Source organism: Camelina sativa, chromosome 11 (genome assembly GCF_000633955.1).
Source record: "Camelina sativa cultivar DH55 chromosome 11, Cs, whole genome shotgun sequence".
Lineage (NCBI taxonomy): Eukaryota > Viridiplantae > Streptophyta > Magnoliopsida > Brassicales > Brassicaceae > Camelina > Camelina sativa.
Genome location: NC_025695.1, coordinates 30,786,897 through 30,858,026, shown reverse-complemented (window position 1 = coordinate 30,858,026; position 71,130 = coordinate 30,786,897). Strand labels below are relative to the sequence as shown.

Genomic DNA, 71,130 nt, shown 5'->3' with positions numbered 1-71,130 from the left:
CGGTGACGCATTAAAAGTTCACTAAAACAAAGAGGATTTTCATGGCTATCAAATAATTTTTCCTTTTCTAAACGTCGGCGAGTACATCCAAAACTTTAGCAGAACTTTAAATTAGGTTTGTTGAAAAATTAGTGACAAGTTACTACATCTATACTATTATTTTTGCAGTAACTTTTGATAAAAAAAATATTTTAGAAATAATTAGCATTCAATGTATTGACTTTAATATTAGTAACCAAAATTTTTAAAATTAATTATATATAAGATTTAAAAAAATAATGAAATTTTTCTACTTCATTCAAACATAAATATATGATTCATTTTCATTTTTATTTGAATTTATATTTAAATTATCTTTAATTATTCTATAATACATTTAGTTAATAAAAATTGTGATTTTTCCTGCATATAATGTAATACATATATTACTCAATAGATGAATAAAAAAATACGGGTATAAATTCCACATCGCCTAAAAAAATTGGATAATTGTTCAGAGTCATACTATAAAAAAACCAAAATAATTCATAATAAAAATGAGTAGAAAGCTTGATTTATCAGACATTCAAACTTAAAAAAACTTCTATTTGGTTCCGGTTCTTAAAAAGTTAAATATTATAAATATTTATATTTTTTAGAAAGTCAAACTTTATAAAATGTTAAAAATATTAATAATATTTAAACGTTTATGAATTTTCAAATAGTATAACTATTTAAACTTTTAAAAAAGTTAGAAGACCTTTAAAATATTAATAATATATTTAAATTTTTATGAAACTTTAAATATGACAAATACTCAATCATTTTAAGAATTCTAAGTATTAGAAATATTTAAACTTTATAAGAAGCGTCAATCTTATAAAATGTAAATGGTTACAATCTTAATAAATAACATATCAACTCAATCTAATATTTATAATACAAAACAATAAATATTAAAAGTTAAAATGATATAGTGCGAGTTAAAATATCTCGGGATGGAGTTATATAACGGGACTGATTTTGTTGATATTTATATAAATTTAAAATATTATTAATTTGGTGTTACACGGATAAAACATCATTTCATTATTGTTAACACTATTGGTATTAGAGAATAGACATATCTAACTAAATTGATTAAATAAATATTATATAAAAAAATAAATTATATTGTGGTATTATATAGTTTCAACTTTAAACTATAAAATTAACAATTATTATATAATTATCACGTATTTAACCAACAAATACAACTTATAATTTAAATGTTTTAATTATAAATAATTTGTTCGGTGGGATCCTAATCTATTTGTGACTAAAAAAAATTATTGACAAGTTACTCCATTGTGACTTTATAAAAATAAAAAGTGACTATATTTCGTACTGGAGCTAACTTTCCTAATGGGGACATTTGTGGTATTACTAATTACTAATAACAGAAAAGAAGATGAAGAAGGGTAAAAATCAAAGACATTTGTGAAGAAATGGGGTTGAGTTACATTATAGTTTTATTAATGTCATAAATATTTTTAGATTTTGATTACAATTGCAACATAATTTCGTAGTATGTCTTAAATATTTTGTTTTATACTATATAATAACATCATTCGAATACTTTAAAGTATTAAAACATAATAACTGAATGTATATTTAAGTCCATCCCACATACGCTAAATGTATTCAAACATAATTATACTATATGTATCTTTAAGGTACTTTAATTTCATCCACACTTATTTTATGTTGAGATCATTTTTCACTTCAATTTATGCACTAGCTAGTTAGATGTAATGAAATATATATTTTTTATGTAATAAATTGTGAACTAGTTGAGAAAGTATTGCGTGAGTGTTATAGACACAGCACATCTATAAATAGAGGAGAACTTTGCAGAAAACAAATTTAAAGAGAAACCTAGTGATCATAACATTTTCCTATCGATCTTGTCCTAATTGTAAGAAGAAATCAAGAAAAATGGATCATGAAGAAACGAAGCTTGTATCCGGATACGAGGATGCGATCCAACAAATGCAAAGAAAAGAAGAGCTGAAGGTAAAGTCTTTGTTTCAAAAGATTTTATATATTTCATATTATCTTTTTTTGGTCTACAAAGTATTAATATTTTCGTTATAAAAAAAAATCAGGTTGTTGAGACGAGGATGAAAGAGTTTCTTGGAGACAAGAAGCTTATCGATCTAAAGTTGAGAGAATTGATTGAGATAGACAAAAAGCTCGAAACTTTACTACAGCCTACGGTAAAGTAGTAGCTAGCGCTCAATTTTTAACACTCCTTTAAATTTATTTCTGTTTATGTTTACAATTTTTATTTTATTGGATTGTGTAGGAGAGCATGAAAATTTTTTGCGTGAAAGACTTGACAGAAGAAACCAAAGATGCTATGATTCTGAAATCATTTGTGACGTATCGGCTTGGACAAATGGAGACTAGGATTTACGACCCTCAAGACGAATTTGATGTTATATTGGAAGCTATAGAAACGAACGAAGGGAGTGTGAAGGTAATGTTGGTTGATTTTTCTTTTCTTTTTGTCCACACAAGATTAATTATAATGTCTTTTAAAAAAAAGGGTTTGAAGATGAGGATGAAAGTGTTCATTGATGAGAAGGAGTCTGAAGACATACTCTTGGACGAGTTGATTGAGTTCAATAAAAAGCTTGAAGCTCTTCTTAAGTCTAAGGTTGGTAGAGTTTAACACTTTCTTTTGTTATATATTCTTTTTGTTAACAAATTGTTCTCTAACTTTTTTTTTTCTACAAGGGCGTGGAAAATATGCATTTGGAGGACATGAGAGAAGAAGTTAAAGACACAATAATTATGAACGAAATTGTGAAGAAAATGATCGCGAAGAGGGATCCAGAATCGTCTAAACCAACGATCATCAAGAATTATTATATTTAGAAATTAGTAACATATAAATTTGCTATCATGGAGCATATATGATCACTTTATCGCTTGTTTCTCCCTTCAAAATAAATATAGAATAAGTTGGGATTTTCTTATAATGTCAATATGGAAGGAATTCATGTCGTTACTTTATAATTAATCGGATTCTTATAATTAATAGATATATTTTCTAATATCTATTGCATAAATTTCCATACATTGGTTGTCAAAGTTTATATGTGTACATGACTACTATCACTATGTTGAATTTCGTTTAATATGGATTTATTGTAACGAAGTTATAAGAAGATATGAGATTTCGCCTAAAGGTTACAAATAATAAACATGTGTCTGTAAATGCGTCAAAAGTGAGTATTATGCCTTTATAGAAAATTTGAAGATGCATTTGGACGTTTCAGCGTTTTGCGGATCAATTGGTGACAACTTGTCCTGTGGGAAGGTTGTTAAAAGGTGGAGACCAAAGTTCGAGTAACGTCTGACGCACCAATAACCTACTGGTAGATTTGGATATCCACAATAATGGGTTATGATCGATGCCCTGCAGGGCCAGCTTGGAGTCCATTTGGACGGCTAGCGGTGAGCTAATAATATCTACGAACGATCCGTTGAAACAGCTAGCGGTGAGCTAGTGGGGTCCGTGGGACGGGTTGTCACATAAAAATTGATTTTTACAAATTTGTTTATATCACACAACATAGTGCATTTTTTTTATAAAGTTATTGTTTGAAAATTTGAGTCGCTAATTTAATCCAATATACGTATATTTTTCTAATAAGAATAACAAACAAAGGAGTTTGTTAATAAAAGTAAAGTTGTGGGTTTCAACGAATTAATACAGAGCAAAGACTTTTGACGAAGAACAACACCAACATGGAAATACATTATTACCTGTCTTTACGATTTCCACATACATCTATAAATTGAAGAAAGGGTTAACAAAAACGAAGAAAAAAGGAGAAAGAGAAATTAGACATCCAATAATAAAAATATATAGCCATTTACATTTTGTTTATTGATTATTGAAAATATTTTTTTCTTTTTCGTATAAGTGTACGTTTTTATTAAAATTCTGATAGGGATTAGGGTGTAGCTTTTTAACCCTATAAAATGTATTAAAAATATACAGTTTTCTCCCCAACAAATGCAGCATCATGGGTTCAACTCTGGAGAAGTGGAGAGTGATCTACACTTGGAACACCAAACGAACTTGTCAAACTTACACTTAGGGGTGTCAATTGGGCATTAGGCCCGCGGGCATGGTTCGTTAGGTGTCTTAGCGGATCGGGTATGGGCTTCCCATTTGATGCCCAAAAATTGGCGGGTCTTGCGGATTCGACCCGTATGGTTTGGGGGTCAATCGGACTTTTCTCGATTACGACTGCGGGGAGGCGGGCGGTCCGAAATTTCTTTCATTTTCTTCCAACATGATTCAGTTATGCGCAAATTCTCAATGAATCTGGTCTGCTTGTGATGACTGATGTCTGATGAAGTTATGGTTAGTGAAAGCCTGTGCGAATTTGACGAGGGATTGCAGATAGATTTTCAACAAGTGCTATTGTAAGTGTTTCTGGCTAGTTTTGTTTAGAATCTTTGTTTATGTATTCTGGTATGGGTTTTGATTCAAGCTCGGTTACTGGCTTACTGCAATGGCGGTTCCTTCAGCGGAGATAGTCAAAACAAGGTTCCCATTAATACCCATGAATCTTTTGTTTCTTAGAGACCATACACTTCAGTTTATTGATTTTTCTTGTTGTGTTCTTTTCATTTTCTTTATCATGTAAAATTTTCAGGCTGTACGGCTTCAGTTCAGAGGAGAGAAGATATTGAGAGCTGCAATGGAAGATTATAAGTCCAAGCCTCCAAGGGGATGCGTAATGCCAAATAGGTGTTTTAACTTTGTCCTTTCTAATGCTTATGTCAGGAGGATCTAGACTTGATTCATGCTATATATAGAAGTCTCTCTCTCTTTGCGTTAGCTATTGCCTCTTGGATAGATCCGTATTGATTCAATGTTGTTCGATCTATGGAGTTGTAGTTTAGATCATTGACTGATATTGAGTTTTCAGTTGAGGGTATCATATATGTAATCTTAGATCTTATGTTCTCTCTAGGATCAAACTTGAGAAAAGACTCTATTTGGTATATAATATGGCGGATTTATGAGTGCTTGTGTTATGCTGCAGAACATTCATCAAGGGTATCCAACAGAGACTTTGATACGCTTTCTTAAAAGCCACGGATTGGAATATTCAGATAGCTCAAAAAAATGGTTTTAAATCTGATTCTAACATTGAGTTTGCAGCTTTTGCTTATGCAATTCTGTGACCCTTAGATCTCATCTGATCATTATTTTTCTTTACCCTGTTGTTGTAGCAGCTTTTTCCTAATGGAATGAGGGAATCAGAACAAAGACATGTAACACTCTCAGAATTAGTGCACAAGGTACGACAATTTAAGTGAAGCTTTTGGTTCATTTCTGCTATTTGTCAGTCTCGTCTTATTGGCTTCAATTCTCTACTAACTCTCTGTTGGCCTCTTGTTCTTTTGGATTAATTTTTCTCCTTATGTATACTCAGTTACCGGGTTTGATTAGTATATATGATATTTTGTATCCATGAAGCATTATTAGCTTTAAGAGACCACAATGTTGATTTTTTATGCTATGCTTTTATGTGTATGGCAGAGGAAGGTGCTTTGATAGAGCTCTCTAATTGTGACAACAACACCTGCTTTATTAGACGTGCTTATGGCTGCTGACAAGTTTGAGGTTGCCTCCTGCATGAGGTATTGTAGTAGCATGACCCCTGATTCCGCTCTGCTCTATCTCGAGCTCCCCTCTAGTGTTTTAATGGCTGAAGCATCCAACCTCTAACCGATGCAGCAAAGCAGTTCCTTGCCTACAACAGCCTACAGGTAACCGCTGTCTAGCTTGTTTTAAAATTTAAACCAAACCCTGCGACACACCTAGAAGCTTTGAAAGATAATTAAAAAATATATTTAGTAATTAGTAAATACTAACTAGATATTAGAAGATTTAGTCGTTTAGAGTTTGTTTAAAAGCTGCAAACCCTAAATAGTTTAGCATAATTCATTGGCTAATTGCTTTGCTTGACAACACACACGACTTCATCTCTCTACACACGACTTCATCGAGACACACCAAAACCTCAAAGTCCTCAAAATCTTTACACGACTCCAGTCCTCAAAGTTTATCGTGATGGTAAGCTATATTGTTCCTTTTTGTCTATTGTCAAAACCTCAATCCTTTAAACTCTTGTGATATGATATTTCAGTTTTTTTTTTTTTTTTNTTTTTTTTTTTTGTAAAGGATTCAAATGATTCTTATGATCTGAGATCAATAGACTTAGAGTCTCAAAGAGTAATTGATGATGCAAATGCTCAAGAAGAACATAATATGTTTGATAGAGCAGAGCCATCTACAAGTCGTAAGAGAGCAGCGATTCATATTGATGTAGATGATGTTGAAAAGGACTAAGGAAAGACATCATCATCAGAACCGAAGAAGAGAAAGCAGAATAAGTACATAAGCCGTCTTCTCCCAAAAAATGTTCAAGCACTAATATGCTGCGGCAATTGGTTAAAAGGTTTTGAAGATATGAAAATGGTAAGCAAACAATTTTCACAATTTGGTATTGATTGTGTAACTTTTAAGTGATATATTTACCTTGACCTTCTTTTATTACTTTGCCATATGTAGAGGAGGATGAAGAATTTGATGAAGATGAGATATTACCTTCTTTCCAGTCAATTGTTGATGATGAAGCTTGATTTGGTTGAAGAGACATCTTGACCTTGAGATTTATGTTTTCAGCTTTCCATTTCAGTTTAATATTTTGATTTAATGTTTCAGTTTAATACTTTGGTTTAATACTTTCAGTTTACTATTTATTTGATTTACATTTCAGTTTAAACATCTTCATTTGTTGTTTATGGTTCTACTTGTTTTGCTATGTTTGTGCCTCATGTGCGATTGAAGGGTCTTGGGCTCTTGGCCAAGAAATACAAGAAGCTTTTCCATGTTGAACCAAATGAGAGAGAGAGAGGGAGACACACTAATGCGAGACAGAACATAACTGATATGTCTGAACACCTAGTTTCCGATATAGCTTAGCTTTACTTAGCTCCATAAGCTTGGCCGCTGAGAGTATCCAAGGCACATGACAATCCTAACTAGCATCACAGGCAAAAAACAACAATCGAGTGATAGGGCTAAGCAATTTTCATGGTTGTGGTAAGAGAGATGAGTGTATCTGAGGTGACCCACCATCACCATTGAAATGATCTGCAACATGAACTAAGCACTAACAACAACAGCCATAGGAGCCGCAAAGCAAATAAGGAGAAGAAGAAGTCGCCCGCGGGCATGCCCGTTAGTCCGCAAAACTAAGCGGAGCAGGCATAGGCTATGAGTCGTCGCCTGCCGCCCGTGGCGGACCACCGAAAATACGGGACCGTCACGGTCAGTCCGTTTGGGTGCGGGCATGCCCGTTTGACATCCCTACTTACACTATAGAAGTAAAAGTTTGTGAGTTGATTTAATTTAACTGTCACTAATAACTACTTCAGATTGTTAATAATTATTTTTTATAACTAAATTTATGTAATTAATATTCCATCATCATAACAAATTTTGTATACAGAGTTTATTTTTTTTGAATCACGAAATTCTTGGGTATCTAAACAAAAAAAATATATATATATATATATTGGGTATATCAAAAACTGTTATTATCTCTCACCACTCTTATATGGTATCACATGCCTCCAAATTTTGATCTAAAATTCAAACTCGTTATGCCATTGAGATTCCCTTTACTTTTTGTTTCTTAATTTGATTTACTGATTTTGTTTTGGTCAATCTCTTAGCAATGTTCTTTCTTTTCTTTTTTTTTGAAAACCATTATTAAGAGATCTCCGATAAAACTGATATTTATGTATATCTTCTTATTGTTAAATAGGTAGAATTACCTTTGACCAAAAAAAAAAAAAAAAAAGCTAGAATTACCATTATCATATATGTAAATAACTTGTTAATCAAGTGTGAGACTTTGTATAAATAAGGCTAATGAATAAATGGAGAGAAACTATTTCACTTCTAAGTTCTAAGGTTTCCTCCAATTCTATAAAACATGGTACGGACTGAGTGTTAACGAGATAGTTTTGGATAATATCTGTGACTAATCAATGGGGCCATGAGGGTCCAACAAAAGATGTATCAAACCGGAATAAACTGAACTATAATTAAATAGATATGTTATTGTAGTAAATAAGTTACTCCATGTATACTGTACAAGGTTAAACCGTAACGGTTAATGTTAACATAAGACTTCTCTACTCTAGCCGTAAGTTTCGTGCTTAATCCACACTACTGGGCCAGTTACTGCAACGGACAAATGATGCAAACAACTTAGTCTTTTTAGTTTTTACCTAACGCTGTTTTTCTTTGCACCAGCGACGATCGTTTTCTCAATCAGAAAGAAGCATTTTACGTAAGGTGAACAATGCTAATGGACACAAAGAAAGGCCCATTTAAGCTGTAAACTAATAAAGTAATAAGTAGAAAAAGTCCCACATCGTTTCACTTAGACAGACGAAGCTGTGTTTATATAGTGTTAGAGTCGAATAAATGATTGTCCCTTCGGGGACATCCGATAAAATTGGAACGATACAGAGAAGATTAGCATGGCCCCTGCGCAAGGATGACACGCACAAATCGAGAAATGGTTCAAATTTTTTTTCCAACTGATTTACTTGACGAGGATCCGAGCTTTCTTTTCTCATATTGTGATTTAGCCCTTCCTGTGACTCGGGTAAACAAACTGCAAAAACCCAAAGAGCTTGGTTCTTATGCTTTCACCTCTTCAGTCTTCAAGATCCAAAGAAACTAGCTCCGTTTTATCATTATGATCATTTATCATGACCAACTACTACTAGCCTCTTATGGATATGGAGCACTAGAAGTCGACTCATGAATCTATTTATGGCAGACTGAATTGTAAATAAGCATTTAGTTCACAAGTGAATAGCGGAGATGAGATGTTTGGTACGTATAACGGTATAAGTCACAACAACAACAAAGGGGAACTTAACCGAAGACATTAACAGAGTCATAATCTTAGGATGGGGCTTAACTTGATTTTGCAGCCAAGACGAGGCTTTTTGTGTTTCCGGTTGGTTTGTGAATTGGCTCTGGCGGAGAAGAACGTTAACGTGCTTGCTTTCAATTCGTAGGNTTTTTTTTTTTTTTTTTTTTTTTTTTTTTTTTTTTTTTTTTTTTGTTGTTGTAAAATCTTGAATAAGTAAAGGGAATTTTACTGACATGTTATACATTTTAGGTAATATTACCAGAATCTACAAAAAATTTTTTATTACTAGAATATTTCGGGTATTTTCAAAATACCCAGCGTGCCCTTGTTTTATGTTACCGGAAAAAACGTTATTACAAAAATGTCATCGCCACGTCAGAAATCGCTGACGTGTATTAAATAACTCAGCCGTAACGCGTTATAGAGGTAATGACGGCTGAGTTATAGGTATGTTGCAGCTGATTTATGGAAAAAACATTTGAGTAAGATCGGACGGCTAACTTAGAGCATAACTCAACCACATGTTACAACTGAGTTATTAAAATCTGGCTGAGTTATGCTCTAACTCAGCCGTCCTTACGGCTGAGTTTTCACCCGATGGTTGAGTTGTCAAAATTTTGGCTGAGTTAGAGCATAACTCAGCCATAACGTGTGGCCGAGTTTTCACCCGATGGTTGAGTTGTCAAAATTTTGGCTGAGTTATCAATACGACACGGCTGAATTAACTTTCCCCGCCTGGCTAAGTTATGAAAAATGGCTGACTTATGAGATGTACTTACGGCTGAGTTATGGTTAAATACTTAAATCTATAACTCAGCCATGATAGGCTGACTTATCGTACAACTCGGCCATTTCACGGCTAACTTAGTAGCAAAAGATTAATTACTAGAATGTTATCCAGTTACGACTGACTTATTAAACGATACGGCTGAGTTACATATTTTCAGTTGACCAAGCGGCTGAATTTAGCAGCCATTTTTCTGTTTTTTAATTACTGTAATGTTATTCATGTTGTGACTGAGTTATAATTTGTTTGATGGCTGAGTTTTATTAAGGCTGAGTTATTATTTCTTTAATGGTTGACTTGCCACATCGGACGCATCATCCATGTCAGCATTCCATGTCATCATCTTTCTTTTCTGGAAATACGAAACGTCGTTCCTTCGATTCTTCAACTGGTTATTAAGTGAACTATTTACCTTATATATCACACCTTGTTCTTCTACTTCTTCTTCATTTTCTTCTTCACCTTGTTCTTATACTTCTTCTTCACTTTCATCTTCACCTAGTTCTTTCTACTTCTTCTTCACCTTCTCCTTTATTTTCTTTCATGGATCCAGTTCCGGTACTAGTTGTTTCCGGTAATTGGATAAAGAAACAGAGATATGTATTTAGCACCGACGATAGAGCGTGTATAGTTGTGCAGATCGATAGAGGCACAACACATGAAAAGCTTGTGGAGCTTGTTCTTGAAGACTACGGATTGGACGCGTTTAGCCATGAGCTAAAGCTGAGCTACATGTTCTCGAACAAGGCACTAAAACTAATGGCGCATGATACTCCACCAGTTTTTGTCTCCAATGATCGGCAGTTGCAATGTTTTTTGGGGCTATGGAAAACCGATCAGCTACGTCTCTGTGTGGAGTTTTCGGCTAAAGAGTCTACAAAATCTAGTGGAGCTAGAGGAAGTATGATATGGCCAAGCAGTGACTCGAAAGTAGAATGTACATACGAAGTGGACGGTGGGGGATTTGAAGGCACTTGTTATGATTATAGTGATGACGAAGAAAATGAAGAAGAAGAAGAAGATGTCGAAGAAGCAGCTGACGAAGAAGAAGACGATGAATTTTCAACTTGATTTGATGTTTTCGACGACTCCGATGGTGCATCATCTGATAATGATAACTTTTCTGTCTTGGGCGAGCCTCCGAACAAAGACGAAGATGCACCGACTCTGGCTCCTAATAAAGACGAAGATTCACCGACTCTCCCTCCTAAGAAGAGAGCTCATAACAACGATAATGCCGGATCGACTATGAACCCAGAGGCTTTTAGGTTGGAGTTGTCAACGCTAAAAATTGTTGTAGGACAACAATACAGGAGCAAAGCCGAGTTCAGGAATCGCGTGAGACTTATTTCGGTTAGGGATGGATTTGATTTTAATTTACCAGTATCAAATCCAAGAATGGTGGTTGCGCGGTGTTGGGTTGAAGGATGTCTTTGGAGAGTTCGTGCATCTAGACAAGGGGATGAGCCGGATTTTCATGTTCGTCTATACGATTCGGAACACTCATGTTCTGTGACGGAACGTTCTAATCGATCCTGTCAAAAACCAGCTGGTGTATTGGCAGGTCTTTACAGGGACTATCTTGTTGATCTTGGTCCGGAAGTTAAACCTAAAAGTGTTGGAGTCATTTTCAACAAGCAATTTAGTATGAAGGTAATTACTCTGTCTCAGCTGACTTATTGACATAATGGCTGACATATCATTACTTTATGGCTGGATTATTAATGAATACCAGCTGACTTAATGATTTTATAAGGCTGATTGATATGAATGTCTTGACTGATTTATTTACGTATTGTGGCTGGTTTTTTGATTTTCTACGGCTGACTTATATTTTATGGCTGATTTATTAATTTGTTGGTGTCAATAGATGGGTTATTGGAAGGCATATCGGTTGCTGCGGTTTGCAAGGGAGATCGATCAGGGAACTCCTGAGGATAGTTTTAGCGAATTGCCTTCTTACCTATACATGGTAAGAAGGGAAAATCCAGGTACAATCACGCGTCTCCAAATAGATGATGAAGATTGTTTCAAATATGTTTTTATTGCTTTTGGTGTGAGTGTTGCTGGGTTTTCTTTCATGCGCAAATTTATTGTTGTCGACGGTACGTTTCTCCATGGTAGTTACAAAGGGACGCTTCTAACAGCCCTAGCTCAGGATGGTAACTTTCAAAATTTTCCAATAGCTTTCGCTATTGTTGATACTGAAAATGATGAGTCTCGGCGTTGGTTTTTTACACAACTCAAAAATGCCATTCCTGACGAAAAGGATCTTGCGATAATCTCTGACAAACATAAGTCAATAGGGAAAGCGATTGGCGAAGTGTATCCATTGGCTTCCCGTGGAATTTGCACTTACCATTTGTATAAGAACATTTTGGTGAAGTTCAAAGGAAAACATTTGTTCCCTCTGGTGAAAAAAGCGGCAAGGTGTTTTAGGCTGTCAAATTTTAATGAGGCTTTCAATGAGATTGAAGCACTTCATTCCCAACTACATTGATACCTCCTAAGAGCTGGTGTCCGAATGTGGGCGCGTGTTCATTTCCCGGGTGAAAGGTACAATTTAATGACAACGAATATTGCCGAATCAATAAACAAAGCACTGTCAAATTCTAGAATTCTTCCCATAGTTCGACTGCTAGAATCAATACGGAATATGATGACCAGATGATTTTCTGAACGGAGAGAGGATGCGCAATCGCAGCTAACAACGCTCACTCGAGGTGTTGAGAAACTGTTAAAGGTAAGTTTACATAAGTCAGTCGTCAATGTTGATAACTCAGCCATAATAGTTTTCGTATCTCAGCCATAACTATTACATATATCAGCCATAACAGTTTTCATATCTCAGCCCTTACCATAATAATTTTCATATCTCAGCCATTATTGTTTTCATAGCTCAGTCGTAATTGTTTTCATAACTCAGCCTAAAACGTTTTTTTGTTTTTTTTTTGTTCTACTCCCTACTAGGACCGTGTCACCGCAACAAGACTTATGCAGGTACAAACGATTGATGCTGTACGTGTGCAAGTTACATATGGAACATCTTTGCATGTTGTAAATTTGGAACTAAAAAAATGCACATGCCGTCATTTCGACCATGAGAAAATACCATGCATCCATGCAATCGCAGCTGCAGAGCATAAGGATGTGTCTCGTATATCCTTGTGCAATCCAAAATTTAGGAGCGTCGATTTGGTTAACGGATGGGGTGGTTCAATCGTGCCTCCAGATGAATCAGTCCCGGTTCCTGCTACTGTGGATAATCAACCGTGCTTGCCTCTGATTATTGTGAACCGGCCAGGAAGGCCCAAGAAGCGTAGGATTAAATCATCTTTGGAAGTGGCCATTGGAAATAAACGCCCTAGGAAGCAACATGCATGTTCGCGATGTAAGCAAGTTGGGCACAATGTGAAAACTTGTCGGATGTAGTTGGGGAGATTTGTTTTATTTTGTGTAATAACTCAGCCGTCAAGTCGTATAAATCAGTCGTTTGCTTTCAGATTGTTTCTTGTGATAACTCCACCGTTAATTCATATAAATGAGCTATCTACTTTCAGATTGTTTCTTGTGATAACTCAGCCATCACTTACTATAACTCAGCCATCAAAGCCACCTTTCGTTTTTTCATAAAACTATAACTCAGCCGTTAAGCAATATTTTGGCGGGAAACCATAAGTTAACCTAATAATAAACGAGAAATTTCTTTTGATAACTCAGCCATTATAGATTTTTCATTTTGATAACTCAGCCGTCACATAAATCGATGTAACCTTTCGTTTTTCCGTCAAACTATAACTCAGCCGTCAAGCAATATTTTGGCGGGAAACCATAAGTTAACCTAATAATAGATGTGACCTTTCGTTTTTCTATTGTTTTCCCTTTATATTCATATAATTCATTGTATCGTTTCGGTTTCTTCTTCTCCGCTCATTGCACCTATAAATATTGCATCTTCGTCGATCAGTTCACCTTCAAAACTCATCTATCATTATAATGCATTTCCTTGGATCATTGCACATGTAAGTATCCTCTCCATGACCTCTCAATCTATTGCATATTGTCCGATCATTGCACCTATCAGTTTGTGACAATTGTTTTTCTTTTGATAACCGAGCTATGGACGGAGAGGGTTCCAGTAGACGTCAAAAACGCAAGGCAGAGTGGGGAGACGAAGACAATCAGCCGTCCATCCGCATGGCCGAAGCAAGTTCCAATAAACGTCAAAGAAATGCAGATTTCAAGTGGGAAGAGGAATCACTATTGGTCGTGTCTGAAGCTTTTACTTAGACGAGAGTCGAGGCCGAGGCGGAGACAACTGATCACTACACAGCAATTCTGCATATGATGGATGATCATATGAAGAAGAAGGAAGAGAAGACCGCCCTCGAGCATCAAGTGGAACTAATCGACGCTAAAATATCCCAACTGAATCAAATATTGGGTGGAGAACTTGTCGACTTAGAGACAGAGCACACGAGGTTAGAGGTTATGAGAGAGATTGCGCAGGCCGATGTCGAACAGTGTGTGGTTCCTCCTCCTCTTAATCGGTTTTAAAAAGTGAATTCCATTTTACCGTCGTCTCGTCTTCTTTATGAACTCTGAACTTTTTTTTTTATTTATTTTTGTAATGTTTAATATTAATATAATTTAGTCGTAAAACTATAACAAGTCGTATAAATCAATCGTTTGCTTGTGATAACTCAGCCATAACTTACAATAACTCAGCTGTCACATGAATCGACGAGACCTTTCGTTTTCCTATGAATATTATAACTCAGCCGTGAAGTCATATAAATCAGCCATTTATTTTCAGATTGTTTCTTGTGATAATTCAGCTATAACTTTACTATAAATCAGCCTCAAACTGAGAGTAGATACTAAAATGTGGAAGCATAAAAGGTGGATAATAGCCTTACAAGAGCTTAACAAAATATATAAAACAATATCCAACAATCTTATACTGTCTAATCAAGGTACATAGATATTTTCTCTGGTTATAATTAAAGATATGAGTAACTTAAAAATGAGGTTTTAGATATGTACATATGTCAAAGGATGCTTAGACTTATAAAACCCCTTTATGAGAGTAGTGTATGTCACTACATTTGGGAGGCAATCCTTGCTAACCATGAACTCAAACATATGCTTAGCCTTACCCATTGATCAATGAATTGTAAGTGAAAATATCAGGATCTATTGTCTTCGGATCATCTCCTCATACAAAATTTCCGCCTCTAAAAGCTTCCCTTCTTTCACAAACGCATCGATCAAAGCATTGAAAGTAACGACGTTGGGGTTGATTCTCCTCTCGATCATATAAGTAAGTAAACGAGAGGCATCGCTCCATCGTCCGTAATTACAAAGGCAACTTATGAGGGAGCTGTAGGTAAAAATATCTGGTTTGATTCCATTGGTCTCCATTTCATTGAACAGGTCAATAGCATCATTCACATGTTTGTATTTGCAGAGACCATCAATGACTGTGTTGTAAATTACAACATCAGCCTCTATTTGCCCTTTCTCCATCTTCATGAGCAAAGTTAAAGCCAAATCAGTATCACCTCTCTTACATAATCCATTAGCTATTGTACTATAAGTAAACAGATCTGGCTGACAGCCTTTGGCAACCATCCGGTCAACTAAGGCCACAGCTTCAGAAGCTCTGTTGTGAAGAAAAAGGTCATGAATCAGAGTGTTAAATGTAACGGCATTAGGTTGATATCCCATTGCCACCATCTGATCAACCAAAGCTACGGCATCTGAAATCCTCTTACTGTGACAGTATCCATTGACAAGAGAAGAAAGCGTGACAACATCGGGCTCATAGCCGAGTTTCATCATCTTTCCCAGAATAGCTAAAGCAAGAGGGAGTTGAGAGCGGCGGCAGAAACAGTTTATGAGAATATTGTAAGTATAGAGATTATGTGAAATTCCCAAATTTTGCATCTGTTTGCCCAGAGAGATGACAACATCAAACCTCTTCATCTTAGCAATAGCACTCAACAGTTTACTGAACTCAATGATTGAAGGAAAAGGACGAGACTTGACCATAACACTGAACAGATCAACAACATCGTCTAATTTAATATCACTCATCCCATTTCTACTCAATATCTCTCTGTAATCACCACTGAGGCTAGCATAAGCTCGCACCCGGTAACAACATAAACTGCAATGGCCAAACGAAGTAGGAGCAGTTCTAGGGTTACCTTTCTGAAGAAGACTCCGATGACCAAACCTATTTCCCGTCGTCAAAGATGCAATCGCAAGCAAACTCCTCATCTTCAGCTGATTTTGGGTTTCTTCTCAATTTCTCTAACTAAAAATATCTGAGCAAATCCTCTCTGGTTCAACCAGAAAGAGTTTAAAAAAAAAACACTTGTGCACCGCCGTTGGATTATTTTATGTATTTGACGGTCAAGATTTAATTTAATCATTTCTAATTTTACTAACCGACCGATTCACTCTGACTTCTAGACGGTTTTTTTTTTTTTGGCATATCCTTCCATATAAAGGCAGCAAAAGCTTCTACATTAAAAGCTTTTGCTGCCGAGTAAAAGAGCAAAAGGTAAAGAGTAAAGGTTAGTGTTCCAAGAAATCAATTATTGCTAGAATGCTTCGAGTAAGGTACTAATTATCATCTCTTCATCTTCTAAAAAATTTGCCTCATAAACGATTCGCCAAAATCTGCAAAACAAAAAGGAAATTTTCATTCAAGGATTTGTACCTATTATAAAAACTTCAGCCAATGTACAAAAGCGTGACACTACTTTTCTAGTACCACGGATTTAGAAGATGAATGTAAGATTGTAGCTAACAACATCATACAACAATCCAGTCAGAAATAAATATGAGTCTAATAAACTATAAAAGGAAAAGATGGTTTTGCAGAACTCAGAACAAATATGCAAGTTACTCATCTAAAACCGCACAATCAACCTATATAATTTCCATATATGAAGGCAAACAAAATCTAGAATGAGAAAATTTAAAGAAGCTGTAAAGTGACAGAACCTATTTTGTTTCCCTGCCTGTGATTGTGAGATGAGAGTTTGTGGGTGTGACTAAAGGCATTGGTTATATATGTTTATGTAGAGAACGAAGAGATTAACCTAATTTCCTATTATAAGACAACTTCATAAAACTTACACAAGACAACAAACCAAATTGTTTTAAGAAATACATGTAACACAAGCACTTTATTCACCTCACAGACGCCTTGCCACTCCTCTTCTCTTGAGGATTCAACTATTTTAAGAGAGCACATCGAGGAAGCTTTTGTCCAATCTTCCATCATGTAACATATTAGTCACCAAGCCAAAGGTCGAAGCATCTCCAACAAACCCGCAACTCCTCATTTCGTTGATGAGTTCTGCTGATGCTGCTTTGTCACCATCTCTTAGATGTGCCCTGATCAGCGTATTATAGGTACCACTACTTGGGGGATAACCATCTACTTTCATTTCTCTAAACAAGGCATCTGCTTCCTGTAATAGGCGTTTACTACAAAATCCTGAGATCATTGTATTGTAGGTTACAACGTTAGGCTTCACTCCTTTAAGGTTGAGGGTACAAAATAGATCCCACCCATCTTCCACCTTCCCAACCTTGCACATCCCTTCAATCATAATATTATATGTGACAATACTAAGTTCCAGTTCACTCTTTTGCATATACTCGAAGATCACCAAGGCCTTCTCTAGCTTCCCGTTTTTACAAAGTCCATCTAACAAAACGTTGTAAGTCACGATACTGGGAGGCACACCATCAAATTCCATCTTTTTGAATACCATTTGGGCATGCTCACAATCATCAGCTTGGAAAAATCCTTGGATAAGGGTATTGTAAGTGAATGTGTCTCCAACCAATCCTCTTTGAGACATCTGGCGGAAGACTTCCATACCTTCTTCTACTTTCTTAGACTTACAAAATCCTTTTATAAGAGTATTATATGTCACTATGTCTGGGAGACAATCCTTGCTAACCATCAAAGAAAACATATGCTTGGCCTCGTTTAGACGATCGTGCATGCAAAACCCATTGATTAATGAATTGAACGTGACAATATTAGGATCGATAGACCTTTGAATCATCTCCGCATACAATTTCTCAGCTTCTAGAAGCTTCCCTTCTTTCACAAACGCATCGATCAATGCGCTGAAAGTGACTACATTTGGGTTGATTTTCCTCGCAATCATATCTCTAAGTAGTTGAGAGGCATTCGTCCATCTTCCGTAATTACAAAGGCAACTTATGAGGGAGCTGTAGGTAAAAACATTAGGTCTAATTCCTTTGCTTTCCATTTCGTTGAACAGGTTGAAAGCATCATCCACATGTTTGAATTTGCAGAGACCATCAATGATTGTGCTGTAAATAACAACATCAGCCTCTAATTTTCCTTGTTCCATCTTCTTGAGCAGATGTAAACCCAAATCGATATAACCTCTCTTACATATTCCATTTACCACCACACCATAAGTAACCAGATTTGGTTGACAACCTTTCTCAGCCATCCGGTCAACTAAAGCCACAGCTTCGAAAGCTTTGTTGTGGAGAAAAAGGCCATGAATCAGAGTTGTAAATGTCACCGTATTAGGTTGATATCCCATTTCCACCATCTGATCAACCAAAGCAACTGCCTCTGAAATCCTCATACCGTGGCAGCAGTATCCATTGAGAAGCGAAGAAAGCGTGACAACATCGGGCTCATAGCCGAGTTTCATCATCTTTCCGAGAAGAGCTAAAGCAAGAGAGATTTGAGAGCGTCTAACAAAAACAGTTAATCAAAATGCTGTAANCTGTGGCAGCAGTATCCATTGAGAAGCGAAGAAAGCGTGACAATGCTAGGCTCATAGCCGAGTTTCATCATCTTCCCCAAAATAGCTAAAGCAAGAGAGACTTGAGAGCGTCGACAAAAACAGTTAATCAAAATGCTGTAAGTATAGTGATTATGAGAAATCCCCAACTTGTGCATCTGCTCGCCCAAGGAGATGACAACATCAAACTTCTTCATTTTGGCAATGGTACTCAACAATTTACTGAAATCAATAATTGAAGGCAAAGGACGACACTGAACCATATCACCGAACAAACCAATCGCATCGTCTAACTTCAAATCCTGTAATTTCCCATTTCTTCTACTCAGTTTCTCTCTGTAATCAGAAAAAGATCGTCTCCAACAAAGAGCAGGAGCGCTTCCAGGATTACCTCTCGCCAGAGTAAGCCGATGAATATATCTCTTGCCCGTCATCGAAATCGCAATTGATCTCCTCATCCTCTTGACTGCTTCGAAATGGCTCTTCAGAATGATTCTCTTGCAACTTGCAAGTGAGTGAAGTTGTGAACACTGCACATAATCGAATAAACCCTATAATCGGTTCAATGTCGATTCGGTTACAGCTGGTTTTCTTTAACCGGTATACTTTACTTTATTGTCACCATCATTAGGCATAAAACGCGGCGTTGTCATTACCACAACAACTTCATCATATCACTGACCTCCTAAATGATGAGATTGCACAAAAGGCTAATAATGTAAAGCACACTGACTAATGAAAGGATTGGAAATTAGATAAAAATATTTCCATTTAATGGATAATACCAAAAACCAAAGTCTCTATCATACATGTGGAAACAAGCTTACAATATATAGAACATATATAATTAAACAAAAAAGGGACTTTTAATACATGAAAAAGATACTCACCTAAGAAATGGAAAATAATTATTTTAAAATAAACAGACTTTAGAGTCACGAGTTGATAAGGTAAAACTGAAAATCACTGCTTCTCAGAGACTTTGAGGGACAACCACCAAAGGTAACAATTTTTGCACATGATTTCATAGTCTCCATAGCGGAGAGAATGGAGACCGTTATCCAAATAACACATCACAGCACAAACGAGTGAAGGGAGTAACGAGCTGTCAGGATAGAGATGGGAGGTTGTGTATGAGTTTTTCCGGGCCGTCTTATAACAAGATAACTCAAACAGAAAATCATTACCGGTTGCCATGACACCCACAGACAGCAGAGGATAATGATGTGCATCAAACATCTGGAGGTAATGGACGACCATAACCTCATTCCCTTGACAAATACTTAGTACCCCACATGCTAAGGTGGCATCAATATCAGCCGGTAAATTTCGACTGAGAATATCAATCCCACGCTGGATATCTCTATCCTCAGCCACAACCCTTAGCCCTTCGTAGTAAAAGGGAATGGGGTTGCCAGCTTTAAAGCATTTGACGAAGAAAGGCATGTACCGCCCTTCAATTTGGAGGCCACCATCAGGGGCATTGGATGTGTTGATTTGTGATGGATCAGTACAAAGGCAATATATAGCAGCTCTCTTTAGAACTTCTTTACTGTATACTGCATTTTTTCCCCTACGACCAGCCCTTAAAATAGAACCAAGTGACCACCATCGATCTTCTGCAGCAACGGAAACGATTTTTATGAAAACATCGTAGAGGAGATCCGACATCTTGGGTGCTCGAGCGGACATAGTGTTGTTAACAATAATTTTATTCTAGTTTGTAGTTGAGAGGTAATAGACTAAAGAAACTGAAATACTTGTATATATAGAGAGATAGCATAAAAGTATATTATTTGGTTGGGCAGAATACAAGAAAGCCATAACTTTATTATAACTCAGCCGTCACATGAATCGACGAGACCTTTCGTTTTCCCTTAAATACCATAACTCAGCCGTCAAGTCGTATAAATCAGTCGTTTGCTTTCAGATTGTTTCTTGTGATAACTCAGCCATAACTTTACTATAACTAAGTCGTAACATGAATCGACTAGACTTTTCGTTTTCCCGTAAATATTATAACTCAGCCGTCAAGTCATATATATCAGCCATCTACTTCCAAATTATTCCTTGTGATAACTCAACCATAACTCACTATAACTCAGCCATCACATGAATCGATGAGACCTTTCGTTTTCCCGTAAAACTATAACTCAGCCGTCAAGTCATATAAATCTGCCATTTACTTTCGTTTCTAATTTCAGATTATTTCTTGTGATAACTCAGCCATAACTCACTATAACTCAGCCATTACATGAATCGACGAGACCTTTTGTTTTCTCGTCACACTATAACTCAGCCGTCAGCAATATTTTGGCGGGAAACCATAAGTTAACCTAATAATAGACGAGACCTTTCGTTTTCATATTGTTTTTCCTTTATATTCTCCTCATTCATATGTCTGACTCTCTTTCATCTCATTCTTCGTTTCTATTGTTTCTCTTTATACACTTCTAAATCACAGATATGTCTATCTGTTACATCTTCCTATCGACATGGAAGTTGTTCCTCATATCGATGGACAGTTTTTTAGAGATGTCGAAGCGATCATTTGCACCACTGATCGGGAGAATATTCCGGTCCTAAACCCTGGTGTGGGTTCCTGGGTTGACACAACCACTGTTACGTGGTTCAAGTTCCTTCACGTTCTCTCTATCGGGATTGGAGTAATACTTCAACACAACTGGCACCATGCGTGGCCGACGTACCACTTGATTTCCTTCCACTTTAAGAGATGATGGTTTCTCCTCCTTGCGGTAAGATCACTAAAACAAACCACCATATTGATATTATTCTATACTCTTATCGTTTTTTTCCTTTAATTGTAGGGTAAATACACGTGGGATCCAAAGCATACTTTAATGGTCTGGACGCAGTTTAATTTGGTGGCTAGAACGTTATTTAGAGCCCAGATGCGTGCACTCAAGAGGATATGGGCGAGTGGTGGCAATAAACCCCAGATGCTGACTAGCATAGTTTGGAATGATTTGGTCGATATGTTTGAAGAATTTGGCCCAGATGACGTCGGTTTCTGAAAGTGATTTCCATTTTACTTTCGTGTCGTCTTCTATATGAACTATGAACTATGATTTTGTGTTTTTTTTTTTTTTTTTTTTCGTTTATGTTGTACCTTCATATTAATATAAATCAGTCGTTATTTCGATATCTCAGCCATTACGGAATGATAACTCAACCACAAAGTTCGATAAGTCAACCACAATATTTGATAACTCAGCCATCACTTTATCTTAATTATTTACATAACTCAGTCGTGAATAACGATAACTCAGCCAACCCTCAAATTAGAATGTGTAAAAATCACTCTAAGTCTATAAATATACCTTTTAATTTTGTTTTAATGATAGTAATATTCATATTTCCATTCTAAATTTAAATTTTGAGTAATAATAATTTTAATATTCAATGGTTGGAGAAATACTTTTATAAAAATAAAATTCGAAATTCGAAAAATAATAATTTAATTATTTTGAATAATATATTGTGAAAAAGCTCACTTTATGAATTTATTATGCATGTGGATTTGAGCAGGCACATAATTAGTGATTTTTTGTGTTTCCCTAACAACACTTTTTGTGACATCGAGAGACATTTTAATATTTATTAGGAATCTGACAGAACGAAAGATCCAGCAAAGAAAGAAGAATATGTTTTCATATTAATGAGAAGACCCTAAACGATAATTCAACCGTCATAAACTATAACTCAGCCATCACTCCAATTATAAGACTAAATAACCGAACAAACCGAACCGAACCAAAAAATTAATTTTTCCCCTTTTGGTATTTTTTGTACAGGTATTTTCGATTAATTACGGTTATATTCGGCTTGCTATCGGTTATATTAAGTTAATCTACCTAATTTGGATAACATTTGGGTTATTTATGGTTACATATTAATCTAACCGGCCTATAACCGGAGATAACCGAAAAGTAATTTCAAAAATTTTTAAAATTGAAATGGTTATCATATTAGTAAACCCAAATTACCACCTTAAACCAAACACATTAGAACCAAAACCAAACTGTTAAATTAAAACCCATAATGTTGGAAATATGAACCCTACATCCCAAACCCTAACCCTAACCCTAACCCTAACCCCTAAATGTCATGTTTTGAATGTTTGACACATTTTGATCAGAATATGTAAAAATCACTCTTTGTCTATAATTATTACTTTTTATTGGTTATAATAATAGTAATATACATATTTCCATTCTAAATTGAGTTATAAAAATTTTAATTTACAAATATCTCATAAGTCAGCCGTTTATTTCGATAACTCAGCCATATAGTCAAATTTTGTTAAAAAAATTTCTAAAGTTTGAATTCAAATTTTGAATTCCTTTTTAATAATAAATCTTAAAAAATGTATTTCTTACGCGTGTGGATGATAACAAGAAACATAATTATAGTTTGTGTCTCTCCAACAATACTTTTTGTATTCTCAAGAAGGTATGTAATAAATTAATATGGTCGTTGCATAACTCAACTGTAACACCATTAATATGGCTGCTGCATAACTCAGCCGTAACATCAATGTTAATTTAATATACTACCCCAAGTCAATCGTGTAAAGTACATAACTCAGCCGTCACGTATAGTATTGTTAAACGACGTCGTTTGATTTATTGTTTTAGTATAAATGATGGGATTGTAGTGATTTTGTGCTTTAGTAATTGAGTGAAAATGATGGCTCAGAGAGATATCTACGGTGGCAACTCCAGGGCTGACGAGAAAACTGCTTCTGAAGCACTAACTGAGGTACATCTCTGGACCATCTGAAATCTCTAAGCATTATCGTAATATTGTGTTTGTGGTAATGTAGATGAAAATGAAAATGAGGTACGGCAAAATCTGGAGGCGCGACAAGGGCATTCCAGTCTGGTGTAATTGTGGTGCATTGCTTCTCGTTGCCAGATCTAATGATCCTAGCACGAGGGGAGAATTTTATTTCAGTTGTCCGTATGAAATCACAGATGTAAAGATTTCTGTACTCTTATTTTTGTGTTCTGCATCTTGAGATGAAGCAGGACTTGGATGCAGCCAAGAAGCGCATTGAGACTCAAGAAGAAATTTTCTTGAATATGGAAAAGAAATATGATGCGCTAGAGAAGAAGTTTGAGAGCTTGAACAAGTATCTGTGAGCTTAGTCAAACTCTGTTTTTTTTTTTTTTTGGAATTGGTATGAACTCTCTATGTAGTGGTGTTTTATCAATCTATTTTCCTAACTCATCCATTACTTTGTTATAACTCAGTCGTCATAAACTATAACTCAGCTAACCATCCAATTAGAGGACTAAATAACCAAACCGATCAAACCGAACCGAACCGAAAAAATAATTTTCCCAATTTGGTATTTTTGTATTGGTATGTTTGGTTAATTTTGGTTATATTCGGCTTACTTTCAGTTATATTAGGCTAATCTACTTAATTACAATATATTTTGGGTTATTTATGGTTATATATTAATCTAACCGACCCATAACCGGAAATAACCAAAACATTTTACAAAAAAAATCAAATGGAAATCATATTGGTATATACATATTACCACCTTAAATTAAACACGTTAAAACAAATTAGAACCAAAACCAAAAAACAAATAATGTTATTCATCTGAACCTTACATCTCAAACCCTAAACCCCAACCCTAACCCTAACCCCTAAATGTCATGTGTTGTATGTTTTACACATTCTGATGAGAATGTGTAAAAATCAATCTTTCTCTATAATTATTACTTTTTATTGGTTATAATAATTGTAATATTCATATTTCAATTGTACATTTAAAATTTGAGTTATAATAATATAAATTTACAAATATTTCATAAGTCAGCCGTGTAACTCAATAACTCAGCCATCACTTAGTCACTTTGTCGGAATTTTTTTCTTTTTTTATTCGAATTTTGAGTTCAGTTTTTTTATTATTTTGTATAATATATTGTGAAAAAGCTAACTTTATGAATTTATTACGCGTGTGGATCTGAGCAGACACAGAATTATTGTTTGGGTTTCCCTAACAACACTTTTTGTAATATCGAGGCACGACACGAAAGACCAAACGAAGCCGTACCAAGTACATAACTCAGCCGTACGAAGTACATAACTCATCCATAACATATATGTTTATTTATTATTTACTTATAACTCAGCCGTGTGAAGTACATAACTCAGCCGTGTGAAGTACATAACTCAGTTGTAACATTGAAAAGATACTATAATATCCAAATGTTTTCAATATCCAAGTACAATTCCTACCAAAAGAAATCCAAATGTTTTCAATATCCAAGTACAATTCCTACCAAAAGAAATCCAAATGTTTTCAATATCCAAGTACAATTCCTACCACAAGAAATCCAAATGTTTTCAATATCCAAGTACAAGTTCTACCAAAAGAAATACAAATGTTTTTTACGTAAACTGATTCATAAAATCAGGTGCCTCATCGTAGATTTCTGCTGCCATTTTAACATGTATAGCCTGGATATTTTGATCACAGATTCCATCGAAAGACACACCAAGCGCTAGACATTCTATAAACTTTAAAGCGTACATGCCACAGTCACCAACCTGTACGTTTTGCGGGACCTTGGAGACTTTCCTCCTCCTGAAGGTAAACTGTTTGAAAGTAGGTTCACGATATTTGTGAGGAACGTTCTCGTTCATCATTGCTTGAATCATCCACGTAAACTTCCTACAAGTATTCAGCATCTTACCCTCACTTTCTTTGGTTACTTGTCCGACGATGCTATCATAGCAATCAATATGCCCCCTAAGCAGATCCACGTGCAGTGCCACCCAGTGATTGCCTCTAGTTTGTAGACCAATATACAGGTGATCCACATCTTTAATCCACTTCAAATTAGTCGTTTGATCTGAAGGTAACAAACCTTTAACTAAATCTTCATAACTATTGCCAGTGAATTTAAACAGCTTGGGTTTCATCTCGAACTGACAATGATCACGAACCATCGTCATGGTGAACCACGGGTCTACAAACACAATGTGTTTGTTGTCATATGGGAAGGGATCTCGGTTGTACCTATCCCTAAGGAGTCTCATATACGCGCCCATGTGCTGTAAAAAAGGTAACTGAATAAAGAACAATAACTCAGCCATTATGTTTTAAATAACTTAGACAACGACAACAATAACTAAGACATTAAGATAAACTTACTTCATCAGTAAGCCACCCATAGGTACCATATTCTTTTGGCCTCACTGGCCAGTCCTTTCGTTCGGTGATTAGCTCCCTATAGAATTCAATTTTGACTCCGCCTTTGCCTAACGGAATATTCCTAACAAACAAATAAACACAAGTTAATATAATGTTAACAAGCTGTGATTAACTTGTTAAGAAAAAGGGTCTAAAGGGTCATATTCGGCTTTCTTTAGAAAATCCAAAAGTTTATGCAACGTGACCAGATCAACAGGTGCCAAAGGATCATATATTCTAGGTCCAGGTGAACAGTTCTTCCTCATGCACGTCAGTCTGTTGTCTCCAATATAAGGGAAAATCCTGCTTGGATGAGCTTGTTGTGTATTCAATGCACTCCCATCCGGGGACAGCTTAACAATTCCAGCCTAAAAGCTTTAATTCTATCAAGCCTAATTTGTTCCTCTGCATCTTCCTCAGATTCAGGTTCAAGTGTGTTGGCTTCAGCAATAAACTGGTCTGTAATATCACATACACATACACTGCTTTCAGCAGCTTCTGCACCAGCTTCTCCCTTATTCAAACCTCCATGTAGTAAAATAGACAACGACCTAACAGCAGTAGGATTTTTAGGCTTTCTACCTCTACCTCTTTTCTTTTCCTGAATGTCTCCAGCCGCTACTTCTTTGGCCTTCTTTGCTGCAGCTACTTCTTTGGCCTTCTTTGGCGCAGCTACTTCTTTGGCCTTCTTTGCCGCCTGTAACTCTTTGGCCTTCTCTGTCACCTCTAACTCTTTGGCATTTCTCCTCGTGTAAGGCCATGTTTTTGTATCAGCTGGTTTCTTAGCAGCTGGAGACTACTGAAGGATATCAAGAGGATTATCAAAATCATCCATCAGATTCTTACTGATCCCATCCAAACCACTACCATCAACAGATTTCTTTTCTTGTATAACATAGCGAAGACAATTAACGATAATGATAACTCAACCTAAACATTCTGGAAAATCAGCCATAAAATTAAGATAAATCAGACATTACCGGAGGACTGTTGACAGAGTAGTTTTGTTGCATTTTTCCTAGAATGACTGGTGGACCTTTTGGTGTCTGTAGTTTTGCCTGAAGGTCCGGTGATATCAGGTCCTTTATTTTGAAATTTGAATACGTAGATGCCGTGTTTTGGCCAGTTTCCCCAACACCCATGGAAAGCACGTGATCTTTCATCTGTTTGAGATCACGCTCAAAAGGTCCAAACCTGGTATCAATCCTTTCGTTCATCTTCTTTTCTATTCTATCTCCAATCTTCTTCTCCAAATCCAGAGGCATATTTGCAATGTTTGTATCAAGGGTGTCAAACCTTGAGTTTGAGTTTAACCTGGACACCAAGTCAACGAGAGTTCTAACCGACACATCTTCCCCCGCATCTTCCTCCTCACTAGCCAACTGGAACAAATACACAAACTGTANAATACACAAACTGTCGTAAACAGGCTAACGAAAGGTTACATAAAATATAAACTCACTATACACCATATCACTTACCTTTTTTCCTTTCTTCTTCTTCTCCTGTGCAGCTCCTGCTCCTTCACCAGAATCACCACCCTGACTGTTGGAAACTTCCTCCTTATGGACTTTCCGCTTCTTTGCGGGAGGAGATTCAGACTCAACACCTGCTTTAGCTTTCTTTTTCTTTTTCTTCTTATCAATCTCCTTAACAGCCCAAAAACCTTTAACAAACTTATCCATATGTATGTCTTCGATCAGGCGATCAATTGTTGGGTCGTCTTCTTGATCTGGCCACATATGAAATAGATCGTAGCCATTTTCCTTCATAACCTTTTTACAGACACGCAGCTGTAACATAAGAGATTATGAAACCCATCAGTAAGTTTTAACTCAGCCATCTAAAACCATAAATCAGCCATCACTAAACCATAACTCAGCCATCTAAGACCATAAATCAGCCATCAAAGAACCATAACTCAGCCATAAAAGAACAATAACTCAGCCATAATTAAACCATAACTCAGCACTTACTATACTAAATAATAACTCAGTCATTACTAAACAATCACTCAACCACTGCTAAACCATATATCAGCCATCATTTAAACAATAATCAGCCAGTAACTATCAGTCTATCATAACACAATCAAAACCTTACCTCACCAAGCGCTTTGATCTCTTCAACAATAACCGTTTCCATCGTTGAATGTGTACGGTTTCCATGCCATCGGAGCAACGGTATGGCATCATCTTCAGCTGATGCATTCCCAAACCAATCTCCAAAGCATTTGATGGAATCATACGCCCAAGCCTGTAACACGGGTGTAAACCCACTAAGGGTGTACGATTTCCCCATAGTCCTCAACAAATTTATGCCATCAACAAGGGCTTCAAATGCTGACCGACCCCACAGATAAGTCTTCATTTCTTCATCATCAAAAACTCTTTTGGCACTTTCATATGGAATTCTAGAGTTATGATGCAAACCATAAAGTCCAATGTGTTGAAGAAGCAACAGCCCCAACCATTTACGATGATCAAGGTTTAGCCATTGCCGGCACACTTTCAGTCCTTCCCTGAGTTCATTTAATGATGGACCTTCCCCACCAGACACTTTCACAAGTCTGAAGAACTCTATGTGTTCCTCTTTAAGTTCAAATTGTTATGTCGGCATTGGGTCTATGTTTAACCCCGTCACATGAGCAAATTCATTCAACCCAAAAACCTGATAGGTTGACCATCGACCACAAACCAAACCTCCTTCTTATGTACCCTTAACTGGTTACATAGTAGGAAATGTATTATCTTACCAGACCAGACGAATTGGCTATCAAGTAGCATAGAGATTATTCCGATAGGTACAACCTTCGTTTTTTCCCACGCATCTTGTCCTATTGATTCCCTAATCACAGGGAGTTCTCCCATCCTGAAATTGGTATTAATATCTCTAAACTCTAGATTAGAGTTTCCTTCAGCGTATAGTCTGGGGAGGTAATCCCTTGCTTGTTCTTCAGAAATAATCACCATCGACATCTGATAAATAATATAATTCATAAGTAAATCATAAAATAAATCTGCCATAACATAAAACAAACTCATACACAAAGCATAACATAACTCAGCCACAAATACATAACTCAGATCTAAAGCACAAAATAACTCAGTCACCAATACAAAACTCATCCGTAACTCAGCCGCAAAATAAAACAAATCAGCCATCAAATAGAATAGATCTAACAAATCAGCCGTAAACCCTAAATGTAAATCAGCCATCGAATCGAATAGATCTAACAAATCAGCCGTTATTAACGACGGCGACAATCAGCCGTAAATCATCGATAAAAACCCACATTCAGCCGGAAAACTCGAAACTAAACACTCGACACATACCGGAACGTTTAAATGAAGACGAACACGACGAAGAGAGAGAGCGTCGACGAAGAGAGAGAGAGCGACGACGAAGAAAGAGAGTGCGACGACGAAGAGAGAGAGTGCGATGACGAAGAGAGAGAGAGAGAGCGAGCAAAGACGGCGAGAGATGACGGCGAGAGATTGACGGCGACAGAGTGGACAATGACAGAGTATCACCGACGACGAAGAAGAGTTTTTTTTTAGTAGTATTGGCGGTTTGTGAACAGTGAAAACTGTTCACTTTTCCTCTCTTTGATACAAACAAGAAAAAATAATTGTTGATCTGAAAAAAAAAACTGCTTAATGACATGTTAAATCATATCTGATGTGTATTTTAATTTGCTGATGTGTATTTTTTTTATTTTTTTTTTACCAAAATCGAAAAACTAAACCCAAGGGGTAAATTGTAATTACACCCAAGGCAATAAACATTTGAGCAATTTTAAGAAAATTGTTAGATATGAGTAATAAACCAACTTTTGGATAACATTTGAGTAATTTTTTCATAAGTAAATTGGTACATAGAAAAGGTCCGTCTAGTGTACGATGGTGTATGTGTTTACTTGATTCATTATATATATATAGATGGATTGGAGCAAATTGGTTCAATGCATAAAGAAATGTCTATCTATGTTGGTATTATTCTTTCCTCTATATTTGAATTATATTAGAATTGTTATTATTTTCTTTGGTAATTACTCGTTTGTGACGGTATATATAATACCAAAACTATGCTAAATTTTGTAATACTCATCTTAAATTTATTAAGATTAAGAAAAATATGAATGTTGTAACTATTGGATATATATCTATCTATTCTAGATTTCATTCTATATACCAAATACTATCTTAAAATGATAGCTCACACGCACGACGCGCGACAGGCGATGCATGACATGTGATGCGCCATACTCACAAAATAAGAAAAATATTTTTTAAATATTATATAGATGGATTGGATCAAATTGGTTCAATTCATAAAGAAATTTCTATCTATGTTGGTATTATTCTTTCCTCTATATTTGAATTATATTATAATTTTTATTATTTTCTTTGGTAATTACTCGTTTGTGACAGTATATATAATACCAAAACTATGCTAAATTTTGTAATACTTATATTAAATTTAATAAGATTAAGAAAAAAATATGAATGTTGAACTATTGGATATATATCTATCTATTCTAGATTTCACTCTATATACAAAATACTATCTTAAAATGATACCTCACACGTGCGATGTGCGACGTGTGATGCATGACATGTGATGCGCCATATTCACGAGAAAAATAAATTAAAATAAAAATCCAGTAATAGTTATTGTATAACACTTTGTGCAAAAATAAAAAAATTTAGTCTTTGATTTTTATCAAAATTAAATGTTCCAAATTATACAAATATTAAGTAAAGTCTTAGATAAACATAGAAGTTTTTTTAAAGCGGACCTCATAAAACCTACTAACGTTTGTTTTACCTACCCGAAGATATTATTTTAATCTTGAACCCTATATTCATGGACAATACTTGGGTTCACCCTAACCTGTTCATTCACCCCCTTATAAAATAAGGAAATAAAATCTGTATATATTATTATAAAATTAAAAACTTAAATCGTTTTTTTATAAAGCCAAACCGATATATAATTTTGTTCTAATTATAAAATCTAAACCTTAACCATCTCATTTGTATACCCAAACCGACATATGATTTCGTTCTAATTGTAAAATCTAAACCCTAACCATCTCATTTGTAAACTCAAACCGACGTATAATTTTGTTCTAATTATAAAATCTAAACCCTAATCACCTCATTTGTAAACCCAAACCGAAATATAATTATCTTTAAAATTTTGGTACCAAGGATCCATTTTCTTCATTCCATCACCTTTCAGCTGACGCCTAATGTTATGAACAATCTCTCTAGGGTCATATTGAGGTATGAAGGTACCCCAACCACTTCCAATCCCTTTGGAACCGTTGATAAGCATTGTAGGAATGATCGTAAAATAGCTGAAAAATCATTAACCAGTGTTAAAAGTCTAAAAGATAAATGTATTGCATTGAGTTGGGCAGATAATTAATGTGATGGTTCAATCTTTTTCTTGTCTTCAATCAAGTAGCAAAGGTGGTCGTCATCATCTTTGGGGAAAAAAACTCTTGCCATGGCTGATAGCTTTGTGAAAATATATTTGGGGTTGGAAGCGTCTCTACCACCCTGTGACCACAATCATAACAACGATGAGTACCATCAGAGAAATACACGAGAACAGTCAATTAATCTATCTATGATATAAAACTTAATTTTTCTGGTGTGATGTTTATTTAGGTCTTTAAAAACAATACGAAGGACAATGATGATCCCCTTATAACTTAGTCTAATGAGAACTGGACAAAGGTCACCTTTAAACCTGATATGAAGTTGTTCCACATGAATGAGTTTGAAGATGTTGTCATTGGTTTGATGACACTTTATAATTACCTTGATAAATATCTTTTATTTCTTGCAAAAAAGTGACTACTTTTTTCTCCATTTGTAGAGTGGTAGCTCCCAAAATCATGATGAGTACCAACATAGCTAAACGAGAACAATTGATTACTCTATATTTATTGAAAATCGATAATCAAACTGGCCATTTGGCACGAGTAAATACCTTTTTGTCCATTAGTAGTCTTTTGCTAGATTTTGTTGACTGTGATGATAACAACAAGTTTTTGATACATCAGAAGAGATTGCTCAACGATTACTTTTTGGTTGCTCTTGAACATAATATGTACGATTTTTCGGTTAGACCGTTTAAACCCATCAAACATGGAATAGATCCTTCGAAATTGACTTTAATAAAGAAGACTACTTCAACATTGATAAAATCATGGATCGAGACTTATGCTCCAGTCCAGTACTCGAGATGAGTCTTAGGCTGAACAAGAAATCAACATTAAAGAGTTCATATAATAAGCAATAACATATTTTAAAGTAATTTTCATAGATTAGCCACATGTAAAATTTTTAACCACTTCTTGTCAAAGTTAAATACAAAAATACACTTTAACCAAACCAGCTGCAATTTTTCTCGTTACGTTTATTAAGTCTCGTTAGCTACGATGACAACGAAACGGGAAAAAAAAAATTGATGTTATATGGCGTTTAATGTTTTAAAAAGTTAAGCTAAGAGCAGTACCAAGTCTAATTAATGCAAAGGAATCATAATCTTTTGTATGTGAGAAAAAGAATAAAAAGAGCCTAAGATCGAAGGAGTATGAATGTTGTTTTCCATCAAATTGTGTAGGCAAGGAAATGATTAATCGGATAAATATATGAAGTCGTTCATTATTTATTTTCCTATTTTGTACACAATAATTTTGATATAAGAACTATATGCAAAATAATTAGTGTTCATATTTTTTTTTTGTAATTTGATTGATTGGGAAAAAAAAGTATGAGGAATGGAATCTATGTGTTTAATGTGTTTTGTTGGAATTTGTTTTTTGTATTTAGAGTTATAAATTTTGATCGGCATTTTTTTGTTGGAATTTATGGTGTAATGTCTAATGAGCTATGATACATAGAAGATGTCCGAGAATTGGATAATCGAGCTTAAAATTATCATGTGTCTGTACCTCGTGGTAGCTAGTATTCCGAAGGCGACATATTGCGACATTCAAATTAATATATATATATATATATATATATATTTTTGAACAAAGAATGCGACATTCAAATTAGATTTAACAATCTTAGACCAAAGTGAAAATTTGGCAAAATCTAATTAAACACGTAGAAGTAGTGTATGTGTTTATTCTTTGATTTTTTTTTTTTTACTTAAGAAGTTTGTAGAAAGTTGTTAATAAATTTGCAAATAAATCATTAGAATTATGCAAATAAGAAAAAAGTTCCGAGCATTTTTGCATACGAGGGTAACAAATTTTTATATTCGTACTTTTAAATAAGGGGGTAAATGATTCTGAGCATTTTTATATTCTTCCTATTTAAATTATTATTTTTTAAAAAAAGTTTTTATATAATTGAAAAAAATACTTAGGACCAAATAGTTTTAATAAACAAATAAGATATTTGATCTCAACCTGTTTCCAACCTCGTATGACCATATATATTGGTAGGAATAAAATCGCGTGAAAGATTGAATTAGACGCGCAGGGAGAAAACCAACGAGGTACAACGAGAGTTCTCGTATCAAAAGCCCACATAATTGCATCTATTCAGTTTGATAAAAAAAAAAAACAATATTGCATCTATTCCAAATTATTAAGATGAAACTTATTTTTATTATGAAATATGATTTAAAAGACAAAAAGATGAAAGACACAAAGTTCCTTCAACAACAACTAACCAAAATGATTTCATATGCCCAAAATTCTTCTGATTTTCTTATTCTTAATTCTTAATATCATCACTCTTTGAAAGATACAATAGGCTCAACGAAGCCTCCATTTCAACGCGTTTCCTCTCTACAACTTCTTTGAGATTCTCGAGTTGTTTCTTAAAAGCAAGCAAGTCCTCCAACTTTAGGTTGGGAATCTCCTTCCTATTGTAGTTTCTGGCCCAGGGATTTTTTTCTTGCCTCTTCCTCAATTCCTGGAGTTTACATAAAATCTAGTGTTTGGTAGACATAAAATACAACAAAATAATCTATGAAGGCATTAAAAAAATATTATATTTATGCAATAGATGACACTCCAAAATGGATGACGTGATATATTTGGGTTCAAGATCTGTTTTTTAGGGGTTGAGTTAAAATCAAATGTAGTTTAAATTGGGATTCTATATTATAAAACGTAGTTTAAACAAAAACAAAGTTATAAAGAATATTAAACATGGGACACATACCTCCTCATACGCTTTGCTTAGTTCCAGTTGTTCCAGAAGCTGATCAAGTTTGGCTTGATTCTTGCGAATCCTAGCTTGCCTCGCAAGTGCATCAGCCTTCTTGAAAGTATCAATTTGGCGTTTAGAAAAAGTTATTTTCACTGAGATGTCATTGTCTTTCACATGATCAAGCTTTCTACTACCCATTTTTCTTTAGAAGCAAAAAAAAAAAAAAAAAAATTATGCTTAGAGAGATTTTTGTTATTGTTGTTGCTGTTGTTGTTGTTAGTACTTTACTCCATTATATAGATGATTTGGATCAAATTGGTTCAATGCATAAAGAAATGTCTATTTATGTTGGTATTATTCTTTCCTCCATATTTAAATTATATTATAATTATTATTATTTTCTTTGGTAATTACTTGTTTGTGACGATATATATAATGCCAAAACTATACTAAATTTTGTAATACTTATCTTACATTTATTAAGATTAAAAAAAAATATTATTGTTGAAACTATTGGATATATATCTATTTATTCTAGATTTCATTCTATTTACAAAATACTAGCTCACACGCTCGACGCGCGATGCATGACATGTGACGCGCCATACTCAAGAAAAAAAAAATATTTTTCAAACATTATATAGATGGATTGGATCAAATTGGTTCAATACATAAAGAAATGTCTATCTATGTTAGTATTATTCTTTCCTCTATATTTGAATTATATTATAATTGTTATTATTTTCTTTGGTAATTACTCATTTCCGACGATATATATGCTAAATTTTGTAATACTTATCTTAAATTTATTGAGATTAAGAAAAGAATATGAATATTATAACTATTGGATATATATCTATCTATTCTAGATTTCATTCTATATACAAAATACTATCTTAAAATGCTAGTTCACACGCAACATGAGATGGATGACATGTGACGACATGTCACGTCATACTCACGAACAAAATAATGTTTTTTCTAGCTAAATTAAAATAAAAATCGAGTAAAAGTTACTGTATAATCTTGTCCAAAAATGAAAAATATAGTCTTTGATTTTTCTCAAAATAAAATGTTCCAAATTATACAAATATTAGTAAAGTCTTAGATAAAATTGAAGTTTTTTAAAGCGCACTTCATAATAAAACCTACCAACGTTTGTTTTACCAATCTAAAAATATTACTTTAATCTTGAACCCTAAATTCAAATAGAAAAAAGTATGACATTTTATAGGTGTTATTAGACATCCAAATTAAATACTATCACATAAACTACTGTATACTATAAAATGGAAGCACATAATTCATGTATATATAGTGTCTAATCGGTGTTTAGGACCGCCGCGCCTAAGACGCTTTTTGTAACAATTTTACCTTTGTGATGTAAAGATATGACATGTACAGTCGTGAAGTAATATTGTGTAATATATAGGCATGACCAAAATTAAACCAAAACTTTATTTCAAACTGTAATTGGACTGTAGCTAAATTGTAAGCAGACCGTAACCGTATAAAATAGTTAAAAACGGTAACCGCTAATTATAAATATATAGTTAAATTATATCAACTATAATCGTTAATTAACCGTAACTGTATTAAAACTGTTGGTTAACCGTATATTTAAACCGTAATTGTTTTAAAAATATAATAAAATATACTAGTAATTATTTATTTAATATCAATCATATAATAATATTATATCAAATAATATTAACCGTATTACATTATCAAATAACCGTATATAACCGTAACCGTTTTAATCAAAACCGGATTTAACTGTAATTATTTAACCATTTATTAAACGGTTATAGTTATAATTAAACAAAAAATTTAACCGTGACAGTAATAACCGTAATCGTAGTCATGCGTAGCAATATGTAGTTCAAATCGATCGGTCACAAGTCACAAGTCACAAATCACAATAATGTGCAGTTACTAACTCTTGTGCTTGAATATTTACTAATTAGTTCTCGCGAACACCTTAATCAATCATCCCTTTTTTAAAAAAATTCTATGAGCATCTTAAATATATTACTTAGCAAATGGTACGAATGAAATTTAATAAATAGATTTACTTATATACTTGTCCCAAAAAAATAGTCAATCCCGAAGAAGACTTAACTCTTAAGAAATATTTAGAAAAGAAAAAAGAAAAATAATATTTTCTTTTCGAAATAAAGATATTAGTTGCAAAAACTCACAATGTCATAACAATGTGACAGTTTGGCCGAGTGGTCTAAGGCGCCAGATTTAGGCTCTGGTCCGAAAGGGCGTGGGTTCAAATCCCACAGCTGTCAATTATTATTTTTTTTGTTTTGTTTTTATGATAGTCTTTGACTCCTTTGTTCGTCTTTATTTTACAATCAATATCCGGATATTCCCCTTCAAATATTTTTTTACATCAACCAATCACATTCGATATTTGTTAAATCGGTCAACTTCAAGTAAACATGATCTGGAAATGAAAATATTATTATTTAATGGGTCAATTCCAAGTATGTATTGTTCTCATTCTAGTGATATATCTTAATTTGAATGGAACATTATGGAGGCAGAATAAAGCCTTGTGAAATTTACTTTGTGTTATCTATACCGCTCATAAGTCATAACAAAAGTAAGATTTTTTGAACAGTATGCAATATTCAGATTTTTAACAAAGAGATAGAGAGCTAATACACTAGTATGTAGTAAACTATACATTCTGGTCCCATGATATGGAATGAATATCTGCATTGTGAGATTAAATGAATATGATATATAATACAAACATATATAAGCATGTGTATGAGTGGGAATACATTAATGCCTTTATATGCAACTTGGCCGAATTATCAAATTATGTGACTTCTGAAACTTATATTGCGTCTTTGGCCTTTTCACATCCGTGACATGACATGATACCTCATCTTCTTGCGCATATATACTTATATATAAACATTTGACCTCGTGTATTCCGATAATAAATTCTTTCATATCATTTTCTCTTCAATTTCAACTCATCTAAACCATGAAGTCACTTTCAGAGACCAGTTTGATCATCATCTTCTTCTTCTTCTTCTTCTTTGGCTTTGCACTTGCGAAACAGAGCTTCCAACCAGAGGTAGATGCTTTAAGATCCTTCAAGAATGGCATTTCCAGCGACCCTTTAGGAGTCTTGTCGGATTGGACCACCACCGGTTCCGTACGACACTGCAACTGGACCGGAATCACCTGCGATAGTACCGGTCACGTTGTCTCGGTTTCCTTGCTGGAGAAGCAACTTGGAGGTGTTCTGTCTCCAGCCATAGCAAATCTCACCTATCTCCAGGTTCTTGATCTCACTTCAAATAATTTTACCGGCGAGATACCTGTTAAAATAGGAAAGTTAACCGAGCTTAACCAGCTTATTCTTTACTTCAACTATTTTTCTGGCTTGATTCCTTCTGAGATTTGGGAGCTTAAGAATATTGTTTATCTTGATCTTAGAAACAATTTGTTGTCCGATGATGTTCCTGAAGCAATCTGCAAAACCAGTTCGTTGGTATTGATTGGGTTTGATTACAACAACTTAACCGGGAAAATACCAGAATGCTTAGGAGATTTGGTTCATCTCCAAATGTTTGTAGCAGCTGGTAACCGGTTAAGTGGTTCGATTCCGGTATCAATTGGTACTCTGTCTAATCTGACGGATTTAGACCTGAGTGGTAACCAGTTAACCGGAAAGATACCGAGAGATTTTGGAAATCTCTCGAATTTACAGGCTCTCGTTTTAACTGAAAACTTGTTGGAAGGAGAAATACCAGCTGAGAATGGAAACTGCTCGAGCTTGGTCCAACTTGAGCTGTATGATAACCAGTTAACCGGGAAAATACCAGCTGAATTAGGGAATTTGGTTCAGCTGCAAGCACTCCGGATATACAAGAACAAACTAACTTCTTCAATTCCATCCTCATTGGACTGAGTTAACCCGATTAGGTTTATCAGAAAACCAGTTGGTTGGACCGATACCGGAAGAAATCGGTTTTCTCAAGTCACTTGAAGTCCTAACGCTTCATTCCAACAACTTTACAGGGGAGTTTCCACAGTCCATCACAAACTTGAGGAACTTGACGTGATAACGATGGGGTTCAACTCTATTTCCGGTGAGCTCCCGCCGGATCTAGGGCTTCTTACAAACCTTAGAAACCTTTCAGCGCACGACAATCTTCTCACCGGACCAATACCTTCTAGCATACGTAACTGCACCAATCTTAAACTCCTAGACCTGTCTCACAACATGATGACTGGCGAGATCCCGCAAGGTTTCGGACGGATGAATCTTACGTTAATCTCTATCGGGCGGAATCGTTTTACCGGTGAGATTCCAGATGATATCTTCAACTGTTCAAACGTGGAAATTCTTAGTGTGGCAGATAACAACTTAACAGGAACTCTCAAGCCATTGGTTGGGAAGCTTCAGAAACTCAAGATTTTGCAAGTTTCATATAACTCTCTCACTGGACTGATCCCTCGAGAGATAGGGAATCTGAAAGAGTTGAATATCGTGTACCTTCACGCTAATGGTTTTACAGGGAGAATCCCAAAAGAGGTGTCGAATCTCACTCTCCTACAGGGGCTAAGGCTGCATACAAATGATCTTGAAGGTCCAATTCCTGAAGAAATGTTTGATATGAAGCAACTCTCAGTTCTTGATCTATCCAAGAACAAATTCTCCGGTCCAATTCCTGTCTTGTTCTCGAAGCTTGACTCGCTTACCTACTTAGATCTTCATGGAAACAAGTTCAACGGATCTATCCCTGCAAGCCTTAAGTCGCTTTCGCTTCTAAACACATTCGATATCTCTGACAATCTGCTCACCGGAACCATCCCTGGAGAGCTGTTAGCTTCGATGAAAAACATGCAGCTTTACCTCAACTTCTCAAACAACTTCTTAACCGGAACCATACCAAACGAGCTTGGGAAGCTTGAAATGGTTCAAGAAATAGACTTTTCCAACAATCTGTTTTCCGGGTCTATTCCAAGATCTTTACACGCCTGCAAAAACGTCTTCTCACTGGATTTTTCATGGAACAATCTCTCAGGTCAGATCCCAGATGAAGTCTTCCAACAAGGAGGCATGGATATGATCATAAGCTTGAACCTTTCAAGGAACAGTTTCTATGGAGAAATCCCTCAGAGCTTCGGTTACATGACGCATTTGGTCTCCTTGGATCTCTCTAGTAACAATCTCACAGGTGAACTTCCAGAGAGTCTTGCAAATCTTTCCACTTTGAAACATCTCAAACTAGCTTCAAACCACCTCAAAGGCCATGTTCCTGAATCCGGTGTGTTCAAAAACATCAACGCATCAAATCTGATGGGAAATACAGATCTCTGTGGCAGCAAGACACCTCTCAAGACATGTACGATCAAGAAGAAGAAGTCGAGCCATTTCTCGAAGAGAACTGCAATCATTGTGATTGTTCTCGGATCAGCCGCGGCTCTTCTTCTTGTTCTGCTTCTTGTTCTGTTTCTCACATGTCGCAAGAAAAAGGAAAAAAAGATTGAAAACTCATCAGAGTCTTCATTACCTGATTTGGATTCAGCTCTGAAGCTAAAGAGATTCGATCCGAAAGAGTTGGAACAAGCAACAGATTCATTCAACAGTGCCAACATCATTGGTTCAAGCAGCTTAAGTACAGTATACAAAGGTCAGCTAGAAGATGGAACAGTGATTGCAGTAAAAGTATTGAATCTGAAGCAATTCTCTGCAGAGTCAGATAAATGGTTCTACACAGAAGCTAAAACACTGAGCCAACTAAAGCATCGAAACCTGGTGAAAATCTTAGGGTTTGCTTGGGAAAGCGGAAAAATGAAAGCTTTAGTGCTTCCCTTTATGGAGAACGGAAGCTTGGAGAACACGATTCACGGCTCTGCTGCACCAATTGGGTCATTATCCAAGAGAATCGATCTCTGTGTTCATATCGCGAGCGGAATCGATTATCTTCATTCTGGATATGGTTTTCCAATCGTTCATTGTGATCTGAAGCCAGCGAATGTACTCCTCGACAGTGATCTTGTTGCTCACGTAAGCGATTTTGGAACTGCTCGGATTCTAGGGCTACGCGAAGATGGAAGCACCACAGCTTCAACCTCTGCTTTCCAAGGCACAATTGGATACTTAGCTCCAGGTAAAATACTCAAAAAAATCCCTAATTTTCACACCCAATTTTCAAAACTTTAAACCTTAATTTTGCCATCGACTGACTTGAAATACATTTTTATATTTCATGAACAGAGTTTGCTTATATGAGGAAAGTGACAACAAAAGTGGATGTATTCAGCTTCGGGATCATAATGATGGAGCTAATGAAGAAACAGAGACCAACTTCGTTGAATGATAAAGAATCACAAGGCATGACTTTGCGTCAATTGGTGGAGAAAGCGATTGAAGATGGAACAGAAGGGATAATTAGGGTTCTTGATTCTGAACTCGGGGAAGCTATTGTTACTCGGAAACAGGAAGAGGCTATCGAAGACTTGTTGAAACTTTGTTTGTTCTGTACAAGCTCTAGACCTAAAGATCGACCTGATATGAACGAGATTCTTACACATCTGATGAAGCTTAGAGGCAAAGCGAATTCATTTCAAGAAGATCGAGAAGTTTAGTAGCAAATCTTTCTTCTTTGTTGACAAAATTTTCGAATTTGTCAAACTCTGTTTCTAAAGTTGAATAAACGGTTCTGATTTTTTTTTTTTTTTTTTTTTTTATAATTATTATTGGACATGGTCACATGGACAACAATGTTTTGGTAGAAAGAATGTAACAAAGAAGAACATGATGAGTTAGACTCATGTGAAAGGCACGTGAGGAAAGACAAAGAAATAGAAAAAGGAAGTTGTTAGTTTTTTCCTTTTCTCTTTCTAATAAGTTTTCAAGAAATATGTTAAGTACCCATCTATATATAATGTAGCCCTTAGGGCAAAGATATTATCCGATCACTAAACAACTTTTTGTGTTTACGACTTCTTAGACTTCCTGAATTTGGATAAGAATGGAGTTGTTGTCGTCGATCAACGGGAAGAGGAAGAGGATGACAACGACTACAACAACGCCGGCGGCGAAGAAGAAGAAGAAGCCAACGACGACCCCGATCCCAACACTTGCCGATGATCATTTGATATTGAACATCATCGCGCGAGTCTCGAGATTATACTACCCGAGTCTCTCACTCGTCTGCAAGAATTTTCGATCTCTGCTGAATTCACCGGAGCTTTACAAGACCCGGTCACGCTTAGGCCGCACCGAGAGTTGTCCCTATGTGTGCTTCCGGGCGCATACTGGTTTTACTTGGTTCACCCTCTGCCGTAAACCTGATCAAACTCTAACCAATCAGAAGAGTAAGAGTGGTTATGCTTTGGTTAAAGTCCCAATCCCACATTCTCCTGATGCCTTCTTTTCGAACCTCGTGGCGGTTGGTTCTGATATCTATATCATTGGCGTATCCGAGTCCAAGTTCAAAGCCTCTTCCTCTACGGTCAGTGTTCTGGATTGCACGACTCACACTTGGCGGGAGGCTCCACGTGATGGCTGGGAGTAAGGTGTTTGCTTACAATGCCAAGGAAGGTAAATGGGACCTCGTTAGACCAGGGATGAGTACTTGTGTGTCTTCAGATTCTCACTGTGAGATTGGTAATGTTTTGTACTGTGCTTGTAAAAACGGAGTGTTCAGATGGTTTGACACTCAGGTCGGAATATGGAGAGAATTGAAGGGTTTGGTAGGACTACCCAAGTTCCCTCCTAATGCTCGTGTTATATTGGGTGATTATGATGGAAAGATTGCGGCTTTTTGGCCTGAGATTTCTTCTGATGGTTTCCCACATAAGTTTATGATATGGTGTGCCGAGATTGCACTTTAAAGGCCCAATAGTTGTGAAATTTGGGGGAAAGTTGAGTGGTTTGATCACGTGCTTTCAGTGCCTGTTACACATACGTTAGTGAAGGCTGTTGCTGCGACTGTTTGATGAAACAGGAAGACGACAGAGCAAACCTTTTTCAGATGGAAGAACCCCTTCTACGGTGTTGTAAGATAGTTGACCCTAGCTCCTTTACTTCAGATAGTTGACCGTAGCTAGAACTTGCCCCATACACTTGGAAAGAGCAAAGCAGAGTTGCTTGCTATGAGTAAAGAGAACAACAAACAAAGGAAGCTTTGGTCAATAAATTTATCGATACCATTGGGCAATTTTGTCACATTTTCTCACGCTCATTCAAAATGTCGACTTATGTTTCATAGCATGTATATTTGTAGATGTAATCTATGTTGGTTGGTTTTCGATTCAAATGTCCTGTATGAATTTTTATCGTGCTTTCTATATATATGAATATTCCTTTTGTAGAAAGAATGTGTAAGGTTATGCATTAGCTACACACGTAGTCTTATTGCAGGACTAGTTACAAGATTACTAACAAAACTCACATATTATTGTGTTTTTGTCATCAAGGTAATGCTGATAAGTAAATGAAATGAATCCCCCAAGTAGCTAAAATGATGGAGATGACTTTTGTCCCATCCATTTCATCATGAAACACTACCACTGCTAGTATCGGAACAATAGGTAGTCCCATGGCCGATATAGCTTTGGATAACAGAGAAGATGACTCAATGATACAATCCCACAAGACCAATTGTGTAGACTTGCCAGGTAATAGCTGTAAGTAGAGCAACCTGAACGAGGAAAGGTAACAGTTTGCTGATACTAGTAGTCCAATGCCAATGTAAACTGGTCCAATTGTTTTGTAAGAAGACAATTGTCTGAGTCTTTTGTTTATTGGTGTTGTTGTTTCAGGTTGTTATCTGATGGTTGAAAAGAAACGAAACAGAACAAGAACAGGGAAGCCAATGTGTTGAACTAAAAAGACCTCATCCGCTTACTCTTTCCACCGTTTTTGTAATATAATCTACCAAAAAATTGTAGCTGTTGCTTGGTAGGAGAGAACAAAGAAGGAATAAACAAAGATACGGAACCATCTCTTATGATTCTTCGATATAGGTACCGATGATGATACAACCATCCATATTTATGATACTCCTTATGATCTTTAAAATTTTATTGATTATGTGTTCTGATTAGCAAAGAGAACACCATTATAACGTACTGATGGTTCATACTTACCAACCACTTGGAGTTTATTCATAATTTTCTATGGTTGATCTTGGCACATATTGATATTCCTAGTGAAACATACACAATGTATCCCTATTTATTAAATGAGGGGACACTGTTGTGTTAAGAGTTAAGACCAAGTGTAAGAGTTAAATGAGGGGATCCTTCTTGAGTAGGTAATGGTGACTTTGAAATCTAGCAAATTAGCTATGTGTCTTGACTCTTGAAAACTTCTTGATGCTGCACTGTGGGATTTTCTTAACAAGAAAACTAGGTATTTTTATTAATCAAAAAGTGTCTGTTACAAGCTGAGAAAGGACCTTTATAAAATAGCTCTGCAGCTTAGGGATTCTCATTGGCCGAAATTACAAAGAATGAAAGCATAATCAAATTAAAAGATTAAATGGAAAATCCTGCAAAATCAGAAAAAGAAACTCGTTAGTGAATTCAAATTCAAATACTCACCTTTCCGATCTTGGTTTGAGTTCGGCTTGATGTCCACATCAGGAAGCAATCTTGCCAATAAGTTTTTGAAGGGGTCAAAAAGATTCCAGATTTAAAAAGGGCTTATGAAGCTATAGATATGTTAATCGTTTGTTAATTATCCCCTTAAGTATCTCCATTAGACCATCAAGTTCTTTTAACCACAGATAAACAATTGTGTGTCTGTGTAAGTACACCGATAACTCATTCTTTGCATCTCTCTCTCTAGCTAGCTCCTCTACTTTTGTTGGATTCGTCATCATGACAATCAGATCCAAGTCCTTTAAATATGAGTAGCTTCCTGTTTTATCACTCTGAAACCCTTGTTCTACTAAAGTCATAGTAATATTGGCATGAGTAAATACGTCTTTGTCCATTAGTAGTCTTTTGCTAGACTTTGTTGACTGTGATGATAACATCAAGTTTTTGATACATCAGAGAAAGTTGCTCAACAATTATTTTTTTGGTTGTTCTTGAACATAATATGTACGATTTTCCGGTTAGGCCGTTTAAACCCATTAAGCATGATGGAATAAATCTTTCGAAATTGAAGACTACTCCAACATTGATAAAGTCATAGATCGAGACTCATGGTCCAGTCCGATTGAGATGAGTCTTGAACAAGTAATCAACGTTAAAGAATCTATACTAATAAAAAGTAGGAGTTATAAGCTCGGCGTCCACATAGGATTTAAAACCTCCAATTGTGATTAGACATGTCATTAATTAACATTTTTTAAAATCTCCAGAATTTTCTATATTAAGAATTATTTTAAAAATCCTATCATGATTTGACATGTCATTCAATAACATTTTTAAATTTCCAGAATTTTTTAGAAAAAGGAAAATTTTAAATTTATAAAAATAAAAGAACTATGTACAATATCCCACATCGGCTAGAAAATTTTTAGACAATGGTTCAGAACCATTATAAATAAGATTAATATGCTTTTAACAATGAATGAGCAGAAAAGCTTGATTTATCAGGCGTCCCAATTTAATAGTTATATTCGGTTTGATTCGGTTTTTTATTTGATCAAACTAAACTTTAAACAGTTTCAAAAACTATATTAGAATATTTCAAATTTTTAAAAGTTTAAATATTATAAATATTGAAACTTTTAAAAGTTCTTAGCTTTTAATTTTTTTTTAAATATTATAATTTTTAAATTTTAAAAGCTTAAAATATTATAAATATTGAAACTTTTTAAAAGGTTCAAATTTTCTATTTCGAAACCTTTTAAAATTTTAAAATATTATAAATATTGATGTAATACATAAATTATCTTATTTATCTACGTTTTTGCTTTTTATTTCTTATGAGCTGTAAAATATATTTTTGTGTATGATTTTATAGATGAGTTGATATTCTTTTATTAATTTTTTATTTTTATCTTATTTTTTATTTTTATGAGAAAAGAAATGATTTTGTTCTTGGAGTTTGATGGGTTAACAAGTTGTGTGGTAGTCTAAAAAAAATGTTTTTCAGTGGAAGAATGTGAAGAAGTTGACGAGGAAGAAGAATAAAAAGAGTATAACGAAGAACCAGACGGTAAAAGTAACGATGACAATTACCACAAAATTTGACAGTGAAAATGACAAGAAAGAATATGAAGAATAAGAAAACATGGAATAAAAAACACGAAAACATAGGTTATAGCGATCAATTAAATATGAAAACAAGTTAAATTCATGATGATAAAATTGTTCCGTTTTTCTGGTGGTCAAAAAAATTGCTTAGGATATGTGAGGTCATCAGTTTGATTCGCTTCGCCTCGACGTCGAGTTAAATTCATGATTTTTTTTATCAGATTTGATTTTATAACACAATTGATTTTTATATTTTTAAAAAATGTGTATCTGAAATTTATTTGTTTCTTTAATACTAATTTAAATTTTTTATAAAAAAAATATTTTATTACCGTCATCAATTATATATAATTTTCATCAAAATATATCAAATAAACCCACGCGTAGCGTGGGTTCAAAACCTAGTACACATAATAATAAGCAAATAACATATTTTAAAGTAATTTTCATAGAATCATAGATTAGCCACATGTATAATTTTTAACCACTTCTTTAATATTTACGTAAATTTAGATTTGTTTGCTACAAAATAATAGTATAAAATTTCTTTATTCTTTACATTTTATAAAATTATATATTTAATTTACTTAATTTCATACTTCGATTTTGACCCGTAGTCAGTACTATTATTTTGGTTTGGTTGCAATATCAAATTCGTTAATTATAAATTTGGTAAAGTTTATTTTTAAAAAAACTAACAAAACATGTATTGACCCGTGATCTGGTATTACAAATTGATGTAATTATGTTTAAAGATCTTAATATACCAAATTTACAATAGTGTTCGGTGTTAATATTAACACCTTTGCAGTTATTGGTATAACATGTTATTATATATTAAATTTATATATAAAAATTACAGTTAGATAATGTATATGTATATTTTCAACATTATACACTTAATCTTGTTTATATAGTGAATATCGTGTATAAAAAATAAGTTTTAGCCAATTAAATAATTTGTTATTGTTTAATAAAATTTCTGAAACAATAAATAAAATCTGTTAAATAATTTTGAAAATATTATTTTTTATTTTGTAAGAAAATATAAACTTTTAGTTATTAGATTAATTAAGATGCAATAGCATTTTAAGTAATATGTCACATCAAAGCTGCTTAAAGTTCTAACAACATTGCTTAAATAAGTATATAGAGATTAAAAAATTATGTTGTATTTTTTGTATTTGTTTCAATATGTTTTGATTAATATTTAGACACTATAATTTTAGATGAATTGTACTTTTTTTTTAATACTGGTTAGGATTGGTGTACCATTTCTCCTTAACTCATTTGATATCATAATAAAGTATTTTGTGTATTTTAGTAGACTAAACCGTAGATAAACTAATTGTATAATCATATTTATGTAAATTTTCACATGGTCCATAACATGATCCACAAAAATTTACAAGTTAAAAGTATCAAGAATATTTAAATTATAGATATTATAAATAATAACTTCAAGCTTTAAATATGATTATAAATAATAACTTCAAGCTTTAAATATAATAATATTATGAATATTTAAATTATGAATAGTTTCTTTTAAAATTGTTTTAAATATGTTTTTTCGGATATTATAAATAATAACTTCAAGCTTCGATATATACTCAAATAGCAAAAGTTTAATTAAGTAAATCTTATATAAAAAAACTTATACGTATTACCAAATGTACTCCTGATATAATAACAGGGGGATTTTTATCCAACGAAACTCTGTACTCATTATTTTACCATTCTTAATCTCAATCACTAATCTGCCAACTGTAATGCTATTGAAAATCATTTACTATTAACTTTTAAAAGTAACGAACACTGGTTGATGACCTTTGTCGTGTAGATTTATAATTCGACCAAAATTTTATACAAAGTAACACATTTCTGAAATATTATATCGAAAACAATCACTTCGATTTCGTATGGCAATAGGGCAAAGTAGTTGAGCGATGTTGGTTTCTGCCTATGTTGAACGGACGTCCTCCCAAGCTGATTGTGCACAAGAAAATGATCCACAAATCTAAGTATCTAACACAAAGAAAAACACTTCTTTCTGCCTGTAAATGATAGAAACCAATAGAGCATTAGATTTTTGATGAGTAAATCGCAATGATAATGATTTAAGGACTCACGGTTTTTAGCGATGAATCTGAAGAAGAACGAATGAGAAGCAATAGAGAGGAAAAGCGATGGCGATCCCAGCTATGAAGTTAGATAAGAGACGTTTGTTGTCTTTTGTGGGTACAAACACCGTCTTGAGTGTGTTGGTTAGTTCAAATAGACGGTGAGATACCTGGAGTACAAGAACACATAGAGACGTTTCAGAATGTTTGGTACTAGAAAAGAAAGGGGAGAGAAGAAGTAACGGTTTCTTACGAGGACGTATATCGCAGTTGTGAGCATGAAGTTCAGCATAGGGTATCCCGGAATAATAGAGAGAAGCCATTTTGGTTGCCCATCAGGCATGTTTGATCTGCAGATTGGGGTCTTTAAATCAACAAAAGTTCTGATAGGCTTTCAGGAAAACAAGATTTCAAGTCGCAGAAAACAAACCTTAGCCATATATGAAACTGGGAAATGTAAGTTTGTAAAGTGATCTTGCCGAGCCATCTGCACCGGGAAATGTAAAGAGTATTATTACATGGAAATCAGGCAAGCAAACCAAACCAGAGGCTTTAGCTTAAATATATTTGACTCACGCGAAGAGAGTCAATGAGACACTCCGAAGCTGGTGGGTGAAATTCCGAAGGCATATGTAAACACTAGAACCCAAAACACCAAACGGTGAGTCATGTTTCAGTCTTAGGAAGTGAGATAAGGGACATATGTAAAGACGATATCACGAAAGAGAGATTGTATGCACATACGTGATGGGGATCCAAGATGTGTATGGATGATACATGTTGTAACTGGTCTTGTCCAGCTTGTATATACATTCATACCACACGTAGCCAACCTAAAATGTAAGCAAATAGGACAAAATCTATCAATTTCGATAAATGAGTGGTGCAATCAGCAAACTAAAAGATAACTGAAATGGCTTACAAGCACGGAAATAGTAACAATAGCGGTTTTTATGGATAGTCTTTTCTTCGTTTCACAGTCCTCTAACTTCTCCATCCATCTCTCTACCTAGAGAATGATCCCAAGTTTTGAAGTTTAATTACATTGACACTACAAAAAACAGAAACAAAACTGAATGTGTGCTTCTGTTTAAGAGCTTACAGTTGGGTGATAATAGGCATAAATCATTCCGATAATCCATATGTAGCGGTCAAGGCCTGATCTGAAGTGCCATTCATGCAGTCGATGAAGATCGGGCTTTGCAGGATCACTGTAACCTGCAGTTACTCACAAGCAATATCCAAATATTATAACCCCTTCAAATTTCATTATGGCTTGTGTCAGTTCATAAAGAGAATATGATCAGATCCAGAGAAGTTAACTACCTAACAAGAATGTTAATGGACCCCAAAATATTTCAAAAGCTCCAGGAATTTCCCACATCAAAAAGACAACGAGGAAGCATGAAAATATCTTCAAAGCTATCACAGATCCTATATCATTGTACTTGCTGCAGATACCCAGAGCTCCATACACCATTAAAGTGAAGAGAGTGTGCATTGGGCAGATGTAATATAGCATATAGTCATTGTTGAGAACAATACAACAAAATGCTACAAAGAAGTTTAGCCTCCACATCATCTGTAAGAAGACAAGAATTTAGATGAAAGCAAAGGACAATAACAAGAATCTATCGTCGAATGAGTGGTATCACCTGTGCAAAACGTGCAACAGAGAAATCCTTTCTGACATAGTAGTAGGAGAAGTTTCCAAAACCAGTCATCCAAACATAAGCAGCAATAAAGATACGGATTGCGTTGTATAACTCAGTCGCAGCAAAGTAGTGATACATTAAGAACAAAACCTGATAAGAGTAGGACATGAGAACACTATGTCGAAAGCAGCTACAAGAGCTGCAATATATAGTAAACCTATGGAAAAGAACACAATGATCATATTTTCAATAACTAAGAGAAACTTACCTGCATCCATCCTTTCCACTCTTCAGTTTGGTGGCGATTAAGGTAAAGAATGGATTTCCCAGTTATAGGTGACTTGTCATTGTGCTCTCTGAGCGATGTCATGGCTGATACTATGATGAGAAGAACGTAGAGAAAAAGGAAAAGGTCGCGGTTGTAATTCTGTCAAAGAAAACCCCAAGTCCCATGAGCAAAACAAATATGATACTTACATGGATTTGAACACACAAAGCTAGTGAAATACAAGGGTACCTTGGTAGAATCTCCAAGCAATTCCGTGCGGTCACAGATATAGAAATATACTAAAATTGCTCCAAACTCCGACCTAAGTATGATTATGAATGTTAACAAAAGATAACGAACAATGAGATGATCACTTGTTGAGGTAGCTTTCACTTACATTGCTCTCAGCGTTGCACGGTGTTCCAGCAAAAACGAATCTTCCATACTCAAAAACCTGTGATTCGACAAAATCAAAACACACCTTAGCATGAGAACTCTTGAAGAAGTGTAATAAACAAACTAGAATACTTGAGAGCTGGTAGTAACAACGACCTAAGTATGTTTGCTCTGATGGTTGAATTATGAAACCGTAAAGATGTCGATCGGGAAAGACCTCCCTCCAACAAGTCAGCTTTGTCATCGTCCTTCTCTGCTACGTCTCCCAATTCAACCAGATTATTATCTGAGTGACTGCATTACAAGAATGCAACTCTCCTTTCAAGCCTCATTAGGGAAGAAAGAACTCTGCTACATTATTGAGAGTATGATGTTGCAAGAACTTACGGTTTTAAGGGAACCCAAGATTTCCTGTACTCAAGTAGCTCTGAGTATATCCAACCAACAAAAATTGGGATAACTCCAAGCAGGAAAGATACCTACAAAAGGTTTCACTAACAAAGTTAAATCTTGTAGATTGTGGTCAGTCTCCAGCCAACTCTAAACAATTCAAAGCTAATCACAAAGAATGACTCAAATTTTCATGGATTTGCTAGACTTGATCATTTAGTATTCATGATCCATCATTAACAGGACTTGCTACTATCGAGAGAACAAGGAACCTGTTTCTAAGGTTTTACTCCCACTATAAAATGGCTGATTCCACGAGATCACAGTCACAAATCCTTCAATTCAAAATACCCCAACTCTATAAATTCTAGAAAACAATAATGACCCTAAATCAAATAGCACTGAAATTTTTTCAATCTTGCCCTATAAATATAAATCAACTCCTCATCACTGAATCGAAATTAGTAGCAAATAATTCAGTAGGAGTGTTCTCGAGAAATAGTACCTGGCCCGGCGTAATTGGTCCCGGATCCACCATTTTTAGCAATCTCTCTGTTTAGAGCTTCCGAACTGTAAACACACACACCTATGGTTAACGGATACAAAACAAAGTAACGAAAATATCAGAGACAATCTCAAAGATTTGAAATTACCAGAGATTGAAAACAAAAAAAAAAAGAAACTCAACGAAGAGAGAAGACGAAGATGGTGGTCATCTGATATCGAGAGAGGTAGTGATCTCTAGCAGACGATCATAATAAATAGCAGACAGAGAGATACAGAGAAAGTGTTTGCTTGAAGAAGAGATTAATAAAAAAAGGGTTCGGAGAGCCGTCGTTTTCGATCGCCGGCGACTGATTTTTTTACCGAGCAAGATTGGTCTCTCTCTGGCTTGAGAGACGACAGTGACTCCTCCACAATATTTTTCCGTGTCCACTCAATTAGTAAAGTTTTTAATTTTTTTTTTTTTTAAATTATAACAGCAAAAAACAAATTTAAAATATTTACAGATCATAGATATGGATCCATTTGTTTTTTTACTCCATTTTTGTTTTGGAATATTAAGAGAACAAATAATTTTTTTTATTACTAAAATATTTCATATATTTTTAAAATATCTAGCGTATCCTTATTTCAAAACATCCGGCGTGCTCTTCATTCATCCCTTTATAAAATAAAAAAATAAAATATGTATACATTATTATAAAATTAGAAACCTAAATTGTTCTTTTATAAACCTAAACCGATATATAATTTCGTTCTAATTGTTAAATCTAAACCCTAATCATCTCATTTGTAAACCCAAACCGATATATAATGTCGTTCTAATTGTAAAATCTAAACCCTAACCATCTCATTTGTAAACCCAAACCGACATATAATGTCGTTCTAATTGTAAAATCTAAACCCTAACCATCTCATTTGTAAACTCAAACCGATATATAATGTCGTTCTAATTGTAAAATCTAAAACCTAACAATCTCATTTATAAACCCGAACCGACATATAATTTTGTTCTAATTGTAAAATCTAAAACCCTAACCACCTCATTTGTAAACCCAAGCCGACATATAATTTCTTTTTAATTATAAAATCTAAACTCTAATTCTCAATTATAAACCCAAACCGATATATAATCTCGTCTAATTGTAAAATCTAAACCAAGCCAATATTTAACTTTCTTTAAATAAAAGTATACAAAATTTGTTTTCTTATTTTGTTTTACATTTTAATTTAATTTTAATTTATTTTTTAAATAAAATGTTAGATAAAACATTCTGATTGGTTGAGAGGGGAGTGGGTGAATATAAATGTTCACCCCTAGGGGTGAACCTAAGTATTTTTCTTTGTTTTATGTTACAGGAAAAAACGTAATTACAAAAAGAATTTACAAAAATGTCATTTCCACGACAGACGCCACGTCAAAAATCGCTGACGTGTATTAAATAACTCAATCGTATCGCGTTACAGAGGTAATGACGGCTGAGTTACAGTTTGTTGCGGCTGGTTTATGGAAAAAAACATTTGAGTAAGAGCGGAAGGCTGACTTAGAGCATAACTCAGCCAAGCGTTACGGCTGACTTAAAGAAATCTGGTCACCCGATGGTTGAGTTGTCAAAATTTTGGCTGAAATAACATTTTCCGGCTGGCTGAGTTATGAACAACGGCTGACTTATGAGATGTCGTTACGGCTGAGTTATGGTTAAGCACTATAACTCAGCCATCATAAGCTTATTTATCGGAAAACTCGGCCATTTTACGGCTGACTTAGTAGTGAAAGATTAATTATTAGAATATTATTCAGTTATGACTGACTTATTAAACGATACGGCTGAGTTATGACATTAAGCGGCTGAATTTGGCAGCCATTTTTTGCTTTTTAATTATTGTAATAGTATTTTTTTGCTTTTTAATTATTGTAATAGTATTCATGTTGTGGCTGAGTTATAGTCTTGTTTGATGGCTGATTTAATTAGGTTGATTTACATGTTTGTTTGGTGACTGACTTGCCACTTCAGTTGCATCATCCATGTCATCATCTTCTTCGGAAATAAGAAACGTCGTTCCTTCGATTCTTGTTCTTCAGCTGGTTCAAAAGTGAAAGATCTACATGTTTTCTACCTTCTTTTTCACTTTGTTCTTCCTCTTGTTTTTCTCCTTGTTTTTCGCTTCTTAATTACACTCATTCTTATTAATTTTTCTCATTCTTCTTCATTTTCTTTCTTGGATCCGGTTCCAGTGATTGTTGTTTCCAGTAATTGGGTAAAAAAACACAAATATGTATTTAACACTGATGATAGAGGGTGTCGAGTTGTGCACATAGATGCAAAAACAACGAACGCCAAGTTTACTTTAAGTTTATTTCTTGTTATAAGTGAGCCACCAAACATTATAACTCAGCTGTCATATGAATCTAAGAGACCTTTTCGTTTTTCCTTAAGTATTATAACTCAGCCGTGAAGTAATATAAATCAGACGTTCACTTTCAGTTTATTTCTTGTAATAAGTCAGCCATCAAACATTATAACTCAACCGTCATATGAATCTACGAAACCTTTCGTTTTCCTTTAAGAATTATAACTCAGCCGTGAAGTAATATAAATCAGACGTTCAATGTCAATAATAACATGGAATTGTTTACTAATGTTTATTTTTTTTAATCAAAATCAAAAAAATAAACCAAGAAATAAATTGTAATTACATCCGAAACACTAAACATATGAGCAATTTTTAAAAAAAATTTAGATATCAGAAATAAACCAACTTTTGGAGTATGTCTCAGTAATTCTGTTTTTTTTGTTTGTATGTAACCTAAGCTCGCTTTTTAGCGAGCAATCGAACTAAAAATCTAGTTATAAAAATATTTAGTCTATTTACGATCGTAGCTAGACAACATAACCATCCGGTAACACAAGCAAGTTAAAGATCATTCACAAAATATTTTGACTATGTCATATTGCAATGCAAATCCTACATATTTATATCATGTGTTCACAACTATATAACAAATGGATTTTGAAGTTTCTCTGCACCCAAAAAAAAATTGATTTAAATTTCTTCAAGTGACAACTATAATTAACAACTTTGAATCCATTATGGGTGTAGAGGAGGAACNAAAAAAAAAAAAAAAAAAAAAAAAAAAAAAAAAAAAAAAAAACAATAAACTGTAGATAAAAAGTCCAGTTTGATTTGGTGGATTTGAAATTTTGTGGGAATAATTTGTTAAAATGTTCAACTTGAAAGAGAAGGAAAAGAAAAGACAAAAAACACATCCAATAAATTTCTCGTATTATCTCTTCTTTTGATTAAACTATTGTGGTTAGTGCCTTAGTGGATCAAACATGCTCTGAACTCAAGATGGACTTGTCAAGCAACTAATCCGGTCACATTCCTTACATGATACTCCAGGAAGGATAATGTGTCCTTTATAAAGTATAATATTAAATCTATCTAATACGTACGACCAAACTCGTTAGCTAGGTTGCTTCCTTAATTCTCACGCATAATTAATTTGCGGTCGGACGCATGAGACGTACCAAGATAAAAATGAATTTCCTACTATAAAACCCCAGTTATTTGTTGAGATGAGTGAGTGATCATGTGGTACATCAACATATGTTCAAAGGTACAATTTGCATTTTAACTATATTTGATCGTATGTATTGGTTGGATCGTACATTTTTTTTGGTGGGGTTGTGATCAAATATAGTTACGTTCGATCTAACTTTAATTTCTAGTCTAAATTTAGTTTCCAATACCCAAAAAAAAAAGTTTTATTTGCTTTAGTATTCGACTATTTTTTAGATATGATATGTTAATTATGTCCTTTTCCTCGTTAGTTAACAACATATAAAGCTAAAAAAAAAAAAGAGAGACCCATGAAAGGATCGTCTATGCTTCTATATACATGTAAGAAAATTACTTCAAGAAATGAAATTATTTTTATAAGTCGAAAGGGCTCCATATTTATCCTATAGCTAGTTACAAAAACATGTATATGCATATACATGCAAAAATAAATAACACTATCACTTATTATTATTATGCATCCGAATTGTTTCTATATTTTACATAATCATTATTTATATCGTCAATGCTCTTGCTTGAAGAAAACCGAAGGAAACATCTCCTTCAAGAGCTCGAACTCACTCTCCTGCTGATGAAATCCCTGTTGCTGTTGTTGATGATAATTAGGGTTCACGTTCACACTAGCGTATGGCACACGGAAGAGATCATCATTTGAGAAGCTTCTTGGAGTATTCATGATGAGGTCGGACAATATTGGAGACGACGATGGGTTGTAATTTGATGCGGTGGTTCCAGAGAACAGTGCCGTCCGGCGATTGGTCGGGATCGGGTGGTTGTGCTGACTCTCGTAAGTTGTGATCACGACCGTTGGATCTTGGTAGGATCTCTCCACTCTCTTCTTCACGTTACACTTCTGCGTCGTGCATCTATAGTAACTCCTGTATGCGTAATTGAGAGTATAGTATATTGTTTTAGCATGTGGCTTGTAATTATAATGTTAGTTACATTATTTAAATTTTCTTCGTTGGTAATTAAAATATAGACTGAAAAACAAAATTGATAAGACTTTTCAAACAATGTCATAAATATTTATTTATCCATGTGTTTTGAATGATAAAAAAAAAAACTGAAAGTTTTAGAAAGATAATTATATTGAAATAAATCGTTTTATAATAATAAATAATAATTATATAAGGACCGATAAAATTACCTATAATAAATAATAATTATATAAGGACCGATAAAATTACCTCGGATAAGGACTGTTTTTGACTGCTTTTTGGCCGTACTTTCTCCAACGATAGCCGTCTTCGAGATGATCAACTTCAGTCTTTGTCATGAACGAGACTCGTGGCTCTTTTTTCTTCTCCTCTTTCTTCTTTGTTTTAACTCTGAACCATATCATATGTTCAATTAAATTAACGTTTAATTAGGCTGGACCATCTCTAGTTTATGGTAACGTACCGTACATTTGACTTTGGTTCATTGAACTATATTTAATAATGTTAAGCATCAAATGATTGTTAGGAGTTAGGACTAGCACACAAATTACAATACTATTAAAAAATAAAAAAATGGGACACGTCGTTTTGTTTAACTGGTTTCTTTAGGGATAAGATTTATACAACAATAATTATAGGTACGAACAATGAATAAACTATCTTTCAAAACGTACCAGAATAGAATCCCAATTAATCAGTAATATTAGATTACGTATTACAGAAAAAATATGGACGAGATAATTTGAGTTGTCATTCTTTCAATTATGAAACTTGGATCCTACCTAAACATGCATATCAATGTAAAATTAAATATTAACAAGTGAATTTCTATACTACATAGTTTCATCAAAACTAAATCCCAGTGTTCTTAAAGATGTCTTTTTATGGTATGCAAAATCTATATTATATGTTCGGTATAAAAGAAAAACCTGAACTGAATATCAAAGTGAAATACTTTAGTTCAAGAGAATCATATTCAAAAAAACGATTCTTGTTTCGGGCCTGAAAGTNAAAAAAAAAAAAAAAAAAAAAAAAAAAAAAAAAACAAGAAATGTGTTTTATTTATTTTTCACGTTATTTAAGATTTGTTTTGGGTAAATAAAAACAAAAGAAAGTAGTTAGGAAAAAGAACTTATATAAAACTTACACTTTCTGAGAAGTTTGATAATGAATTCTAAATATGTCTATCTTGCTATATAATTAGGAAAAAGAACTTATATAAAACTTACACTTTCTGAGAACGTTGATCATCTTCTCCTCCATCGCCAGCTTCTCTTTTCTTCAGGATCTTGCCGGAATCTTCGCGGGGATGATGATCGGCCTCACTTGAAGAAGGAGAAGCTGAAACTCTTACTTCACTCTTAATGGTTGCACAACCACCACCGACAACTTCATGACTCTTATGGCTACTATTATAATTAAAAGCATTATACAAACCGTTTTCTTGATCGATCGAAGGATTAAAAAAGTCGGAAGAAGATGGAGAAAGCTCGAATCCCAAATCGAACGCTCCTTGAGGACTCAAGTTCTTCGAGGGTAGATCGAAACCAAGTTGTGGTGATGAGATCATGTTTGCATTATAAGTAGATGGACCGGAAACGTAAGGGAGGTTCATCATCATATTTTGGTTGTTGATATTGTAATGGTTATACGATGGAGTGTAGTTATAGTTGTTAAGATCTTTGATTTCATTAGACATGACGAAGAACAAAGAGAGGAATCTTAAACCAAAAAGGAAAGACAAAAAAAGAAAAGAAAATGACAAAGAGAGGAGCGTGAAGAAGAAGAAGAACTTTTTACGTTAATGAATTTTTTAGTCGGTCTAAATTTGGTGTTAAGACTTTTGGGTCGTCTCGTATTTATGCCTTTTGAAAATATATATTATTTATTATGTCTTGCTGAATAAATATATAGTAAATGGCGTTTTAGCATATATTTTTTCCTCTTTTGTCTTAGAGATATATATGTACAAATCTAAGGTTGAATGAAAAGAGTATTGAAGTGTGAATGATTCAAAAAGAGGTTTGAATGACTTTTTATATATTAAAAATAATGATAACTTTTATAAAGTTAAGTTGACGAAAAGCATTTTACCTCTTCCCAAATCGAGAGTTACAAAAGTGGCCTCGAGTGAGGAAACATATACTTCTTCCTTGTCATTTTGTTTCTTAAACAGTGTGAACATGAACACAAAAGAAAAAGCCATTTTACCATAAATAAACATCTTTCAAGCCTCTCTATTCATTGTCTGACCAAACAAAAAGAAAGAAAATAATCTCTATCTTTTTACATATTTGGGTTGTCTTTAGCAATGCTACTTTATTTTTGGGGCCTTAAAGTAAGACATGAAAAGTTGATATTAATTTACATCTTTTTTCAGATGTGGGAAACAAAGCTTGTTGTTGTGTAGGAAGGCTCATGCATGAGGTGATGACTAGTGGTTAACCGGCAACCGGAAGTAGACAGTCTCCGGTCATCTTGGTGTGAAGGAGGAAGAGCCAAGTCAAAGAGGATTGTGGGGTTATATGGATGACACGTGTTATTTATTGGCACCGGCGTTTGACCGTAACCGACACATGACCTGGCACGTGGTGGACTATTGGATTGTGTAATTCCCCTAAACCCTAATAAATATCAGACGTTTTAGTTTTATTAAATTTTAATATTTCAAGTCAAAGGTTGCAATTGCGACAACATACATATTACATACGTATCCGTATATAATTTCGACGTAGTTAGAACCAATTTACATGAAAATATACATACAAAGTTATAACAAAATATTCGAAAAACAAAATTATCAGTCGGTGGCTCGGTGCTTACAAATCGTTTTAATATAAAGTGGTACATATATGGGACTGGAGCGGGACTAAATTTGGTTTTGTAAATAAAAATTAATTAGTGACGTTAAAAGTAAAAATTAAATTAAGAAATTGTATGAACCATTTGATCGTAAATTTCAATTATATGTATAGGTTTTGGATTTATTTGTGTTATTCACGTTAAGGAAAATGAAATAATCGAATATGATTTACTGACGATTTACAAACGTCATCACGGTTCACGCTGCAGAATCTCTTTTTCAGTTTTCACATTAGAACTTTCCTCATCAAGCATAACAAAAACATTTAAATAACATCTCTAAATAATTTAAATATGAAATATGGCCAAATGTACCTATTATAGATATCTTTATTGATGCTTTTAAATATTTAATACGTTTGTCAACAAGACAAAATAATTTTATTTCGGGGAAAAAAGTGGAAACTGATGGGGAAAATGAAGGAAATAAGAAAAGAGAGACATATGATTCCTAACGAAAAATGACAATGAGAAGTGACATACTTTACATATGGTACGGTCAAAATACATTTATTTTCCTTTTATAGATTTGTACAAATTTTTAATAGAGTATACCTTAAAATATAAACAGCTCATGTGTCTGAATATTGTTTGTTCAAATTACGAATTACAGCTTCATGCCTGTAGATTTGATTAATTATACACACACACACACACAAAAAATGAAGCATCATGCATACTTGATCATATCATTCAAAAAAGGAAATATATGGTGATGAAAAACGTTTACGAGACAAAACTACAATTGCCTGGTAGATTGTCGAGTCGAGATGGCCCAAAGAAAGCAACCGATCATCAGAGGACCAAAACTTCAATAATTACTTTTTGCTTGTAGGGTTTTGAATATATATGCAGTGCACCGAGCAAAATTAATCAATTCACGTACTAAACCATTTTTATTTTTCGGTTATAGAATTTATTTTTAAAACAATATGGTTCACAGTGTATTCTTTTTTTACCACTGATGATATCATTGCGAGATAAAAATGAAGTATTGTAAAAAGCAGTCAACCTCTCTTTCTGTATATTTTCAGTTCCGTAAACTAAATCACCAAACTAAGCGGTCAACCTCTCTTTCTCTGCAAGAGCTTAGATAGTTAAATATATATATATATAGACATAAAAATATATGTTTGCAGTTGAAATTTAGTAATTTACGACCAATTTCACGGAGTATGTACGGAAACACCTAACTTCTTGAAGATTTTTTTGTTGTAGAGTACGATTTTCATTCACCATCTTTGTTTGAATAGTTGTCATGATTGAGAAAGCATAATATATAACATTTGTAACTATTAAAGTCTAGTAAATGCTAACATAAATGATTATGATTCTATAAGATATGAGAAATTGAGGAGGAGATTGTTGACCTACGCCATTGTTGAATGGAACAGGCTTCTTGATAGGCATGTGACACCATAGTAAAAGCAAGAAAATCTCTTCTAAATTATGATCATATAGCCATCAACATTTATATTATGTTTTAATCTTTAAAACTGATGAAAGTGAAAGATAGATGAGTAAATAAATTCATTGGAAACAAAACCATAAGTAAAATGAGTAACAAATATCAAATCTTTGTGTTTTGTTAACAACATTTACCCTTTCGGAATTTGTGAACAAAAGTTTTTGCTCAAACCGAAAATACATACACTGATACACATGAAAGAAACATGAAAGAAACATGTATCTTTTGATCAGAAAATACAGACACATGTAAGAAACATGTATATTTTGATCTTAGCCATCAAAGCGAAGTCAACCAAAGGAAACACGAAAAGCAACCTTCTTCATTCTCATCATCATGATCTTAGGAGAGAAGGTGACAATTTCTGCCATAAGAAAAGGGCAAGCAAGAAACAAAATTCAAACTGCGAAAACCGCGGATTTTTCCATTGACATCTTCAATCATGTTGTAATGCGTGTTACTAAACAGAAGTATCCAAGAGATCAACAAGAGTGATCCTTCCTTTATTGGTTCGGTCAAACTTGTCAAACTGGTTACAGATCAGTAACATGTCCTCCTGTGTTATTTTCTCCATCTGCTTTAGTTTGTATATCACATACTCTGCTTTACTGCAAGAAGAAGACAAAATGATATTAGTCAAAGACATGAAAGAAATCAAATGATTTTATAGTAGAAGATAAAATAATAGTGATATAAGTATAAAACCAAGAGGATCAATGGACTAAAGATCACAAGCGTTATTTAGATAACTAGGGTGTGCGAGTCTACTAAAAACTTAAGCTATTAGAGTTTAAATCTAACTAGAGAATACTTCGATACCGACGAATCAACTAGTTCAAAAACTTAGAAAGGATAAAATGGTGGAAACTTTTTGTAAACCATAATCTTTGAATATGAGTCATCCAGTTCAAGAAAACACGAATAACCCCGAGAATCCGACAGATTCAAGAGAATCTTCGAAACTAATGAATTCAAGAACCTGAACAAGAATGAACCAATCTTGAGGACTAACATCAAAGAACAAAACTTTTGGTGCATGAATCAAACCTCGCGGAACAACGGGACAAAACAAATAAAAAAATGATGGAAAAGCAGGGAAATTGATAAGAAGAAAGGAGCAAAATGAGTACCTAATGCAGCCATTTTGGTCGATATCTGCAGCAAGGTAGTCAGAGATAGACATGCTTTGGCCAAGCACTTTCTTGGCCCGCTCTCTTTTCCTCTTCTCAACTCTTGCTTCAGCCAAATAAAAAAACGCTCGAGCAACAGCTAAAGTAGACACAAGCAACCAAATCCCAGCGAGAAACCTACCGAGCAATGTACTAAAAGCTCGATCACCATACCCAACTGTAGTAGCCAACATAACCGAGAAACAAAACGAATCGAACCACCCGGTTTTCTCAACAAAACGCATAATCAAAACTCCACACATCGTTATAGCACCAAAGTACAAAGCATCAATAACACGATCAGGCGGATTTACATTGTAGTTATCTCGGTTCAGCCAGTAGATAAGCACACCTAAAGAGAGATACGCAACAAGCAAAGCAACAGCTTGTCTTACAACAACTGATTTCGAATCAGATTGCTCTGTTCTCTGATCTTTTGGTTGAAATATACCGTTGACTTCAGCCTGATCATTTGAATGAGATATTTCGTTGATTGCAGCCATAGCAGGAGCTGTATTAGATCGGTGGAGATGGTGGGTCGATTCTGGTTTCCGGGCCGGTACATTAAGCTCCGGAGGTGGGAGAAGGAGGTCTATGGAATTAGAAGATGAGGTTGAGGAAGAGGATGAAGGAGAAGAGTTTTGAGAGAACGGACCAAAGATTAACCGGTTTTTGAATTCCGATGGAGTCAATGGCATTGGAATCGTGACGTCGTTGTGTTCCTCCGGTAAAGGAAACAGAGACGGTGCTTGGTTGAGTCTAGGGCTAATCAAGTATTGTCGTAATGGGTCATTGTTGTTATCGTCGTTACCGTCGTTTGCCATCTGGGGTTTCGCCGGGAAACCGGAAAGTTGAGAAATTTTCAGAAACCGGGGTGGTTTTCCGATGATAAAGGAACAAGCTTTTATCTGTCTGAACACCAAAGGTTGAACCTTTTGTCGGGATTATGATTTGGCTTTTGCTTATTCAGTGTTATTCTTGAGAATTGTTCATAAAAGTATACTACTGTGATCTTTGTATGTAAGGTGAGGTTTTAAATAAGACAGTTTTCTGATAAAACTGATTGACACGATATTAGGATAGTTGTGTCTGTCATATTTTATTGAGATGATTAATACTCCTACATGATATTGGCCCCCTATGGTTTATAGTTGACTTCTATCTATTTGATTAACCCTATGTGTTTGCCAAAAAAAAAAAGATAAACCCAAATGTTGCTGGCAAGTATAATAGTACTAGTTCAATGTACTCCACACTCCACAGAAAGAAAAAATATATATACAAACAGATTTGTATTTGATAGTACGTAACACAACTATTCTACTGAGAAATCAGCATCGTAGTCCAGGTCAACTATCTTGGAAGCAGCAATCTCTGGGCTCCTCCTTCAATGTGGATGCCTTATCGTTAGAAAGGTAGTACTGTTCGATGCTGAGGCATCAAACTGGGGTGCCACGCTCATTTTTCGGTAGATTCACCACTTTGCTGATATTGTTTGAGGATGATTTTTGTATATAAACGTTATATTGATATATTTTTCACTAATAAACTAATACTAGAAAGTACCACATGTTATGCCTAGGTTATGTATGTATGTTTTTTTTATGTATGCATTATTAATTTGAAATATTGAATGAAGTTTCAATTTAATTATATATGAAATATACATGCACCAGTTGTTAATATATATTTTGAAAAATAATTTTTATAATATTGCGGTTCAACTATAATATTATATAATTTACACATATTAAAGTAGAGGTTACTAAATATTTGTGATTACAATGTATTGTTGAAATTATTTAAACAATGTGTTATTATAGTAGTAATAAGACCATTTTTTAAGTTACAACAAAGTCAATTAAATTTGGTATTTTTGTTAAGTATTTAAGATAAATAGTATTTATTTACATTTTTGTTTTATTTTGAAAAAAAAACTGATAAGTAGTCTAGAAAGAAAAGTGTTAGACCTTACTTGATTACTTTGATAAATAATTTTATGTTATATTATATATTAATTTTACTGTCATCATCTAAAAGTAAGTTAACAACAAATAATTTTATACTCTCTCTGTTATTTTTTAGATGATTTTCAAGTTTTTTCTTTTGTTCTAAAATATATGATTTTCTCATGAATCTATACAAAATTAATTATGTTTTAATTGGTTTGAACAATTTATTTATACAGATTTGTTTTTTCAATGTTGAATTTTGTGTTGAATTGTGTCTACGGTGTAGATAGCAAATTATTAATATTTTTTGTTTAGAAATAAACAAATATTAAATGATTCATTAATTTGTATGCACAACACTAAAAAGTCTTATTTAAAAAACCGGAGAGAGTATATGATAAGTTATTTTAAAATTATTCTCTCCGGGTTTTTTAGTTGTCATTCTAGAGTAAAATTTTGTTTTATAATAGTTGTCGTTTTAGATTTTCAATGCATATTAATTTTTGGTAAAAATACCAATTTTATTCCAACTGTTTTAAAACTTTTAATGCATTGACCAATAAAAAAAGTAGAAAATATATTAAAAGAAGAGGTAAAATAGAAAATTTAGTTGTTTTCTTAATATGTGTGAAAAAACTTTAAACAACAAGTAATTTAAAATGGAGGGATTAAATTATTAAAACAAATAAAAGTGAAAAGATATTGTGTACCTTAGACATACTTCATCTAACCTTTTCTAAAAAAAACACATTTCACATGTTCAATTCTGCATATACTCCAAAATTTTGACTCACCCTATTTGTTTCAAAACATTAAAAAAAAAAACACATGGAAAAAAAAATAATGGAGATATTTTAGTTAATATAAAAACTGATATTACAAAATTCATAAAATAAATAACCTTATATAGTTGTAAATCCTTATAGAGTTGTAAATTAACAACCTCCTTGTGTTGTTTTTTTAGGGGTTGGGTAGAATTACGACCAAGGAGGAGAAAATATTATTTTCTGATGTTGATAGCCATACAAAAGAGTGTTGTTGGACTGGTGAAGAATATGGATTAGCACTTGAGCGAGCTTTGAGCTCTAGTAGAGCAAACGACAAGAACAATTGCAACTGGTTTGTTTTAAGAATATTTTTGTCCAAAATTTGCATATGTGAAAGGTACATTGACTTTAACCAAAAATAATTAAAGAACTTGCCCCATGGCAATCTATGCTTTTTCGGTATTTTTTTTAATATTTCATCTTTCATCTTTATATGATTCTATTGTTTTGAAACAAATAAATTATTATATTATCCATTAGAATTAAAAGTAGATTTTTTCAGCATATGCCATAATTTTTATTTTTAAAAACGAATATAAATTGTTCAGTCTATGAAGAAAAAATCGTAACGATCAAAAATTCAAACTTAAGTAATATAATTCTTTCAAACAGAAATATATTTAACAAAAATTTCGACTGAGTAATGGATCAAAATCTGAACATTCATATTTAATTTTATGTATTTCTTAATTTGAACATTTATATTTAAGTCTTAACAACTTTTGAGAACCTTTCACGAACATATTATGAGAGACCTATATACGACACACATTTCATTATAAATGGTTCATATTTTATATAAAAATACAGTTTTACTCTCTCTTTATTGGTCACTCGCATTTTTTTTTTATTTTTTTTTGTAAACCTATAAAATATTAATCTACTTGATTCACATTAAAACTCAAATGCAACTCCGCTTTCGAATTCATTTGTAACTCTTCCACTAAAATACATTTAATATTTGAAAATTGCATTGACTACAATTTAAACTCAATAGTGATCTCAACCAATCAATATTTTGTACCTCCTAATAACAATTATAAGAGTTTCAAATTTTCAATCTTTAATTCACTTTTTTTTTGAAGTCCATAAATGGATTCAAAATCAATTGTGGCATATTTATTGATGGTAAGTGTTTGATGGCATACTTACGTTTTAGAGATTCTATTTTATGAAATTTACATTGTTTTTGTATACAGTTTTGTTTTTTTTTCTAGCGTGTTACAATTTTTTTTTATTTTTATGTAGTTTTCAAATATTTTATTATAATATTTATCTATTTTCCAGATTTATCAATGGAAGTTCAAAAATTAATGGATGTTTGATTATTTTATATATTCATGTATTACTATATATCTATTGATGAAAAGGAATTATGCGATATTTTAACAGTTTTGAAAAAAACTATACACATTCTAGACTTTGAAGATTAAATACAAATACACATTCCAAAATGAAGTTTTGAAAAATTTGAAAACCTCTCAAGAACCTGTGATGTGGGACCTATATAAAGCACATGTCTCATTATAAATAGTTCATATTTTATTATGATAAATCAAATCCACAATAATTTATACATAAAAGTTAATTAAATAATTATATATATTATTTTTTACCTATAAATCATAAAAAAATCATCTATCTAACAAATCCCATTATCACTATAAATAAAATGTGGTATTACATCATTTATTCAATATTTTTTGTATCATATTTAAATGATGCAAAATAATTTGTATTTTTTCAAACCGGTGTTAATATTCAAAATATTTACATAAATTCTTATAATCATCTCGCTTTTTGTTTTATTTATAACATTAATCATTAGGGCTTTTGTTTGCTTATTTCATTATTCTTTTATACTTGAGATTTTAGATTTTTTTCAAGTCGGACTCTATTAACTCTACATATTGTCATTTGGAGGGTTTCTTTGCTTTGGTCCCTCAATTGGGCTATTGGCTCCAAAAGGATGTTGTTGATGTACAAATGTTATCCAATCAGTAATTAATTTCTCAAGGAAAGCAATTGAAGTTCTCTTTAATGAACGAGATTAGAAGCAAATTGGCCAAATACAAAATTAGAAGCAAATTGGCTCGTCGACGAGCAAAAAACTACAGGATTAGAAGCAAATTGGCTCGTCGACGAGCAAAAAATGTCTTGACGAGGCCGAGATAAAATAAAGACTAAGCAAGCTGGAAAGAGAACGATTGAGTGGACGACTCAATGACGTGTATTGTCTATCACTTTCTGACAGCGCTCTGACTTCTTTTCTACTTTCTGGTAAAATATTCCTGCCCCTTTTCATGTGTCATACCCCATATATATAAGGGAATATCAGGTCGTTAAAAAAACAAAATGCCCTCACCGCTTTGGAAGGCGTTGTCTGTTCATTGGGCCTCGCTATCGGGTCTTTGTTGGGCCTAGAAGTGGATCATAGATGGGCCCTAAATGGGGGTGTGGACTCATCCCTAATAGTAGCCCCCTCTTTCAGTCCGGCGTCTCGATGTCGGGCTATCGTTTATCGTCAAACTTGATGGTTGGGCTACGATCTGATTCTAGGCTCATTTTTTGTATGCCTTTTCCTATTTCCCACATATTTTAATTGTTTGACAGCAACACCACATGTCTTTCTGGAGGTAGAGGAGTTGAAAAAGCGCGAGTTGGGTTGCGTCCAGTCACTTGGAAGCTGGACCGTCGTGAGTGGCGGAGCGTGAGTTGCGAAGAGTTGTGTCCTGACATCAGTAATGATGACTTGTCACCCTTTCAATCTTTATAAATACCGCCTTTCTTTTACTTTCGTCCATTCAATCCCTTAGCTTATCGGGTACTTGCTCTCTCTTTTCCCCTACCCAACTTGTTGTTTTATATTCTCATTCCATTTCCTAGGTTGTCGCCAAACCATCATGTCTTCCCCTGCTCCTATCTCGTCCACCTCTTCTACTTCCGGCCCGTCTTCCTTGTTTAACTCCTGTTCATCTTCGAGCTTTTCCTTGGATGGCTTACCTAGGTCGGCTGGACCTGCTTTGCGCTTGCGGCCTTTTGATTATTTCACCTTCCTGTTTGGAAATGAGCCGGATATTGTAGAATTTAGGCACCAGGTTGGTCCTTGCAACCCCGATGAGGTCGGTCTTTGTTCGAGTTGCTTTGAGATTCCCTAGTTGCGAGACGAATCCCTTGGTGACCTTGATCTGCCTGAGAATTTCCCCAGTCCTCAATATTCTGAGGCCTCTGAGGTTCTCGAGCCTCTTTCTGCCATTATGTCACTATTCAACTTCGTCTTCTTGACGAAATCCACGATTGACACTGCGACTGCGGCAGTTCGAGCTGGACTTCTACGAGGTCATATCGATATTTGCGTTATTAAAACTTACGAATGGCCGTAGGACGCTCCTTTTGGTTTCACCTGTCTGTTGGAGAAGTATATGACCACGTGGAGCGTGACTTTTCCCATACCAAGCTTCTTGCTGGAGTATATTTCTAAGCAAGAGATGGCCATCTCACAGTTCGCTCCTCCGACCTTTTTAAATGCAGTTGGTCTCACCATTCTCGCCGAGAGGTGCGGCTTTCATTTGTCCCGTTTGCAATTCAAGGAAATCACAAGGCTTTCATTGACGAATCGTCAAGTGAACCCAGGGGTTTTGTCTGTCAGCATGTCATTGTCTCCCATACTCGTCGACGGGAAGGCGGAAAAAACCTACAACAGGGAAAATTGTATTTCTATCTCTAGGTTACTCCTGATGTCGTGGTGGATCCTCGTATTAGAATCTTTTTCGATTGGAATTCTTTGTCGGGTACCCGACCTTTTTATTTTAAAATCTTTCCTAAATGTTGGCTCGTCTAACCGGGATTTGGTTCTCTTTTGAGCAGTTCTTCGTCTAGTGATCCTTAATCCCTTCCCTTCCGTTTTTAGACAGCAGGTCAAGGAAATTAGGGCCGATGGTCCCTATATTTGGCCAAGTTCCAAAGAGGCCATTATGAGGCGGCAACAACGACCCAAGCGTCCAAAGGGTAAGTGATTCATTCAGACTTTCTTATTTGATTTTTGGCTGGCTTTCCTGATTCTTTATCCATTTTGCAGCCAAGAAGAAGGGATAACTCAACCTCCATGTCTCCAATACTCCTGCTTGTAGTGGGAAATATCCTGCTGTTTTTTCTCCCCCTCGCATGAGTGGGAATAATCGTCTCGAGACTTCCCTCCACAAGCTTTCTGCTCAGGCTAGGGCTGCACATGGTGTCTCTTAAGGGGCATTTTTTATCGATTCCCTGCACTCGTCGGTTCCTGCAACAGCCTCCTCTCCTCCGGTAGGTCCGTCTTCTATCAAAAGAGGGGTCAATGGTGAAGGTGGACAGACCTCCAAGAAGCCGAGGTCGTTGTACTTCTGCCGGAAATTTCAATACAAAAGCTGTGAATTTCCGTTTTGGTATCACAATGGGTCTTGCGCTAAAATGTTCAGCAAGATTCGCTTAGGCTCCTCTGAACTTCCCGACCTTGATGATCTGAGGGAGAAGGAAACCTATTCTTATGTAGTCCAGTTCGCCTTCCAATTTCGCATGTTTCACTTTTATTTTTGTAAATTTTCTTATTGTGGCGCTAACCTTTCTTTTGTTTAGTTAATCGGGTCAGTCAACCGGATGACTCAGCTATACGAGCGTCGTGTTCATGATTTTATGGTCGCCCTGCCATCCCAGGAACTTCGATCCGTTATTGCTTGCAGTAGGGATAGGGCTATATGTGTCGAGCGGTCCCTTAAGATTTCTCAGCAGTGAATAGAGAAACTAACTACTGAAGTTGCCATGTTAACTCGCCTTTGGGAAGATTTGGTCGCGGAAAGGAACGAGTTAAAACATGGGTTGGAGAAACCTTAGGGCGCACGCGTTGAACTCCAACATAAGCTCGATTCTGAAAGGGCTTCGCTCAGAGATCGCCGAGAGGAGTTTGGAAACCATGTGCGTCTTTATCACCTGAACTAAATGGCCAAGTATACTCAGAGGTTTCTAATGAAGCTTAAGAAATTCTTTTAGGTGACAAAGGCTTCTAGGTCAAAGTTACTTGAATACAACCAGGCGGTGGGGAATATTGCGAAGCTTCAAGAATTGGTCAAGGGGGCTGAATTTCTTTTCTCGGCGATGGGATTGTCAAAGAATTGGATGCGAAGGTCAAATCCTTGAAGGAGGAACTCCTTGAGTTCGACATTCCCACACTAACGGAGGATAACTTCATCTTCTCTAAATCTTTCGACATGGCTCTTCCTCTCCCACTAGTGATGTCAAGGAAAAAACAGAGTCGAGACGGCCAATCAAGATAAAATTTCCTAGGTGATTGTTTATATGGACGAGCAGACTACTTCGATTAAGCGTGTAGACGAGGTCGACCAAGGCAACGGAAACGGGTTTGGCTCTTAAATTTTATTTTGTTTTATGTTTGCCTTGTTGGGGGTCGTCTCCCCTCTTTATCTCGAACTCGGTTTGCCGCATTGTCGGCATAGTTATTTTTGCCACTTAGTAGGCTTGACACTTTTGAGGCTGCTTTGTCACCCTCGTTAAATATTTACTCTTCTTAAACTTGTCTTTCCGTGCTGAATTTTAGCTATCTCGTGATTCGATTCGTCGTGATTAACCTTTTTAGGTGTGAGTGTTGCGCTCGGTTTGAGTGTATGTTTGACTTTAAATTTTAGATGTGAGCGTCGATCTCGGTTTCTTTTACGACCATCGCGAGTGTAATGTTTTGCTTGGTGTTTGGTTTGGATGTTCAACTCTGAGTGATTGCGAGTATTGGACTCGGCTTAAGCTTCCACATGTTTCTGATTTATGAGCATAGACCTCAACTTTTTAGCATTCGTTAGTTGGAAATTTTTCCCGGCTTATCCTATAAATGCTTAGGTTAATTTTTGACGAGGTTAATCGGCTCATATGTCTCGGTCGGTATGCGAGGGTTAGCTCGACATTGCGGTGAAAATAGCTCTCTATTATTCTAATTACCCGTAATAGATTCTAGATACAAACTTAGGTGCGACGCAGATGATCGGCTTAACCTGTCTCGGCTTGCTATCCAATCTCTAAGAGCCTTGTGAGCATGGGCTTGGCTTTATTGCCTTTACGTATAAGTTTTCCCGAAAGTCATTTTACCTGCTTAAGGCCTACTAAAATAAAGGAATATCTCTATAATATAGATAGAGTGATAGATCGTCGCCGGGCCAGGACGTCGATGTGTTTAGCTCGAGATCATGTGCATTCATCGTTAAAATTAAACTTTATTAAACAGGTTACAGCTGCGTCCCGTAAACAGGACTGTCTACGTACCCTCCAATCGGTGGGGATCAAACCACTCATAGTTCTGATTACATAACACTTGAAATTTAAACAAAATTTTAAAGAGCGTAGGATAGCCTAACTCATCTTTTTTCTTTTTGTTTTTTTAGTAGTAATAACGCTTGAGGTGCTTTGAGTTCCAAGACCGAGGGATGGACTTTCAATCCATTGTTATACATTCCGGGTTGTACTATTTTGAAATTTGGTATGGTCCCTCCCAATTGGCTCTCATTTTTCCTACGTTGAGTTTGGTGGTATTTTAAAAGACCTTTTTGAGCACAAGGTCACCTTCGTTCAATTGACGATAGTGGACCTTATTGTTGTAATATTTAGCCACTGCGAGCTGGTTATTTTGAATTCATAGAAGGGATTTATCTCGTTCTTCTTCGAGCTTATCGAGGCGATCCTTGTGAATTTGGTTGTTGAATTTCTCATTGCTGATCATCACGGAATGTTGTAAACTGGTGCTACCAAATTTCGTGGGGGCCATAGGTTCCATTTTGTACGAAAGTGGAAATGGGGTCTGGTTTGTCACTTGTCTTAGCGTCGTTTGATATGACCACAGGATGCCATCTAGCTCGTCGGCCTAGACGCCTTTCTTCGAGTCTAATCTTTTTTTTTAGCCCATTAAGGATCGTCTTGTTTGTTGCCTCGGCTTGTCCATTTCTTTAGGGGTACCGCGGGTCGACTTGCTGAGGCGAATCTTCCATCGTGCGCAAAAATTTTAAAACTTGAGCGAGATGAATAACGAGTCGTTATCTGTGATAATCTCGTATGGGAGACCCTGTCGGCAAATAATGAATTTCCACACAAAGTTTTGGACATCGTTAGCTTGTATTTTTGCAAAGGACTTGACTTCAACAACATGGTAAAGTAGTCTGTTAGAATGAGGATGAAGCGCTTCTGTCACGATGCGGGAAATGGCCCGATTATGTCTATTGCCCATGGCATGAAAGGATATGGCGCTACTCTAGCTTGCAAGAGATAGGCCGGTTGATAGATTATGGGTGTGTGCTGCTGACATTTTTTTCACTTTGCAATGAACCTCTTGCAATCGGATATCATGGTCGTTCAGTAATGATCGTTCTTCTTGATTCGTAGGGCGAGAGCTCGTCCGCCTGAATGGTTTTCGCCTGCTCCCTCGTCTATTTTTGTCATCACCCGGATCGTTCCTTCTCCGTGTAGACAGGTTAGCAAGATGCCCGACACGCTCCATCGAAGGAAATGGTCCTTTATTAATGTGTACCTAGCCGCTTTAGCTCGAAGTCGTCGTGCTGCCCATTTTTTAGAAGGCTTGTCCCAGTCTTCTAGAAATGATGTTATCTTGGAGCACTAATCTGTGACTGGGTCGTCATTTTCGTCGGTTAGGTGGTAACACTACGAGGCAGATTGTTGTGACTGGGTCACCGTTTGGCTCATGTGGCGTCTTGGCAATGCTA

General features: G+C 34.8%; 9 protein-coding genes, 1 long non-coding RNA gene and 1 other non-coding gene across 15 annotated transcripts; 5 read left to right on the top strand and 6 right to left on the bottom strand.

Moving 5' to 3' along the window:
• Positions 1,832-3,043, top strand: LOC104724751. The gene is made up of 5 exons (XM_010443295.1): positions 1,832-2,034; positions 2,127-2,237; positions 2,327-2,500; positions 2,570-2,680; positions 2,761-3,043. The coding sequence occupies exons 1-5, from the start codon at positions 1,957-1,959 to the stop codon at positions 2,899-2,901; spliced, it is 615 nt and encodes a 204-aa protein (XP_010441597.1). The 5' UTR covers positions 1,832-1,956; the 3' UTR covers positions 2,902-3,043.
• On the top strand, positions 4,278-6,841 carry LOC104724750. 2 transcript variants are annotated; one of them, XR_757763.1, is made up of 8 exons: positions 4,278-4,464; positions 4,570-4,588; positions 4,698-4,792; positions 5,091-5,176; positions 5,284-5,349; positions 5,591-6,127; positions 6,236-6,532; positions 6,626-6,841. It is a non-coding gene; the product is annotated as an uncharacterized LOC104724750 (long non-coding RNA). The 2 variants fall into 2 exon arrangements; XR_757764.1 differs by having other exon boundaries at positions 5,281-5,349.
• LOC104728528 (pentatricopeptide repeat-containing protein At1g62910-like) lies at positions 14,998-16,086 on the bottom strand. The gene has a single exon (XM_019232012.1). It carries the CDS (start codon positions 16,084-16,086, stop codon positions 14,998-15,000), a length of 1,089 nt encoding a protein of 362 aa, XP_019087557.1.
• Positions 17,058-19,078, bottom strand: LOC104728527 (pentatricopeptide repeat-containing protein At1g63330-like). Of its 4 annotated transcripts, XM_019232214.1 has the most exons (3): positions 18,615-19,078; positions 17,887-18,468; positions 17,058-17,784 (listed from the first exon to the last, which is right to left on the bottom strand). In XM_019232214.1, exons 1-3 carry the CDS (start codon positions 19,076-19,078, stop codon positions 17,058-17,060), a joined length of 1,773 nt encoding a protein of 590 aa, XP_019087759.1. The 4 variants fall into 4 exon arrangements, with proteins under 4 accessions (XP_019087759.1, XP_019087758.1, XP_019087757.1 ...); XM_019232213.1 differs by having other exon boundaries at positions 17,058-18,468; XM_019232212.1 differs by having other exon boundaries at positions 17,058-18,509; positions 18,644-19,078.
• Positions 33,587-34,287, bottom strand: LOC104724749. The gene is made up of 2 exons (XM_010443293.1): positions 34,059-34,287; positions 33,587-33,806 (listed from the first exon to the last, which is right to left on the bottom strand). Exons 1-2 carry the CDS (start codon positions 34,242-34,244, stop codon positions 33,606-33,608), a joined length of 387 nt encoding a protein of 128 aa, XP_010441595.1. The 5' UTR covers positions 34,245-34,287; the 3' UTR covers positions 33,587-33,605.
• TRNAL-UAG lies at positions 36,264-36,343 on the top strand. The gene has a single exon. It is a non-coding gene; the product is annotated as a tRNA-Leu (tRNA).
• LOC104724748 (LRR receptor-like serine/threonine-protein kinase FLS2) lies at positions 36,963-40,758 on the top strand. Its single transcript, XM_019232208.1, is given in 4 exon segments — positions 36,963-37,979; positions 37,981-38,135; positions 38,138-40,195; positions 40,303-40,758. Coding segments are annotated over 4 exon segments (3,510 nt in total). The 5' UTR covers positions 36,963-37,053; the 3' UTR covers positions 40,674-40,758.
• Positions 40,850-41,985, top strand: LOC104728526 (F-box/kelch-repeat protein At3g08810-like). The gene has a single exon (XM_019232224.1). It carries the CDS (start codon positions 41,060-41,062, stop codon positions 41,603-41,605), a length of 546 nt encoding a protein of 181 aa, XP_019087769.1. The 5' UTR covers positions 40,850-41,059; the 3' UTR covers positions 41,606-41,985.
• Positions 47,016-50,996, bottom strand: LOC104724746 (protein REDUCED WALL ACETYLATION 1). Its single transcript, XM_010443292.2, has 17 exons — positions 50,728-50,996; positions 50,580-50,644; positions 50,072-50,163; positions 49,841-49,978; positions 49,686-49,742; positions 49,538-49,610; positions 49,289-49,447; positions 49,021-49,170; positions 48,692-48,947; positions 48,468-48,583; positions 48,288-48,374; positions 48,110-48,198; positions 47,942-48,004; positions 47,796-47,852; positions 47,619-47,715; positions 47,375-47,535; positions 47,016-47,299 (listed from the first exon to the last, which is right to left on the bottom strand). Exons 2-16 carry the CDS (start codon positions 50,610-50,612, stop codon positions 47,380-47,382), a joined length of 1,623 nt encoding a protein of 540 aa, XP_010441594.1. The 5' UTR covers positions 50,613-50,644; positions 50,728-50,996; the 3' UTR covers positions 47,016-47,299; positions 47,375-47,379.
• On the bottom strand, positions 54,596-57,004 carry LOC104724745 (probable WRKY transcription factor 8). The gene is made up of 3 exons (XM_010443291.1): positions 56,334-57,004; positions 55,354-55,494; positions 54,596-55,041 (listed from the first exon to the last, which is right to left on the bottom strand). Exons 1-3 carry the CDS (start codon positions 56,801-56,803, stop codon positions 54,666-54,668), a joined length of 987 nt encoding a protein of 328 aa, XP_010441593.1. The 5' UTR covers positions 56,804-57,004; the 3' UTR covers positions 54,596-54,665.
• On the bottom strand, positions 59,700-61,710 carry LOC104724744 (two-pore potassium channel 2-like). The gene is made up of 2 exons (XM_010443289.2): positions 60,565-61,710; positions 59,700-60,042 (listed from the first exon to the last, which is right to left on the bottom strand). The coding sequence occupies exons 1-2, from the start codon at positions 61,425-61,427 to the stop codon at positions 59,895-59,897; spliced, it is 1,011 nt and encodes a 336-aa protein (XP_010441591.1). The 5' UTR covers positions 61,428-61,710; the 3' UTR covers positions 59,700-59,894.

Excerpts from the sequence above, each read along its gene's own strand:
- LOC104724745 (XM_010443291.1), bottom strand. The coding sequence starts at position 56,803 with ATGTCTAATGAAATCAAAGATCTTAACAACTATAACTACACTCCATCG. Across the intron at positions 55,495-56,333 it reads GATCAACGTTCTCAGAAAGT|AGTTAAAACAAAGAAGAAAG; the intron begins GTAAGTTTTATA and ends GATATGGTTCAG. Across the intron at positions 55,042-55,353 it reads AAAAACAGTCCTTATCCGAG|GAGTTACTATAGATGCACGA; the intron begins GTAATTTTATCG and ends TTACGCATACAG.
- LOC104724751 (XM_010443295.1), top strand. The coding sequence starts at position 1,957 with ATGGATCATGAAGAAACGAAGCTTGTATCCGGATACGAGGATGCGATC. Across the intron at positions 2,238-2,326 it reads AAACTTTACTACAGCCTACG|GAGAGCATGAAAATTTTTTG; the intron begins GTAAAGTAGTAG and ends TGGATTGTGTAG. Across the intron at positions 2,501-2,569 it reads CGAACGAAGGGAGTGTGAAG|GGTTTGAAGATGAGGATGAA; the intron begins GTAATGTTGGTT and ends TTTAAAAAAAAG.
- LOC104724746 (XM_010443292.2), bottom strand. The coding sequence starts at position 50,612 with ATGGTGGATCCGGGACCAATTACGCCGGGCCAG. Across the intron at positions 48,199-48,287 it reads TTGTTACTATTTCCGTGCTT|GTTGGCTACGTGTGGTATGA; the intron begins GTAAGCCATTTC and ends CTTACATTTTAG. Across the intron at positions 47,536-47,618 it reads CAACTGCGATATACGTCCTC|GTATCTCACCGTCTATTTGA; the intron begins GTAAGAAACCGT and ends CTTGTACTCCAG.
- LOC104724744 (XM_010443289.2), bottom strand. The coding sequence starts at position 61,427 with ATGGCAAACGACGGTAACGACGATAACAACAATGACCCATTACGACAA. Across the intron at positions 60,043-60,564 it reads GACCAAAATGGCTGCATTAG|TAAAGCAGAGTATGTGATAT; the intron begins GTACTCATTTTG and ends TTCTTCTTGCAG.
- LOC104724749 (XM_010443293.1), bottom strand. The coding sequence starts at position 34,244 with ATGGGTAGTAGAAAGCTTGATCATGTGAAAGACAATGACATCTCAGTG. Across the intron at positions 33,807-34,058 it reads TAAGCAAAGCGTATGAGGAG|GAATTGAGGAAGAGGCAAGA; the intron begins GTATGTGTCCCA and ends TGTAAACTCCAG.
- LOC104728527 (XM_019232212.1), bottom strand. The coding sequence starts at position 19,078 with ATGAGGAGATCAATTGCGATTTCGATGACGGGCAAGAGATATATTCAT. Across the intron at positions 18,510-18,643 it reads TCGGCTATGAGCCTAGCATT|CCCGATGTTGTCACGCTTTC; the intron begins GTCACGCTTTCT and ends CTCGGCTATGAG.
- LOC104728526 (XM_019232224.1), top strand. The coding sequence starts at position 41,060 with ATGGAGTTGTTGTCGTCGATCAACGGGAAGAGGAAGAGGATGACAACG.
- LOC104728528 (XM_019232012.1), bottom strand. The coding sequence starts at position 16,086 with ATGAGGAGTTTGCTTGCGATTGCATCTTTGACGACGGGAAATAGGTTT.